A 72,089-nucleotide genomic window follows, 5' to 3' on the forward strand; every position below is an offset into this window, starting at 1 on the left:
ATGTCGGAGGTGCCTAAAAAAGGGGCCAGCACCGAGTCCTTTGCCTGAAATCTGGCAAGCATAGAAAGTTCAAGTGGCTGGTTGGATGCGAAGAGTGTCTCCGAGGATTTTTGCCTAATGCCATTGTGAACTCGGACACAAATACCAATTGATGTACACTGAAGGTGCGTAAAGAGAGTGACTATGCTGCGAGACATGAGCTCGTGATCTGTAAAGATGTCAAAGGGCCTGCCTTCGACGAAATGTCAGACGTGGCACACAAAGATCGATGGTGAGCAGCTCTTGGTCGAATGCGACGTACCATGCTTGTGTAGCATCGAGATGTCCGGAGAAAAAGTGGAGAGGAGTGTACACTTTTGGAAGAAACAGGAGTGGCATCCGCTAGGCACTCTTATCAAGTCGTTTTTATTCTGCCAGAAAACTTGTTCCTCCACTAAAAGCTGAATTAGCGGCTTCAAAAAGCCCTACAAATGACATACAAGGAAACAGCACAGAGAATGTAATTGTACAAAAATAAAAACACAACCATTTACCCATGCAAGGTGAAACAAAGTGCGTAGTCTAGGAACTTTTGCAAGGTACCATGCGTCTAGACAAACATAAAGTAAAAGTTTCTATAACGTGCATCAAAAGTAAATCAACATTTTGCATACACATACAGTAATAAGTGCAAGTAATGCTATCTGGCATATACACAAAGAAATATAAATGCATACATAACAAGCAAACAAAAATAAACACACGAAACAAACGTATTACAAACACATGTAGAAAAATTGTAACCCTTCAAAACACAGCGTAAAAATGAACTCGTACAGATAGTGACCAATCAAAACTTAGCAGTTTCGTAATGTTTTTTGGTCGGATATCTTTGTAAGTTAACATTCGGTATTTGGAAGAGTGTGAGATAGTGACTGCCACTTATAATATGTACAAAATGAGGTACGCGCCATTATGCCTGATTTCGTGCGTTATTGCAGTGTTGTGGTATGCCAGTCCAGACAGAGATGCCAAAAGTGGAACCCATCAACGTTGAAGGGAAAAGCATTTTCTGAAATGCAGCAAATTGATTAAGATGGCCGATTCCATCAACACTGTATTTTGGAAGGACATTATTCATAGCTTAGTTATGTGCAATATTTTATAGCAGCCATACAGGCAAAATAAGACATCGTTCAGTTCAAGAGAACTACCATTTGGTAACTTCCTCAGCTCCATTCGAGCCATGAAAAATGTTCTAAACTAAAAAAAAAGGAGCACACAATGTGAAAAAAAAGAAGTTTCATCCTGGATTGCCTGTTAGAAGTTTGCGATAATACTGGTGCCCTTGTGATTGGAAAAAACAGTCGTTTCTGCAAGCCAAACGTGTATATTGTCTTCACAATTCCTTTGAATGTAGCCCACTAATTTCTTTCGAAATTCCAATAGCTCATAAATGTCAGCGTGTGTTGTCACATATACTAAGCTGCAATGACTTATGCGTGAAATCAAAAGGGCTTAATATATTTGCAGCTTAGCCTTAAGTGAAAGAAAACTTTGAGAGCATGAGGCCACTCCTGTGAGCACAGAAAGTTTCCTAGGACATGATTAAAATGGGTGTCCTAATTAAAATGGAAAGACAAGTGTACTCCAAGTACCCTGCAGCAATGAACAGTTTTTATACGTTCTTGAACATGAGAGTCTGGCATAAACAAAATACTTTGTTTCTTGCTGAAAATCTAACTCCATTAGTTTTGCTGCATTTAGACATGAACCCTCAATAGGGTGCAGCACACCTCGAACCTATTCACCCGAACTCAGACCTCGATCTCGTTGCCAGAAATTTTCAGTACATAACCGAGTCTTGCAGTAAGACGCATTAGTTATGAGCATTAATTCGGCACGACTTTTTCACCGTCGCCACTCGCAGAGGCCGCATCAATCGACGGGGTTTGCCCGCCGTGAATGAGTCGTTCGTGACGCTTGGCCTCTGTCGGACGCAGGAATTTCTGACCGCACACTCGGCAGGCGTGCTGTTTCTCCACCGTGTGGGTCTGGAGGTGCTTTGTTAGAACGCCTTTGTCCCTGAAGGCCGATCCACAGAGATGGCAGGCGTGCGGCCGCCCGCGGACCCCTGCGTCCAGGTGCAGTTTCCTGTGGCTGGACAGCCCGGATGCGTCGAGGAAGCGACGGCCACAGACGGTGCACGGGTACGGCCGCTCCCCCGTGTGCACCCTCTGGTGCAGGTTGAGGGAGTGCGGGTGACTGAAGGCCCTGTCGCACGAGGGGCAGGAGAAGGGCTTCGCGAGGGTGTGCGTTCGCTCGTGCTGCGTCATGTGGCTCCTGGAAGGAAGGAAGGAAGGAAAGGCAGGGGGGTTAACCAGAAAAAATTACACCATCTTCCAGAGAGGAACCCTGAGGTGATGCGAAGCATCGCAGAGTTCCAATCCAATTCAATCCAAGCCAAGCCAATCCAATCGAATCCAATCCAATGCCCCTCGCGAGAGAGTGTTCGCTATCGGAGAGGAGAGGGGGTGAGCGGCGGACAGTGCAGCTGGCGCGGCGAGGAGAATGGGGGAGGGGTGGACGCCGACAACAACAACGCCGGATGGATGCAGGGACAAGGCGAGTGAATGAGATGCGTCGCATCTAATACTGTCCGGTTGGCTACCCTACTCAGGGGTGAGGGGATTCGGGAAATGAAAGGGAAAGAAAGGACAGCGGTAGTACATATCAAAGGAGAAAATGAGAGGAAGGAAATGAGGAAAAACACAAGGCGTGACCGGGCAACTAGAAAGGCGGTACAAACAACGCACACAACCAGAAAATGCACAAAACTAATACGGTCCACTGATGAAATTGGCGAACTAAGGGCACTGCACTACAGTAATGTCCCTACAATCGCTCAGACAGGCCCGTGTCCTTCAAAAAGAGCAGTAAGGCAACAGAACAGACAAGGGGCGATCACCAGGCAGGCTTTGTTGCATAGAAGGGTGGACTAAGAGTTGCATTGTTCACGAGTAGAAACTAACAAACTTGGAGCTCTTAAAAGTGGAGCTCGAGAAAGAGGAACCAAGCACAATGCTCGAAAAAAATCCTCTAACTCCCCTCGTACGGTTTGCTCTGAGAAAGGCAAGGTCATTCTTTTGAGAAGAAATAATTCCTATATCAAGGGAAGCTCTAGCAAAGAAAAATCCCGGGCCACCTCCACTAATGTAAAACCTGAGGAGGGGCGAAGCATGCTGTGTATAAGTGTAATCTTGGCGCCCTGGCATTTTTGCCAACGGAGATGAAACCGTTGGGGTGTACTGGTATACAGCTTTGCTGTAAGAGTCTCTCGTCTTTGAAGCACGAAGCTCTCTAGCGCGATTCGTAAACAGGTGTCTCGGTGTTTTTTTAGTGCGCGTTTTGTAGCATTCTAACAGGACATGTTAACAAGTGTCCCAGTGTTAAAAAACACTGGTACACGCTACATTCTAACGCAAGGCGAAAAGTAGTGTCCCGTTGTTTTAGTACCGTGACTGCATGAGATGATGATTACAATGACGACATGAGACACTGACAGCTCGAGCCCCTAATAAATACAAGTAAAAGCAAGGCTTGCACCTTGCCCAATCGCTAGTGCCCCCTGAAAGCCAGGTAAAAATGAAGGAGAGGTAACCGTCACCTTGTTTTTAGTCGAGGAGAAAATATGAGCTCGTTACAAGTACCCTCAATTAACCATGTTTTAAAAACAACTTCCGAAATGCTGCACATCCTAGCTGCAGCAAGGACTGCAGCTAGGATCCGAAACTGTCACAAAGAATCTTACGGCTAAGGCCAGTCACGTAGAATCATTACTAGAAATTGTTTGGGCCACATGATTTGCACATTCTGCGAACATACCCACAAAAGTTTGCGTCAGTCGACACGATTGTAACCATTCTTTTATAGAACACTCGAGAAACAGCACTTCTGAAATTACCAAGCCGTGTTTTTCTGGCTTAGAGAAAAGGGCTAAATTTAGGACGCGAAGAAGAACGACGACACAGATGCACTACTCATAACTACTTATATGCACCAGAAGGAAGAGACTGTTTTAGAGTTCGTAAGTTCCGCTACTTAAAAAGTATTGATCAGAAGAGGCTGAATCAGCCATTACTAACTTCCAGAAGACAGAAGTGCTACCAAGGTGCCATTGACATGCTCGATTCAATGTTCGACGACTCTTTCCGCATTAAGCATGAACATCTTTATCGTCTGCAATCCCTGCAAGCCCTCAAGTTGTCTTCTGACGTTGCCGGGCTGCAAAGACTTTATAACACTGTGCAAAGTTATGTCCATGGATTAAAAGCTTTGAAGGTGCCTACCACATCATTAGCTCAATGTTCACTGGTGTTTTGCTGTGGAGCCTTCCACCAGGCACCGTGATGGAGTACCACTGGCATTGAGCAACCACTGAGCTATCTTCTGGTAAAATAGAAGACAAATATGCGACAGCCATTGACAGAAGGCTACAAGATCTAATGTCTATTATTTAGGTGGAAGCTGACAGCAGAGAAAAATGTCAGACAATATTTGACGTGAAAGAAAAGCGGTACCTGATGAAAATAAGGAGCAAAGTAGAAGTGGATTTTGCCAACCACATCCTCCAATAGTGGAGATAATTCAAAATTCTCAAAATCCACGTGCAAAGGGAAACAGCTGCTGTTTTTGCCGGAGTAACAGTCATGAAACTGCGCAATGCGGGTCAACGACGACAAACCATGAGAAGAGGGAGATTCTTCGAAGAGAAGCCAGCTGCTTCAGACGCATGGCCAAAGGGCCACTGCTCAAAGGACTGCCAAAGATGGATTTCCTGCTCCTAATGTCAACAGAGGCGTGCTTCGCTGCTGTGCTTGCAGTCAACAACCAGAAATTAAACATCATTGCTGATTCGGATAAAGCATACTACGCAGCTGCAGACTTGGGCACAAACGTCAAGCATAGCAAGAACGCCTTGCTGCAGACCTCTCGTGTATGGACTGTCTCCTGACATTGCTTCCTGTGCGCGGTCATCAACAGTGGCAGACATAGAGGTGTTTTACGCAAGGACATCTCTTGAAAGTGGAAGCTCCCAGTTATAGGGGAAGTGAGTCTATCAACAGGTTTGGAAACGCTCGGCACAAGAAAAGTTGCAAGCATTGTACTGTCCGGATAAAACTAGTCAGTTTGATAATTCAGAATGCACTCTGGATGTTGCTGAAACTCCTAAAATATGCCAGGATATATAATCCTACTTGGCCAACGCTCCCTCCGTAACGAAGCTTGAAGAAACAGTGAAAAACATAGGTGATTCAGATAAACTTAGTTGGAGCCCTGGCGATGACGGTATTGGGGATCTCATCAGAGCAGACAAAATGCGGCTACTTTTTATGGGCACGTTACCAGTAAAAAGTAACGGTGCTACAGTTACAGTTACCTCAGCCAAAAAAAGTAACTCTGTTACAGTTACAGAGTTTTCAAAAGTAACTTGTAACAGTTAAGGTACATCCTCACTTGTGGCGCCACGCGCGCGCAGAAACGCCACCGCTTTTTGAAGGCCACACTACTGGGAGCGCGCGCGCAAAAGCAGCGGCGGCAGCGCTGCAAACCGGTCCTCGCCCTCTCCGATGGGGGAACAGGAAGAACGGGTCTGCAGTGCTCGCTGGCTTTCCGCGCTGGCCAAGCTCCCCGAGAAGAGCACTGACCTCGCAACTCACGTGACCCGGGCGCTGATTGGCTCGTTGAGTTTGGTGCAAAGCGCCCTGCCGCAAGAATGGGTCTGAGGTCTATCCTTGCGCGGCAGAGGAATCTTGCCACAAAAGGCCGTTTTGCTGCGCGCATTCTTGCACGTGCGGCACTGCGCGTGGGCGGCGCTGTAGGTGAGGACGTACCTTTACAGTTAGTGTGAAAAAGTAATGCCATTACTTTTCTGTTACTGTATAAATCTTAGCAATAGATCACAAAACAAGGGATCAGGCTCATTTAATAAGAACGTACGAAGGCACGCGGGTAGTCGAGATTGCCTGTTGTAAAACCCTAGATGAAGGGAACTTAAAAGGGAGCACACTCAAGCCCAACACCAACAATCGTTGTGTACGCCTGTTTTTGTTGTATAGACTTTTTGGTTGATGCGCCCTTGGTGTCATTACGGCAAGTAATGACACCACATCGTTTTCACGCACATCGGCAAGTAAAAAAACTTCACGCTTCAAGTAACTTCAAACTTCAAGTAACTTCTAGAGCCATTACAACTGAAATGAGGTGCTAACTGCAGCAGCAGAAATACAATCAACACCTGGTAAACGTTCACCGCAAGTTACTCGCTAGGTGTTGATGGGATGTCTTAGACTGCAAGTTTGTGTTTGTAAGGATGCTTCTAGTCACTTTTCAGCCGATTTTGTTGTTGAGCCCTAATGTAACGAACGCACACGGAAACTCGATGGCTCATTTCAAATTTCAGCAAAAAATGTCTACGTTCAGATTGTGCAGATACGGCAACTGTCACCGTCTCAGAAAGTGGAAGCGACACTATGATAAAGCAGGCTGTTCGCGCACGTGGCAGCGGTTCTCAGCCTAAAATGAAAGCGAAGCATCGGTGTCCTTACTGCCAATGGCATGTGTATGGGCAGTAGATGCACTTGAGCCTCCTTTGCGGCTTCTGTGCGTGTGCACCCTGCATGTGCTGGTTAAGGTAGTCTTGCGAGGAGAAGCAGTCCCCGCACAGTGAGCAGGCGAAGACCGTAACAGCAGGGGTAGCACAGGCGGTCCGGTCCTCTGGAAGGAACAGGAAAACAGGCAAAAGTTGGCACAGAAGGACGCCATCAAACTCTGTACTTCTCGATGGAGAACACCATTCGCACAAAAACTTAACTGCCTGACATCCAGCCCTGCCACGTCTCTCGCAAACTAGTGCGGTTCATACCGACGTGTATAAAACAGCGTGTTTGCATTAAAGGAGGTGTCTCAGAAATGGTTTCAGCCCATTCTCGAGTAAAAGCTGATTGATTGATTGTAGGGTTTAACGCGCCGACGCAACGCAGGCGATGAGGCGTGCCGTAGTGGAGGGCTCCGGATTAATTTTGACCTCCTGGCGATCTTTAACGTGCGCCGAAATCTCGAACACACGGGCATTTTTTGCTTTTCGCCTCCATATGAAAAGCGACCGCCGCGGCCGGGAATCGAACCCGCGACCTCGTGCTCAGCAACGCTATGCCTTAGCCACCGAGCCACCGCGGCAAGTGCCGAGTAAAAGCTGACCAACATGCAGGAATTCCCGATTCATGACTTACAACTGTGACGATGTAAAAAGCATGGAGGGCAGAGAGCAACACATTTTGGAGCTAAGAATTTCGCCACAAACTTTCGCATTCTATAGCCCGCACATTTCCTTCTCTTGTGAAGCGCATTGCAGATGCGAAATCACGGAGCAAACAAAAGTCAGAGGGGACGACATAAATCACCCCTAGCTGCATTTTGGTTTAGAGTAGCCAGTCAGAATGCCACCCCCTGCCCAGTGTTCCTCCAGCGACATTGCAGCAGCCAGGGTTTCCCACAAACACCAAACGCTGCCTACTGTCTTTCCGCGACAAACGTGCGAAACCTTCAATCTTCTGGAGATTTCTTGAGACTGAATGCAATATAGTGCTTGCACACTGAGGCAGTGAAAAGCACACTTTGGGGTGGGTTGATTTGCATTTAAAAATCAGCAACCTGAGGTTCAAAATGAATTTAAACAATGCTAACAAAAATCAGGTGACTGTCTACAAAAACGCAAGTACAAACACAATTGAACCATACCATTCAGTGTCCCTTTCAGGCATTTCAGGAATGAAATTTTATGCCAAAAATGTCCCCCAATTTAACCCAGGCTAATGAAAGGTCTTGACCACTTGACGCTGAATCAGCACAGTACAAGTAACCAGTACGACACTACAGCTCATCAATAAGCAACTGCTTACTAACAGGGCAAGTATCCAAATACCAGCATGTTTACATTATCAATTGGCCCGTCTTTTCACCCAGTGTTTTGTTTACTGGGACCCAAAATAGCATAACGTAGATCCTTGTTGTACTTGAGTGGCATAAACTTTGTCACTTATTACAGAAACATCAAGCTAAAAAAAAAATAATGCAGACATTGGAATCAAAACAAATGTGACGAAACAACAATAAAAACATACAATATTCACAAACGATAATGCAGTGGCTCTGGAAGGCATAAAGCAGCAAAAAGGTGACAGTAAGATGGCACGAGAAGAAACGGCAGCAGTTAGGAATATGCTAAAAATGGCAGCAATCAATGGGAAGCCCCATTAGGGAGCCAAAAGCATAAAGAATAAATTAAAGGCAACAAAAAGAGCCAACCTGCTGAAAATCCACATAAACATTGCCTTTGCTTCAATAAAAGGTAAGAAGGTGTTTTTTTTTTCACTTCAACAAGGCGATGAGACAAAATTCTGCAGTCGAGTTGAAAAGCTTGTTTTCAAGGCTGATAAAATATGCGGTGTCCACTTCATCCTTTCTGAAAAGTTGAACCAAAACAAAGTAGCTGTGTTATTTCTTTCCTTATGCCTAAGCACATGAGAACAATACAGACACCAACCACACAACACCAAGAGAGTCCAATAAATGCTTAGTACAGTACGTGAAGAACAAAAAAGCCGCACTGAAAGACAGCACCGTCAAAACTATACGCACTCCAGCGTTGCTTTCCAGTTAGAAGTATGAATTTACATTGGGATCATTGTTATTTGGCTGCGGCATTTCATTCTACTAGTGCATCAAACTTGTATCCTGAAACTCCTTGCCTGGCTTGAACACAGCTGATTCAACACACGTGCTTCATCACAGACTGTGCACTTCAAAGCATCCCTGGTAAATTAACACAGGCTAGCTGTCGAAGATTTTGAGGTTACAAAATGTGGTGTCCAAGTTTCTGTGAAGCTGTGGACGTAGATCACTATTCCCATCTATCGCTAACGGGGTTTTGGTGGCTATAAGTGGAACGGTGGCAGATGCACTAACCCCGAACTTCTTGTTCAGACATAACACTCCAACACAAGCAGATGCAACTTAAGTACGGTGGTCTGGGGTTTGTGGTGTTGCCACTCACCGTTAACCAAATTTGCTCGTGGTACCCCGAGCAAAGAGTACTCGGTAACCGTCAATGGGCGGAGTCAAATTAACCTCTAACTCTTTCGCTACCGCGCCTATTCAAAATCGATCAATTTGATTGATACTTTGGGAGTGCCTTTTCATAGCGTTCCAGGCGTTGCTCAAACAAGTAAAGCTGTTCGGAGTTATGTCACAAAATGGCCTTTCAAAATCAGTTTTGTTTTCATTTTTGCAACGGAAACGTGATTTGTGACACGCTTTTGAATCACCTGGGTGTGGAAAAGGGGCGTGGTCATCGCGCGTCACTGTTACCAACGAAGAATGCGTGCCACTCATAATTACTCTGCATCAGGGTTTGTTTTTTGCTATCAGGGCGTGAATGGTGAACCAGCAAACGATTTTCAATGGTCAGGTTCGCGCAGAATCCCAGAAATCGGCTGAAGATGTCAAGCAGTGCCTGGTTGCAAAGCTACTTTATGATTTTAGGCAGTTTTATTGCCTTTGCGCACGTTGTTCTAAGTTCTGTGGTAGTTCTACTTACCCCAGGACCATTCGCAAACAGTTTACAACAGTTTCGGTTTCGTTTCTGCATCTCGAAATTCATATTTAGCACAACTATGCAGTTACCCAACTTCCAGGTTACCTGCCATGGCACCTGGAGCATCCGAGACTGATCCTTGAACAAAGCACGCCGCTCCTGATTTCCCCCCACCCTAACCCAATTTCTACGATAAGAACTTCAGATGCAAGTCAAAAGATCACGCCCAGTCGCCAGATATCTGTTCTGCCGAGGACAGCGCTTCAAACCAGCCTTACACTGCCAGCTGTTCGCCTTCCGGTTTCGTTTCAATGCGAGGGTATATCTGGATGTCTAATGTTGCTGCTTAGTTGAACTGTCTATTCGGACGGAGTCTCCAATAAGTTTTTGTACAGTTTTATTTGAAAACTGTTAGGTGGTGCTGCAACAGAGGAGGCTCGTTGTGCTGATCGTTTTTATCGCGCAACTGCTACTCGGCCAAAGATCGCAGGGCATGATTCTCGCGCATCGTACCTCATTTTTGCGAGCAAGGCTACAATTGCGAGTAAGAAAATGATAATAAAGCTCAGCTTTATGTTTTGAGTGATAACTGACCATGAACATCAACAAGCATCAACCACAACGTTCCGTTTTCAACTTCATGCATGTTTTTTTTTCCGCATCGCGTGCTTGTTCCAAATATTGTGCTTGCTGTAATTGCAAAGTCAGTCATTGACAAGATGTTTTCACGTTATGTGAGGGCAAATTGGTGCCTCTGATAGTGTCAAAACGCCATATTTATTCCAGGGAACCACCCGAAATTGCACATTTTGAATTGGAGGTTGGGCTTCACCGCAAGACACGAGCACCGTGCGTGCTCAATTTTTTTTTATATCTGACAAACTGTTCCGCACAAGTCGACATTTTTTCTACGGCGTGTTTTTGAAATGTTTCCCTACAAAATGTATATTCTAATTTTTTTCTACTACCGGTGGTTTGATATACACAACTCCTTTTTTATCATTTTTTTCGACAACTTGACAAAAATTACGATTTTGATATTTTTTTTCACAACTATGCTATATAAAAACATTCGAGAAACAGGTGTTATTGGAAAGGCCGTTAAATAATCTGCATTTTGCGTTCCTGTAATTAGTGCCTAATTAATTTTTTTAGCAGGAAAAAAAAAGTTTTCTTGGATTTCTAAAAATTGGTCAATTTTCCGGCGGTAGCGAGAGAGTTAAGGCCTGTTGCCACTTGGCAATGCGGGTACAGTAAACCAAGAGCCTACAGTGGGCCAAGCGCCAGCAGCTCCCAGTGCTCTGCCAGTTGCATGTTCATGCAAGGGGGAAAAAAGAAAGAAAGGAAGGCTTTGCGGCAGGTGTTCAGTGGACGGGGACAGCAGTGTCTCCACTTCCTGGCACCAGCTCCCGGCCTGCATGCGGTGAGATTTCCACGGCTGCTTGCCTCGGTGTTTTGCGTTTGGGCAGCTGGTTTAATGGACAAAAACAAGACTCAGATTGTTATCACTCCGTTCGTGCGAATGTTAAAGGAGCACTGGCACGACATTTTCGTATTATACGTTTTTTTTTGCTGTCGTGGGTGCCTACCAGCCCACTCATTTTAGAATGGCACATTAGACGGTCTGCCGCAGCATAAATAAATTACTCACAGCCTTGTTTATTCACGTCAGTCTCAGTTTCGACGAAACGAACACCGAGGCGGTTGTCATGACAGGAAAGTGCTTGTGACGTCACTGTTCTCATCGCACCACTGCTGGTGTGAATGTGCGCGCACCCAGACCGGCTGTGGTCTCCACCATCGCCACGTCCTCCTCGGGCAGCATGACGTCAGACCCAAAACCAGTGATGTGATACGCACAGCAAAACAGCACCTGCAAACCGCAGCCAGCGTGTTGGCCACGTCACGGGGGCCCTCACGTCAGCAGTTTGGGGCCAGGAGCAAATGGCATCGTGCTGATGCTGATTGTGAAAGGGTATCCACATTCTGAGCTCTCTCGAGTGCGCAAAGATTAAAATGGATTTAAAATATGTTATAGTAGTACTGAATGGTTACTGTTGAAATTTTCTGGGAGATATCTCCATATACGAAGGAAGCCTTTCACACGGTTATCTCAGCTTTGAAATTTTGTGCCAGTACTCCGTTAATTTAATTTGAGCTGGCATAAAATTACCACCAGTATTTCGCCATTTCCTGATGCTCATTCCGAAAATGTCTGCGATATATTTGTTGATGGACAGACACTGGAAAAGCATTTCCCTGCCCCCACTCCTTTCACTTATAAAAGCTAGAGCAGGGCAGCAAAAAGTTACACTTCTTTTCTTTACGTTCCTGCTTGGAATGAAGCTTGCAGAGGTCTTTTTCAGGGGTGGCCTGATCGCTTTTAAGCCTGTGCTCTATGAGCACCCTTTTCTATTGAATAAACTAACGCACAGCATTCATCAGTTTCCCATAGCATTGCTTCTTCGATGCCGTGTTCAGTGCATGCGAGAAGACAGTGCAATGACAAAATAGGAGGATGGTTTTTATTTGACTGCCATTTTTAAACCTGCACTTATTAAAACCACATTGCGTGACTTATACAAAAATGCACGGGTTGTTACCACGCACACACGTCGTGGAAATTTTGTTTTCTGTGTAAACACACCTGCTTTACGATATTACACTGACATGCTTTACTGAGTGAACACACACACACATGCACACACAAAAATCTGTGATGTACACAAGAGACACCCTTCCCCTCTACTGAGAAAACTTGTGAGGCCGGAAGAGTAGGTCCATACCACCAGGCCACCAATGCTGCCTGCCATTAGTAAACAGTGCTGATAATTATGTTGCTGTAGCAAGGCACAGAGCAACCTTACGCTGCTTTCATGTATTCTTTCACTACAGAGAGCACTAAAGGCACCCCCAAGTTTTTAGTTGTACAGTATCTTGGTTTTTGCTTTGATTTTTTTTTCTCCTGTTAAAGGCCAACTGCACTCAAATTTTTGACAATGTAAAAATAATGTCCCTTAATAGTACACATTCAAAGAGTGTGAAATGCAAAATACTACGCTTCAAACATGAACGCGAGCGACGCACACGGCTCACGACATTTGCGTTTTCGGAACTGAAACTGCATAGAAAAGGCGGCCATTACCGGCGGCCGGACGTGACGTACGTGATGGAACGGAAGCGGCCGCTCAGAGCCGCCTTCAAATGCGCGTGGTAGCATCGCGTTCCGCACAGAACTCCCACTAACATTGCCCAGGATAATGGAGTTAAGCGCAATTCCGACATCGTGTTGCTATCAATCAAAATGAAGTAGACCGTACGACAGTTATTTTGCCATCAGAATAACTGCCGTTGTAACAATCCTTAAGATTGCGAGTAAAAATGCGGGCCCTGGTTTACAGAGTTAGCTGCTCGTACTGGTTAGCCGGCGCCTCGGCTGTCACATCGCTCTCTATAAAGGGAATAAACCGCACGCGGGCGGTAATCAATCACTCTTTTTATTATACATTACGGTCAAACAGCTTCGTGAATATCAGCCCAGCATTTTTCGCCTTGTTGCACATTGATAATCGAATTGTGAAAGAGATCTAAAACTATAAGCCAGCTTACACAGCTAAGTTATGCACTAAAACACGAAAAAAGTTACCTATCTACCACTGTCTTCTAATTTCACCAGAGACATGTGCTGTTAAAAACATTTTACTTTCAAGTAAACTAAATCTAGTGCTCTACAAAAGTGAATACTTTATTTGGGAATTGAAAAAAATCAAAGGTATCGTTTATGAGAGGAGCAGTTTTGCTAGCTTTCGCACTTCGCGAAGACGACGGCCGATATTTGTGCAGATGTATTTGTTACCACGAGCAAGGCTGATTTTGGTTCACTTAGCGAGTGAGGCAAAAGTCGCACAAATGTTTATACCGCGTGTACAACAACTCTAGTTAGGTCACAAAACTTTGGACATGTCTAAGGGATGGAGATGCCATTGGCCCAGCCCAAATATTGCAAATATTGGACGGAGAATTGCAAGTGGTCAAGAGTTTATAAAAATTGTGCCCACCTCCCCGCGAGGGGAACCCTGTGTAGATGTGACGCATCGTGGGGTTCACTTGGTGTTTCCGTTGGATTGATTCTGAAATCGCGTGAAACGTGTCGGGAATGCGTATGATTATTATGTTTTATGATTATTATTATGTTTTATTGGCCAATCCCGGGGCTTCGCTGTCACAACGATCTTTACTCCATCATTGTTGCTGTAAGTGGGAGCTTCTATTCTTTTATTGCAAGTGTTAATCATTGCCCCATCATGCGTTTTATCAGTAGCATCTTGACGTAGTTTGAATGAGTCAAGGATATAAGGCGCGTTCGTAGCATTTGATTCTGTCTCGGTTTTGTGGCGCAGTGGGAAGAGCATGCATGTACCTCACGTTCCGCCCACAGGGTCGTGGGATCGAAACCGGGCGCCGCGGAGGGGTGTGGACGGACAACGCCGTATGGAGGGACAAGGCGAGTGAATGAGATGCAGTCGCATCTAAAAGAGTATTTTTTTTCTGCGATAGATGCAAAGAGGGACAAGGCGAGTGAATGAGATGCAGTCGCATCTAAAAGAGTATTTTTTTTCTGCGATAGATGCAATAGGAATGACAAATGTTAGGCAAGTGTGCGTGTCGCACTATTTGTTTTTTTTAGTAGAAAATGTTATTTTCTAGTAAAAGAGTTTTGCTAGCTCCAGAACATTGGCAAGTGCGCGTATAGTTTGTTCGCTTCTAATGTTTCATTGCAACAAAAAAAAAAAGGTGGATATTGCTACCCACGCGGTTAGTTTGAAGCATGTGATGGTGACAGCGGTACGGAATGGTGGTGTAGCAGAGACACCCCGGCGAATGCGTCCTTGCGCCCGATGGAGCGCCGTGCAAGTCGCCGGAGCAGCGCGAGCTCCACAGGACAGGTTCCCCAACCTCTGTTACAGGCCGCTCGGACCTTGTTTCGGCGACTCTCCGCCAGGTGCAAACGTCGTCTGCTCGGAGGTACTCTGAATGACGGTACCTAGTGTGCTGTGTCCTTAGGAAGCATAGGATTTCGCCAAAGCGATTTTGATTTTAAGAGCTTAGAATGCTTATTTGGATCAAGTTTGGACAAAAAAAAATTTGAGTGCAGTTGGCCTTTAAGTTCCTCTCTCTCTTTGTCTTTTGGAAGGGGGGGGGGGAGGGGTGCCCTCCCTCCAAGTGAAATCCTGTGTATGCCACTAATATAATTGCTTGCATATTTCGTTGAAAAAAAAACAGTTTATGGCTGCTACATGGAATACACAATTACAGAGTCACATGGAAAATCATTACTCTGACGTTTTGGCGAGGTACCACCCTTTTTCAAACATGACAGTCACACACGTTGACGTCGATTACATTTCTCTCATGGGAGGGGAAGAAAATGCAAAGCCAAGGGGAAGAGTGGATGGGCGTGGGGCCAGAAAAGAAATGGAAAGCAGATTCAAATGTGTGACCCACGGGCGGCTTGCGGCCAGCCCTAACCCCTTAACGTTCATCTTAAGCGCACAAAAAAAAAAACAGGGACACAGTAGACAAGGACAAGCGCACCAACTAGCCCGAACGCGATCCCTAACCCCTTATTCACTGCGTTTATCCTGCTGGGCTAACCTCCTCTTTACATAAAAAAATGCCCTGCTTGCGTGTGTAATTTCCTATTCGGCTAAGCAACAGCATTAATACCACTCTGATCTTTATAATTATTGCGGGTGTGGCAGTACTTACAGGTGTAATAACTTGTGCGATGAAAAAATAAATGCAACCTATGCATTATTAGCACACATCAGTGCAGCCCGAGCCTAAATTACATCGATTGATTGATTATAGGGTTTTAACGCGCCGACGCAATGCAGGCGATGAGGCGCGCCGTAGTGGAGGGCTCAGGATTAGTTTTGACCACCTGGGGATCTTTAATGTGCGCCGAAATCTCGTACACACGGGCGTTTTTGTTTTTAGCCGCCGTCAGAAAAGCGGCCACCGCGGCCGGGAATCGAACCAGCGACCTCGTGCCTAAATTACATTGAAATGACTAGAAAAACAGTTCTAAACAGTCATCACTCCAGGTGTCGTATATTTTTACGCATCATCATCTTTGTAGCTCAGTACGGACAGGATCATGAACCAATCATCAATTTGTTAACTGAGCGCAAATTAACGCAAAATACTTTCTGGTGGGAAGTTATGGCCGTTGAAATGTCACTGTAATTTAATTTGTGCTGGTGCCGAATACAATCCGCCACGAAGATTGCACCGGTACAAACTTCATTTTTTTCATTGTTGTCCAGCAGAAAAGGCAAAATTAATATAAAGTGCCCTGGAAGATATTTTTTTTTTTCTCATTTTGCTACCCACAGAATGCCTAAGCAGTTGGACGTCCTACAGTGCAGGTTTTAAGCGCCCCACACGTGAAGCCGCAATGCTTCTTATCTGCCAGCAATGTGACAGGGTGCGGGCTTTTTTGTTTTTTGTTTGTTTGTTTTCAGCTCAGTTGTTGACGACTACAGTGCCACCACCATTTATAGTGCAAAACGAATACCTGCTCTAGCCACCGTTCAGGTCACTGTAAAGCTTTTAGTTGACTGTAATGTGAGTGACAAAAGTGAGTGATGTGACCGGAGCGACTGCCACTGAGGTGCTCGCATTCCGGCGCGACACGGGCAATGCTAGTGACGTTTGGTTTTTGTCGTTTTTCGATTACAAAAAGACTTCACGGGAGTGACAATTCCAATTATGACGAAAATTTGCTTGTTTCTGGGGCCAAATGACCCATTTGGCTCATTTGCTGCCACAAACATGCTATTTCGGAGTGTCGCTTAGTTTCTAAGTGCTGCTAGCAGTATGATCGCGTGAACAAGGCTTTGAAACAAGACTGACAAAAGTGTGGCAAACAAGACGTACCGTATAAACTGGTATATAGAGGTTGAGTTTTTTTCCAAAAAAAATACGCACAAAAGTCACCCCTCGTCTTATACAGCGGTCATTGGAAGAATGTAAATAGTTGTCTGGCAACAATGTGCAAGCGTAGTCCGTCGCCATCGCCCTTTGTGTCGCACTGCTCTCTCTCACTATCAAGCCTTCATTTGCTTTTCCCTTTCCTCTAGTTTTTCATCTTTTACTCGTCTTGTGCGTGCACGTGCATGCATTTCTGTACGTGTCTGCTCCAAGGTGAGCGGTGGAAGTCGACGGCAGTTCACACCGCTACGTTTAAGCCGAAGGCGATTGAGTCACCGAGCAGAATGGGAATATGGCGGCGCAACGCCAGTTTGGCTTTTTCGCAGAAAAGTGTGTGGTACCGGGTCGACCTATATTCCGGTTTATATACGGTACCATGAAGTTCACTTAAATTCTTCCAAGGATTCGATCGTCAATGTTAGTGTCCTGATACTGCAAGCACCTCTTGCCAAGCAATTTGATTACCTCTCATCTTGTCTATTTCTGACAATTAAAGAAACGGCACTGCAGTAATTTTTCACAGCGCTGCAAGGCTGCGGGCAATGGAACTTCATGCGTGCACTGCCCTCCACCTTTGCATTCGGCCAGCACGACCTCCCAATAAAAAGTATCCAGACGTATTGGCAGGATGTAATGATCTGGAAATCGAGCAACATCAGTCTCCTCTTCCGCTGCGGAAGTGACGGCCGCTACAGCCGCGACAAAAATTGGCTGTAAAAATTGCACAAAACTTAGGAGAAAGCCTTTGATGCCTCGCCAAACGTGAAATTTGACCGTAGTCGTCAATAAGAATGGCACCAAAATGGCCGCCCCTGTAAAGAGAAAATAAATCAACGAAACACATTTCCCTTCATGTGGGATTTGAATGAAAGTGAAGAAAGAGGCACAAATATGATGCGACAGTGGAGAAGCCTTTCATAATCCCTGCCTTTTGCCTTTATATTACGTAGGGAGAGTTAGGTGCCCAGGGATATTTTCCAATTCTCAATGAACAACCTTTACACAAGTGCTCTGTTTTTAAACTTAAGTGAAAAAATAGATCACCTGCCAATTCCGTCAATTTTACTAATCAATAAGGCAATATAGGTACCATAATCAACATGCAGGGTAATGCACCTGCTATAAACTAATTTGTGGAAGTCATTTCTTAGAAAAAGCATTCATTCCCACACTTTAAATGAATAAGATGCCATCACCGACTTCCTGAAAACCTTTTGCGTTCTTTAAGCAGTTACGCACCAGTAACCGATAGGAAATACACAAAATGGAAACTTGCACTTCTACATTATATTTCTAGTATCACTTTCATGTGTAAAACTTCCATTTCCTCCACATGACAGGCTGGGAATGAAGCCCAACCGGCTCATACTTAGGTTAAGCGATTTGAGTACCGAAACAAGTTGTGTTCTACAACTACCCACTCTGAAACCTCTCGCTTGTGGAAGACTACTTTCTGGAGTGTGGAAAGGAACAGGCATGCCGGTGGTCTCACCAACGATAATATTAGTGGTACCACAGCAAAAAAGGATACCTGATATTCGCAAGCGTTGCAAGCCCACGGTGAAGTTCATTCTTAGTCGGCAAATGCGGTCACCAGTTGCAGCCAGAACTAACGCCATCACACCCAAGCGCCAAGCAAGCGTTTCTACGAACAAAAATCAGGCAAAAGTTTGTGCTCAGCTCTTTACAACCAATAAAAGGCCTGGATCATGTACAGAAGCAAGCTAAAGTGTGCCGTAATTAGAAATTGTACGCAGGAAATAGCATAGAATTACACGTTGTCAGAAACGCCCCACAGCCCCACGCTCTCGCGTCCACAACTCAGGCCACGCAAGCGTAAATGCTCTGTCCCCTTGGCTGTTTCCCTTGTTCTAGCTCCCGATGACAGTGACTAGGAACAAAAAGGATAAAGTCCAACAAACAGTAAAACAGAAAGGACAGGACAATCCACCTCTTTTGCCACTGTTCTTCCCCATGCCTTAAACCAGCTTGTGGAACACGGCAGGCCACACGCACCAGGTCACCTCGCGCTCCAAGCGGTATGGCACGCAGAAAGCCAACCTGAAATGTGTACGTAAATGTGACACAAACAGGGCCCATTTGCCAGCATGTTCAATTCTGTTCTGATCAACTGAATAGCTTATTATAGCTGGGCTGTTAGTTGGGTGGTTTGTGCTTCATACATACTGACTGGTTTCGTGCTTACTGACTGGCCACGTAGAAAGCAGCAGTCAGTCAGCGCAAATAATAAGCAACTTGCTTTTGTTTGTGTTCGCACATAATTAGATTATATGATCTCGCACGTTTAAAAACAAGAGATCAAGTTGACTAATGCTCTTAGGCTCAATCGTTGCAATCGATAACGAGGTAAGTGGCAACTGTAATAAGTGGCCTTTTTTTTTTTTAACACAGTTGGCCACTAAGCTGGTGGTGCCATGACTGTTCATTGTTACATCCAATATATTGTACCAATCGGTACTGGTATAAGCAAGTTGGACTGCGGTAAACGTCATTTACAGCCTCGCACAAGTGCCCAGAGTCAAGCACTACAGTGCAAGGTGGAGTCAGCCATATACCTATATTGTGCTAACTCTAGAATAATCTGGACCTACATTTTAATGAAAGTTTGAACACCATGGATGGAGCATTTGCAAAGGGCCACGAGGCAGCAAAACTTATTCACTTTAAAGCCGCTCCTCCCACTTCAATGAGCGACGATTTAGAGACAAAAAAGTTGCCGAGAGCTGTGTGATACTGTACGACAATCATGTTCGTGAACTATGATCAGCAGAAGACCACAAGCCACTAACACTGTGCAGGCCTCCTGATTCTCTAATTTTGATCTAGTAATAAGGACATGTCCCTGATGGCATTCCGAAGTGTTCTCGGAGAAGGCAAGACAGCACTGCCACTCAATAAAAAGCACGCACACAGAATGGTAACCGTCAGTGTAGCAGCTGGGTGACAGGCTTCCAATGGTTTTCATCAACGATATCAGCAGCTAGCAGACACACACCTCTATGAGAAGTGCAAACTGCCCACTACTGTGATGCATGTCATTTGGAAAGAAAACAGGCCTCAGGCCTCTTTCTTTCCAGACAGTCTGGAGATCGAGTTTTGCACTGCCCCCACAACCATTTCTTTGCTATGTCTCAATGTTTTCATGGGCAGGAGTGAGCCATCTTGGAATACAGAGGGAGTGGGAAGAAGTTTCAGAAGTGAATGTGCCAACACACAAGCAATAAGTGGACGGAAAATTGTTGTATACCAGCACAAAAAATATGAGCCACAAATTTGATGCGATTTCAGTTTCTTCAAAAACCTCTGCCAGTAACAATCGTTTTGTCCACTGACAAAATTATCAAATTTTCCGGTTTAAAACGACAAAGTTGCATATGGCCCCCGAGGTACACCACAGTAGAGGGCTGTGACCCTATTTAGGCCACCAAAGCATCATTTAGAATACTACAAAATCTTTTGTGATGACCAGGATCGAACCAACCTGCATTTTCTTGCTTAGCGATAGAATGCTTTAGCCATTACGCTACTGCAGCAGGTACTTTTTTTTTTTTTTTTTTCACACATGACGACATGATTGAAGGCTACGTATAAGAACATGTGTCACCTATCTTATCCCGAATGATGCACACGAGTGGAGTTTTCCAAACATCGGAGATCCCCCAAGAAACCTGCAGCTTGCGGCTAGATGTTTTGAATATCCTTATGCATTTACCCAGTCACATTTTTGGTGTTTCTATGTGCTCTAGCAGGTTTTTTTTAGCAGTATATGGTTTTTTTTAGCAGTATATAGCTGTTACATTTGATTGCTAGCTTGAGCTGTTATATCTGGCTCACTGGGGACGCTGGCCTTCAAGGATATATTATTATTATTTCCCCTAGTGTACTTTTGGAGCAACTACGCTGAAGTTGTCCCATAACAACAGCCGTTTGGCTCTGCATCTCGCAGCATTTTTTCTTCGGCACGATAGAGGCACAACCAAGGGCGTCCGCAGAACTTTTTGCAAGGGGAGGGTACGGTTGGATAGCACCAAAAAGGCGCTATTTGTGGTTACAACAATTACAAACAGCAAATTACAACCAGACTAGAAGAATATACATTGGATTTTATTACCGAACAAAGAAATAAAGTTAACAAAGAAAATGCGAAAAGTTACTGTAACTTTGTTACTGTCACTTTGCCACCCCCCCTCCCCCCTCCCCTTGCAAAAAGTTCTGCGGACGCCCTTGGTTGTGCCTCTATCGTGCCGAAGAAAAATGCTGCGAGTGGTCAGTCTCGCTGCACGAGGGTTCTCAACTCACACCAACTGATCACCAGCACACAGCACGATACGTTCACATACATACAACTGCACTCCGTCAATCTTCCTTGAATAGCAGCTGCAGACGCCTCGGGTTTTTGTGGCCAAATTGTGAGATGACATGTGTGATGAAGGCTGTTGAAATGGCTCACGTAATAAAGATAGTACTGGCCTCCCTGACTTTCAGTGCAGTACAGGCGTACAAGCGTTTTGAGGGGCTGATTTATGGGTTTTGTTTCGGGGCTTGGGTGGTGCCGACATTTCGCGATTTCGCGATTGAGTACAAGGTGATGGGACGGCACGGGAGGATGTTACACTCTCCCGACTAAGTGTAGCGGGGAAGATTTTTTGCTATACATAGCCGCAAATTTGTTTGAAAACTGAAGTTCCTGCGGTAAGACTGCATAAATCTAGAGTTTAGAAAAAAAAAAAAGTCAAACCTTTCAAAATTTTTCGCTATCTTCAATAGCCAGCACAGGCAGTCTGTTTCACTGCCGTCACATGACCGGCAATGTTAGTCAGTGTCTAAAGTGCAATGTTGACAGCAGTCCTGAAGGGCGTTCCATATGGATACGCATGACCTGAGTGTACTAATCATTTGAGTGGCGTGGATTGTTGCACTAGTTGGACGTACATAATTAAAAAAAAACTTTGCGCTAAAGGACGCGACAAAGGAGAGAACATCGGTGTCGTTCTCTCCTCTCTTCTATCCAGGGCAAAGTTACTTTAATTATGGGCCAACCAAGCTGTGCAGCTTTTTTGCAGTACATAAAAATATCCACATCTTCAGGGGAGAAGGGGGGGGGGGGGGGGGGCAGTTGCCCCCCCTTGCCCCCCCCTTTTGGACGCCCATGGGCACAACTAAAATCCCTGAACGCCTTATTTGCTGACAAATGTTTGCCACAAGTAACTGCAGTGCTAAGGAATGCCAACAAATTGAGCCAAATTTGTCGTTACGGTTTGTCTATCAGCAAGAATTTTATGAGCATTCCCATTGGCATCGACTTATTCACTGGGTGGACTAGTGTTAATTAAGTGTGGTAAGTAGTGTGTCGGGGCCCTGATTGAGGGAGTGTATCGATTGTCGTGACCGACCGTTACTGTGGTGTTTGGAGTTTTGGGGGTGAAGGAGGTCCAAAGGACAGCAAAACTGCATTTTATAGAAAGTGTACCATTGAGGGAGTCCCATAGCTGGTTCCAGCTGGTGTGGGCGAGGGTTTGTGCATGTTGCTGCATTTCGGGATGGAGACGTGCTAGTTTAGGTTTGAGAACGTGGTTGTACTTCCGCTGCCTCCAACGTTTCTCTATGCCGCAGAAGGCTACCCATAGGGGTCGCATGTGAGGGCCAATGTACGGGGATGGGGTGGCAAGGTCCACCAAGTGCTCATGTTTGGTGCGGATGCCAAGTAGGGCTCGAAGCCATTCTCCCAGGGCGTCTGTACCCGCAGAGTGGGAGGCTGGAATGCGTCTTAGTTCGTAACTGAGGGGTGTTTCAGTTTAGGGGGGAAGTAGGTTAGTGAGGGAAGGGCGAGTTTATTACCTTAGTGGTCGCTGCCTAGTGTGTGTGGTAGTGTTTGCCAGTCGGCCATGTATGTGCATAGTACACTGAAAGGTGCGGCCCAGGTGGGTGTCTCTTTGTGCACTATTGCCTGTGCACGTAGGGGTAGAAGGGCCAGTGTAGTTGCTGCGCGAGTTCCCAAAGAAGCTGTCCTTTGTGAGTGGCTCTCAGGTAGCCCCAAGCACGGTGGGTTGAAGTCCCCACAAATCACTATTGGGTCCTTTCCAGCAAACGTTAGAGTTTGTTTTAAAAGAGGTGCAAAGCTTGCGTGTGGGTCATTTGGGGGGCTGCAGATGTTAAAGGGACCCTGCAACACTTGCCATCGACTACTAGTAATGTATTTTAGGATAAAGTCTATTGCCCCAGAAATCTCCTCCCGCAAGAATTATGAAAATCCGTTCACAATTAACGAAACTACACGCGATGAGAAATCGCGCATAATCGTTCCCTCTCAACTCGACCGCGGACAACGCGACGAAAGCTGCGCGCTCTCTCCCGGAGAGGGGGGCGGCTCGCGGCGTTCTCTTTGGCGGCCTTCGATATATCACATGCCGGGTAGTTTTCTCCTTTTCTCCGCAACGCGGAGGGGCCTATTTCCGGTCTGGTGCCACAAAAAAGCAGGCATGGTGGGTGCCTGCTCGCAAGTGCGCGCTCGGGCTGGTAGGGCGTTTTTGAAGCAATGAACGGTTGTAGCCGAGTGGTCCTGTTGAAAGGGAAGTACTGAGTTCATCACTCAAACTCCGCGCGCACTCAAAACACAAAAGAAACGGTAAAACTGTGCCTACAGGTTCAGGCATAGAAGAGGTTCGTACACAGCGATGACGACGACGGAAATGGGAGAATCTAGCCGCGAAGTTGACCAGTGACAGCCGATCGGGCAGCCATGGCCTATGTGACGTCCCTTAGACCATGCCAGGGGTTGCATAATGAGGACAGCTGAAGAGAGAGCGGTTGGTTTTTCCGCGTCTTTCACATCGATTTGCGCGCTCACCGCTTCACGTGCACGTGCAATATTTGGCTCAGGTATTCCTGGCAATGTAATCTAAACATCGCGCAGGTTTACTTGCAGTGCTCAAAGAGTGTTGCAGGGTCCCTTTAAGGATGTGCATTTTGGCCTGGAATGGTTTTGGCGTTTGTACGGTGATGTGGCGTGGGATTGGTGAAGTGAGGGTATGATGAGTCGCTGCAAAGTTCCGATGGGAGAAGATGGCGACAGAGGGGTGCGATGGGGATTGATGGGCAGTGTAAATGAGGAGTTTAGGGAAGGTAATTACTTCTTCTAGTGCAGTAAGGGATGGGGGAGAGGAGAGGGATTGGAGATGAGCTTGGAAATTCGTGCGCGTGTGTTTGAAGCCGTGGCAGCTCTGCTGCCATATAACGCGTCATGTCTAACAGTTCTGCACCATGGTCAATACTGGCTGCTATGAGCACGGTTTATGGTGTATGAGGGGGGGCTGTGGAAGGGAGAGGCACAAACTGCCTGGTCCACTTCAAGAGGTTACCGTGTTAGTCCTGTACTGCGTACCTGATAGCGGCAATTTCGTCCTGTGCTCAAGTGTTGTTAATGCCTTTTCAATTATGGTGCGGAGGGACGCTATTTCAGGAGCAGGTGGAGCAGTCTAGGTCAGGGTGGTAGATTGGGTAAGAAAACACTGGCTTAGACTTTCCGAAAGGCATTTTCTCAGGCAAGCTGCTCATTCTCAAGTTTGGCATGGAGGAGTTGGGAATGGAGGTCTTGTAGTTCTTTAAGCGTGTTCTGCATCTGAAGGTGCCAGGAAGGAGGTGGTGAAGAGGGATTAGGAGGGAGTATGGGTGGGGAGCAAGTTTGCGGAGTTCACCTCAATGCTTGACTGTAGATGGTGGGTTTCTTCGGTGGTCAAAGGCCATCTCGGGAGATGGCTTCTTTCTGGGCTTGGGTGGCCTGCATGGTGGCGTCAACAGTGCTGCACACAGGGAAGAGGGTGAGATGGTGTGTCAGTTTGCTGCTCTTCCTTGTACGCTCTCTAACCTTGCCATCGCACACTTAGTATATATGAGAATCAACATAAGGCACCATGTTCAATGATGGAGCAAACAAGTGACATGTATGCAAGTAGCTTAGTTTTTGGCAAAGCGTTTAAGAGGCACCGTTTGAAAGGAAAGAAGTACTCAGACTAATTCAGTTGCTATGTATGACACGTACTTGTTCAATTTTAGGTCTGAAGAAACAATGATACTGAAGTGCTTGTGTTCTTTGAGCCTTTGTAGTTCCTTTCCCTGGAACTACTGTGGAAAAAATAAAGGGTTTTTCTTTCTGGTGACAGTCATGTAGACCGGTTCATTATCTGCCAGTCCTGGTACCATTTTGCAATTCTTTTGAGTGCATCGAAACTATTTGATCATCCATGGTCTGTATTTCCTGGTAAATGATGCACTCAGCTATGAACATGCATACTGTTAGGTCTATATCATTAGCTATGTTGTTGATGAATTATTTCTCGCCCCATCAAGCTGCTTTTTGCTTGTGGCTGACAGCCGCTGCAAAATCAGGCAGGCTGTAATGCAGCAAGCCATCAACATAAGCCTTGGAGAGAAGCACCATCGATCGACAGTCACTGCCTCATTGACTTCTGGCAAGGTATCCAATGACTTGTGCCACCACGGAAATGCGAGTACGTAGTCTCTGAACCTCAGGGGCCCAGGAGAGGTTTCGATCCTGGTTATCCCAAGGTATCTGAGTGCGCACATAATGCAGGCAACGACCCCTAAAGATTAACGGGTACTTAGTCATCCACTTGCGGGTGAATGCCATGACAACGCTCTCTTCAGGTGAGAGGCGGAGGCCCTTCGGTGCAAGGTATTTTAGAACTTTCTGGAGCCTCTGTTGCGTATTTAGATGTGACCTTGCTTCACTCCAAATGCAGATGTTGTTGGCGTAAATTGTGACCTTTACGCCAGGAGAAAGCACACGCTTTAGGTCGGTTAGTGTAATGTTGAATAACAGAGGGCTCAAAACCGCTCCTTGAGGTACCCCTTTCTTTATACTGTAACATGACATAGGACCTTCTGGTGTGCTCATAAAAAGCTCTCGTCGTTCCAAGTAGCTGGAATTCTATGCATACAGCCTCCCACCAAGTCCAAGAGCAGCAAGGAACTCTAGAATGACTGTATGAGAGACTGAATCAAATGCCGACTTTATGTCTAGATAAACCACTGTTGGTATGTGTCCGTGGTGTAGTCCCTTTTCTAGGGACTCCACGAGAGCAAGGATGTTGTCGATGACAGACCGGCTTTCTCGAAACTCATTCATTTCCGGTGGATAAAGAATAATTGTCTGCGCACCTGCCTTGGCCTTCCTAGGGGCTCTTCCTGAGCTGGTACCGTTGCGGAGGCTGGCTGCTTGCCCTTAGATGTTCTTCGGCTGCAGGAGACATTCCGAATATACCTGCGGTATCGATTTCACACAACAACCAATCTTTTGACCCGTGTTGTACAGCACAACGAAAGCTCCAGCTTCACAGATATGATAAACTCTGTTAACATATCTGTACCATCCCAAGCGCGACCAACCATGCCGTCTGATTCCCCCCCCTGGACTCTCTCACCCGTGTGCATAAAACTCAACATACCTGGTGTCAACTCAAAGCAAACTCTCCCTCAATTCTGCCTCCTTCAACTCACGCTTGCCCACATCAGTGGCTGTTATTCACATATGGCCCACATTTTTACGGACGGTTCATCTACACCTCACAGTAGTGCATGGTCATCTACATTTCGTCAACTGGCCAAGCGCTGTCCTACCGCCTTGAACGTGCAACGTCATCCACGTCGACCGAGCTTCATGCAATTAAGCAAGCCCTCCGCTACATTCTTCGCCAGCCATCAGCAGAATGGGCTATATTCACGGCTTCGAAGACAGCGCTGCAAACCCTACGGCACGCCAGTTGCTTCAGCCTTCACGACCATGTATCCCGCGACGTCACCTACCTGCACCATCTAGCCTACGTCGCTGGGCATTGTGTGACCTTGCAATGGATACCTGCACATTGTGGTATTCTCGGCAACGAGAAAGCAGATGAGGCGGCTCGCAGAGGGCTACAACTGCGCAATGCAAGGAAAATTCTCTTTAGAAAGCACGAGGCTGCAGCGCTAGCGAAGCAGCTTGCCTTAGAGGAACGAAATTGCCTCTGGTCATTCCCCGAAACTTATCACCCCTTTCTGTATCATATAGACTCTGACCTGAGAATGAGGCTCCCAGGGCGAATCCCACGTCGACTTGAGACGCTCTACCATCGGTTGCGCCTCAACGCAGCCCTTACAAACTCTTACTGACATCGTCTCGGTCAAACCACAAACCCTTATTGTGATAACTGTGGTTTGCCAGAAACTGCTGAACACATTTTATTAGAGTGTCTGGCGTACAACCAGGAAAGGAACCACCTCGCCAAGAAGACCGAGTGCCTCAACAACGAACTTTTATCATTGAAAGCTCTTCTTAGATCATGGTCATCTCCAACATCCCAGCGAAAAGTGTTTGATGCCCTGTTTGATTATTTACACGACATCGGCGTCGCAGAGAAAATGTAGAACTATGTGTCGTCATCCTGCGAGACCGGTCACCTGGACTTTTACGTGACCCACGGAACACTCCATGTTACATTATTTTTACCTCTTCCTTTCTTCCCCTCTCTTTCGCCCTGCTTCCTTTAGGGCCTTTAATCCCTTCACCCTATCCCCACAGAGTAGCATGTAGGCGAATACATGCCTGCAGACCTCTCGGCTTTCTTCAAATAAAGAGCTCTCTCTCTCTCTCTGTTGTTGATGAAAAGCAGGAAGAGAGTGGGAGCCAAAACTGTGTCCTGAGGCACACCAGATTAACATTAACACAGTGTGATGATTATTCTTCGAAATGATTGAATTGTTACGTCCTGGTAAATAAACTTTTAGCCATTTCATAAGAATGCCGTATCCAAGAATGCTTTGCAACTTGGTGTGACAAGTGGTCAAAGGCTTTTGATACGTCCAGGAACACAATATCCAACTGTCTGCACTTATCATTTGGTAGTGCCCAGTTGTGCAGCCTATACTAGCAGGGTTACTGTCGACAAACCACCCCTAAATCTGTGTTGGTTGCGGTTGATTATGGAATCACTTTTAACGAAGGATACAATGTGCTTTAGTATTAAATACTTGGAAATTTTTCCCACTGTACGAGTGAGCGAGATGGGACGAAGCACAAAATGATTTGCAGCGCCCCGACCTATTTGTTGGAATAATTTTTGGCAATTTTCTGCTCTTGTGGGACTTCTCATGTTTATATAAATACCAGCAATAAGCATTTAGAAACCCACTCAGCATACCTTCTAAGAAAAATGCTTGGGATACCATCAGGATATTGACTAAGAAATAAACAATTCCTGCTTCCATTTTAAATAGTTCACCTGGTACCTCACCTATGTTGTTTGCGAGCACGACATCATCTGGGATGATGTCATTGTCAACTGTGAAAATCGTCTGCAAAAATTTAAATTGGGTAGCCTTGGTTAAGGCTTCCGCTGCCAATAAGTTGTTCTGCTTAGGATCCTTAGATTTGAGGTAGTGCCAAAATTTATGAGGGGATGTTTTAATGAAGTTATTTAAAATTACGTCTAAGTACTCTTGTTTAGCCATTTTCACTGCTGTCTCCACGTGAGACAGTGGACTAACTTGTTTTGTACACAGAAATAAAAAGTTCTTTTGTGACTAGGTTTCCTGAGCCTTGTAATTTTCTGTTTTAAATGTATAATATCTATTGATATACATGGATTCGTTTTGCGTAGTCTATTTTTTGATAATGTATTTTACGAGACAGTCGTTAACCTTGGCCGCAAAAACCATCCGTAAGTTACCAGTTCACGCGCTTTTATCATCATAACACTGAAAGAATTCAGGATAAGATTCTTATGAGAGAGAGAGAGATGGGGAGAGAGAGGGAGAAAGAGAGAGAGTAAGCTATATTAAGCTGTATTTGCCTTCACAGCAAGAAGTTGGGGGCCGTTCGTATCAGACCAGCGACGAGTGAGGCTGCCCTTTGCAATCAGGGAGGTCTGTACCTCCATGTCGTGGGATGCCAGTGCTTCTCTCCACTGCTCAGCGGCGGTGATTCAATGAAAGGGCAAGAAGTCAAGGACACTGACATAATCCGTATTTAGTTGTATACCTGGGTATTTTTCCTTCGAGCGCGCGACAGGTTACAAGCATTAAGGAGCATGTGGTTGCTTTGTGATCTCCAATTCCAGTGACTACTACTTAAGAAATTTTGCTATCTGGAATGGTGAGGCCTAATATACTGCTACTATTCTGAGTGACACGTGTTGCGTCTGTATAATCTCTTTATATCCATAGTTAAAAGCAGTTTTCAACAGTGCTTTGGTGCAGAATGGATTGGCAGTTCTGTGATTGAGCAATGCTTGCTTAGTCTATTGAGAGAGGTTGTGGTCACTTGTGAGTATAATTTTTTGAATGTCCTAAAGATAACGTTGCACATAGTGTGCCAGTGCGAGCAGCGCACTGCAATTGGCACTTTGGGGACAATTCATATTTCCAATAAAAAATACAAGTTCCCAACCATAACCTTACCCCATAGCACTTCTATACAACCTATGCCAGGCATAGGCATTGTAAGAACGTTGTCCCTCACTAAAACTGCAACACCACCTCCTTGAGTGTATATATCTTTGCGCAAAATAGTATAGCCTGGTGGGAAGATACCGCCGCTCGGAATTCGCAACGACAGCCATGTTTCTGTGGTTGTGACAACTTGTAGAGTGAGCCCCAAAAAGAAACACTTCAAATTCTTCTGTTTTGTTCCGTGCGCTTCTTGAATTTATGATGACGATAATTTAGCTGCTGCTCTGGTTGATTGGGCTGTTTCCATTTTTCGCTAAATTCAATTTTTTCCTGGTTATTGGTACTCTGTCGTCACTTTCTTCATCCCATACAAACACATCATTATAATTCCTAACGTTATATCATAGATCAGTTTGACCTTAGCTTTGTTTTCTCGATTTGTATTGCAGCTGCCCCAAACCCGTTTCCCAATATTGCACACGCTTAAAGAAAAATTTCCGCCGACCAATGTTGGATTCTTTAGGTTTGGTGCAGTCCTGAAACTGAAATATTTTGGTTGTGTCTCCAGAATGGAGCAATTTCAAAATTAAAGGCCATATTTTGTTTCCCTTTCTCTTCTTCATTACTACTGTAAACGAAAAGGTTCGATCACCAACTCCTGTTTTCAAGGACATCCACCTGCCAGCCATGCTAAGATAGCCACGGTTCTTCCAAACGATCAGTTTTGTCTTTCCCGTCTGCTACCCTGCTCTCTGCGTTCAACAGAGCATTCAGTTTAGCGTGCACAGTTGTTGGGGATTGCGTTGCCACTTTGTTCTGTTCTTTCACGACGCTGATACCTGCAGCTATTTGCATGCTTCATTCATAACTTCTTGAAGAGTGGGACCAGGGTTGGTTTCCGTCTCCAGTAATAAATCTTTCAAAGACACGTACGCCATAATCAACAAGCAAGCACATTCGCCATGGGCATGGCAGAACGAGAAACACGTTGCGAGTATGAAAACGTTTCCCGTATTGCTTTCTCACACAAACAAGAAAAAGAAAGTGGTTTGCGAGTGTCATACCCTTTATGGTGCAGCCATGCCGACAATTGCCACATTGTTCCATTTATATGCAGCTGCTATCAGCTGTACCTCAGATGGCGAACCGAAGCGGCAGGCTGCGCGTTCCAGCCAGTCCATCCCGTCAAACAGGTACGCCAAACAGGCTGCACACGTGCTGGGTTCCGTGGACATCGGCAAAGGGAGAATCCTGCAGTAAAAATTTTCCAAAATCCCGGTCGCAGATGTAGTGGTGCAGCAAAGAACTGAGGACGTGAACGAAGACGACGAAGTGGGTCGTAAGCGTCATGCTCTCTGTAGAACCGCAAATGTGTGTCCAGAGCCATTTAGTTTAGGCTTTGACAGAAACAATAATGGAACCAGGGGGTATTTCTGTCTATTTCAAAGGGGTATTTTCAAATGGGGGAAGATTTACTGCACCGAAAGTGGTCAAATGAGCACTGCAATACTGATGTCCACAGAGGGACCTCAGCACCGAAGAACAGAACAGTACGCCTGTAATTCTCTCCAAGCAAACAATTGGTGTCGCCCTTCAATACAGCAACACTGGTGCAAGGCAGGCAAATGCAGTCACAAGCAGAGAACACACTTGAGATTCATTCTGTGTAGCTATCAAACACTTCAAGAAGCACATGCTGTAAAGAAGCGCATGCTGTAAATGACAAGTTTTTCGTTTACTGTTCTTTTGCGTGACAGTGTCTTGATGTCAACCCGAAGGTGCAGGTTTCTTGTGACAGTATCGAACAATAAATTATGCGGGGCTCAGTGAGCGCTAAACTGGACAGTGACAATGATGTCACTGGGAGAATTCATGATTGGCTACTTGAATTGGAGGCAGTTACCCAACGACTACCCGATAAACTGTTTGGTGGAAAAAAAATTGCGGTGACTGATTGTCTTTTATTTTTTGCTTGAATGCCTATGAAAATCAACAATGCAAGATGAGATAGTGGGGAGAATTGGTCTTAAACATCAGTAGTGGTGCTAACATTTTTATCGGAACGCAACCAGATATGAACCTCACTGAGCAGAGATGAGTAATATATCTTCATAAAAGTATAGAGAAACATGTCTCCCTGGATGGAATGCTCGCACTGAGAATACTCTCAATGGCTTGCAGGTTGCTACAAGAATAAAACATTTCGGAACTACTTCTTTCACATCAACTGTTAGTAGTGCAATTTTGATGGATACTCATAAAACCCGCATGCAGTTTGCTCAATTGGCAACTCCTTGGTTGTGGTGTAGTAGGCTTAGTAACAATGTACAGAACAACCAAGATGACTGGCTCAGACTTTGTTTGTGCTCCAGGGTTTGGATTTTTTTCACAGCAACAACTAATCACAGTGTTTCATAGGGGCAGAATGTGTAGTCGCTAGCGATAACACTGTCTGGGTCAAACACTGAATCAAGTGGAACTGTTTCAAAGTCGGTGTCACGGTTATTTTGCGGGAGCGCACAATGGGATGTTAGAGTGAGGCAATCATGCCAGTGCAGCACTCATGCCCTGCATTTAGGTAACATTGCAAGTGGTTTCGCAGCCGACTACAAAAAGAAGCAGACCGCAAGGACAGTTCATTGCATGTGAATGAATGACGACTCAGTGAGAATACAAACTGCATAAAACAAACAGTTTTGGCAGATGAAAGAAAATAAACAAATTGGTCCTTTTTCTTACGATTTCTTTTTCAAGCCACGTGCAAGCATGCTTCAGTTAAATCTGCACCGGTGCCTCAGTGACTGTTCCGCTGAGTAACCCAGCTGCGTATATTATTTGCAGCGTTATTTTTCCGTGTGTTTTTGATAAATGGAAAATTTGCACACGTCCCCTGGTCTGAGACCTAAGCAGATCTGTAGCTATCCATTACGGTATGCAGTGTGTTGTGCACTCTGGATTGACTGCGTGTTAAAGTCACTTTACTGTTGTATTACCAGTTGTTGCAGTTTGTAATGAACAAGGAAACAGGCTTGGTCCACACTCACAGTGAGTACACGTTGGTTTGTTGTCATGTGCAGAAACCACTGAGACAGCTGCAAAATGTATAATCTCGTGTATATTTCTTAATAAACGTCTTCGAGCAACTAGAGTGATCTCTAGGGAGATCAGAATTTAGCCCTAGTACAAATATCACAGGAACAAGTAGACGCTAGGGCAAAATAATCCGATAACACTACCTAAACAAACGCGTCCTAAGCATCCCTGCAACAAAGAATTTTCTTTCCTTACCAAGATTACTGGAACACGGTAGGTACCAACAGCGAAATGTTTCCAGCTAACTACCGCGCTCATTGCAACTCCAATTCTCCGGTTCCTCGTCTATAACCATCGCTGAGAGTCGTCGTCTACTTCTTGCGGGTCCTCGTGAGACATACACATCTGCATTTCCACCCTGACAACCGAACAAACAGTTGTTTTTAGTACCTGAGGTCTTTTGATGCACCATAGTAACCTTGTGGAATGGTTGCGAGATCAGAAACTGTCGCGGCAATCACTGCCACAATGCAGCCAGACCTGAAAGCTACGAGCTAGCTGGCGAACGCGGACTGGGAATCGCTAGGTCATGGCATTGCCACACAATGCACACTTCAAGCCATAAACTGCTGGCGCCCCGTGAACGCTTGGCATGGGCAGAACATCCTGTCTGCATTAAAAGCTCAGCAAATGGGAAATTCGGGCCACTTGGTCAAGATTGGTATTTACGCAAAGATAGACAGTAAAGCATTTAAACAGCGGCCGTCTCGTGCGATCTTGTCTTGCCTTCTGTATTGTGTCAGTATGACTGCAGAACTTCGCCGCTATCAAACGCGCAGCCTGCGACATGCCTACAAAGCGAGGCGGCTGCTCTAAAACATGAATAAACGGCCGACTGCGCTAGAGGCTGTTCGTTCCATTCGAGCCTCACTGCGTTCCTGAAACAGCAGTGCTCGCGATCACTTTTGAACGAAGTTGGTGCGTAAGAAACGAAGACAGTAGCAACACACACTCTAGGCATTGCTTCCATTATAGAGAACAGCTCATTTCAGTAACAACGAACTAATTCGGTACACACGTCATGCAGCAATAAGACGTGCAAGTGGTTTTTCTTCTAACAGCAACAGCAGCACCCAACGGCTTGTATTGCCTTCTACGGAACGGAAAAGCAGAAAGTAAAACGCGGTACCTCCGCTCACTGCAGCGTTGCGCCACATACCCCTGACGTTCACGGAACGGATGACGGACAAAACACGGTAGTAGCAGAACTGGTATGCGCTGTGTCATGAGGCGGATTTCGCCTTGAGGCGGGGACGCCACACCTTTCTTCGTAAAATCCGGTGGCCACTAGCAAACATAATGCCCTCCACTGCGGCATATCGCACTCGCAGCTTCCAGAGATCAGGAAACACGTCCCTTCGCTCCCCGCTGTTTTTGCTTGGTCCTGGCAGATAGGAGCCCAGTACTTCTAGGAGGAATCGTCGAGTCTGCCGAATTAAAGTTATCTGTGCGGCGAAACAAAGGCCAAGTTTTCGTTTTTCCATAGCACAAGGCTGCCGCTCTCGCCAACTGAACACCACTGCACTCACACAGGCCTGCTGACACAACAGGACAATGACAATAGTCCAAACAGTGCTGTCAAAGGTCGTGCTAGTTCGCGGCATTGCCACACTTGTTTTGCAAATGCCGCGCTGCGGTAGCAACAACTGTGTGCATGGTGTCACGGCCGCTGCGCCTTTCATCCAGCGGCCGTGATGGTGTAGAGGCGTCCCTTTCGCCTATTCGCACGTCGCGTGGGAACAATTTGTTTTTTTGAGTTCGCAGTGCCGCACGCCGCGTAACAAGTTTTAGTTTTAGTTCGCACGCGACGTGGGAACAATTTTTATTTAGTTCGCACGCCGCGTTCTATTAATTTTTATTTCTACAGGTTTTTCCGCTCAATTTAATCCAGGTGCCAGTGAGTTTAATTCAAGTGCCAATGAATTTATCTTATCTAGCACTACAAAGATATGCAAAGGCTCATAAATATTAGCGGTCAGGAAGCCACCGACCTCTTGCTAAATTTTAGCGCAGAAAAATCAGGAATAATGGTTTTCAATGCCACTACCACTGACGCAGTGTCTATCCAGCATGGCGAATTACCTAGAGCGAAGGAATATAAATATTTGGGAGGGTGGATTAACTCGAGGAGCAGTTTAAGGGTAAGGGAAAGCGAAACGCTGCTGTAATGAAGCACATGTGACAGCCTGCTGCATGGACAAACAGAGGTGTGCTCGCTGCGGTGGGGGCCACGCCGCGCAGCAGTGCCCTGCCTCTACCCCACGCTGCACCAACTGCAGTGGCCCGCACCCCGTCACCGACCCCCGCTGCCCCCGCTGGCAGCACGAACGCAAGGTGGTCACAGCCATGGCACGCGCACCACAGCCACTACCCCGAGCGGAGGCCGCAGCGTCAGTCCGCACTGAACAGCCACCAAGCTACGCGGAGATGGCCAGGCGACGTTCTAGCCAGCAGCAGGCCAGCCGCCAGCTGCAGCAGCGTCCTGCCACCCAGGGACGCCAGCAGCAGCAGCAGTCTCCAGCTACCCAGGGACGCCAACAGCAGCCACGCAGGCCAACCGGGCGCCTACCTGCCCAGCCGTCCGCACAAACAGGGGTGGAGCAGCTGCCTGCAGCTTCAACCGCAACTGGTCAGGACCAGTTGGTGCCCATCCTTCTTGCCCTGGTGCACAGCCTGGTGGGTCACCTGCCTACTGAGGACCCCGCACGCCTGGCGGCCACTGCTGCCCTGGCACACCTGCGCCCTCCCGCCCCCAAGCATGGCTAGCAGACCCTGTAGGACCGGCCAGCGGCCACGCATCTTGCAGTGGAACTGCAACCACTTGGGGCCTCGCCACGCGGAATTGGCAGAGCAGCTGCTGCGGGAGCACTTCGATGTACTGGCGCTGCAGGAGACCAACGTCTGTGGCAGCACCCTGCGGCTTCCGGGGTACGTTTGCCATGCCAGCGCAACCAGCTGCAGCCTGCGCTCTTGCACCAGCCATCCGTGCCAAGACGCCAGCCATCCACCGGGCAAGTCCCAGGCAGCTGTCTACGTTAGGGCTGTGCTCAACAGTGCTCCAGTGAACCTGGACTCGGTCGTGGAGGGCCCCATGGAATGTGCCGCTGTCATAGTGCGCATGGGGTCCACGGACACCACTGTGGCCAGCGTCTACGTCCGTCCAACGCGGCCCTGGGATGCCACAGCAGTGGGACGGCTGCGGGCCCACCTGGGCCCGGACGTTGTCGTGTGCGGAGATTTTAACGCGCACAACTCAGCCTGGGGCAGCCCCCGCACCACCCGCAGGGGGCGAGAGTTACTCGATGCTACCACAGCCTGCGGCCTGCTCGTGGCCAACACAGGCAGCCCCACCTTCACCCGCCCTGGTCCCTTGGGCACGGTCCAGCTGTCTCACATTGACGTCACACTGGTGTCCCAGCGGTGTGCCTACACCTGGGAAACCGCCACCAGCACCTGGGGATCTGACCACTACCCCATCCTGGTCACCCACAGGGGCGATCGCAGGCGGGCAGACACCAGGGTCTACGCCGTTACCAACTGGACCGCCTACCGCAAGGAGATGGCAGAGCGTCTGGAGGACCCAGAGCCCGATTTCCTGGCAGCTGTCGTGCAGAGCGCCAACAAGGCGACATTGCGGGGGGAGGTACCCCTCTACACGGCACTACCGGACCTGGAGCTCCTGAGACTCCGGGCTAGGCGCAACCAGCTGCAACGGCGGGCCATCCGGAGCAGGCGTCCGGAAGACTGGACGGCGTACCGACGGGTGGATGCACAGTGCAGGAGGAGAGCCAAGCAGCGGCGGAGGCAGAGCTGGGAGTCGCTCTGCTCCTCCATGGACTCACGTAGAGATCCGGCCAAAGCTTGGAGAGTCTTCCGGGCCCTTCTCCAGCCTTCCGTCACCAACCGGCACCCCCTGCTGGCCTCCGCTATTTCCTTGCGCATCACTGAGGAGGCCTTGGCAGAGCGGCTAGCCGACCAGTTCACCCCGGCTCTACCCGCCGCTGAAGTCCAGGTGCACGTGTTTCCGGTGGCTCCCCAGGACCCGCAAGTGGTGGCCATTTGCAGTGTTGACATCACACTCTGGGAACTGCTGGCCTCCCTGAATCGATGCCCCAAGCGGCGAAGCGCCCCTGGTTTTGACGGGGTGACATACCAAATGCTCCGGAACCTGGACATCACCCAGCTGCAGCCGCTGCTACAGCTCTTCAACCAGGTGTGGAGAGGGGGCAGCCTTCCACCTACTTGGCGGGTGGCCCTAGTCAGGCCGATGCTGAAGGTCGGTAGGCCGCCCACCGAGCCTGCATCGTACCGGCCGGTCTCCCTGACGTCCGCGGCGGGAAAGCTGATGGAGAACACGATCCTGGCCCGCCTCCAGTGGATTGCTGATCGTCGGGGCGTCTTCAAGGAGCAGCAAAGCGGTTTCAGGCGCCACCGCTGCACGGCTGACTCCCTGGGAGATGTGGTGTCTATGCTGGAGCAGGCCCGCCACGACAAGGAGGTGGCCTTCTTGCTCCTGCTGGACATGAAATCGGCCTTCGACTCCGTCCCTCACACGGCCATCCTGGATGCCCTGGACAGCATGGGCGTTTCGGGGCACCTCCGAAGATACGTGAGGGCGTTCCTGACTAACCGGACCCTACGAGTCAGGGTGGGCCGAGCAACGAGCAGCCCAAGAGATGTCAGCTCGGGGGTTCCTCAGGGGAGTGTGCTCAGCCCATTCCTTTTCAACCTCGTCCTGGCTCCACTCCCGGACTGCATCCCAGCTGGGCTTGCATTTCCAGTGGGGATGGCAGTCTATGCTGACGACATCGCTATCTGGGCGCACGGACCAATGAGGCTACTCTCCAAGGTGAAGGCGTGTCTCCAAGGGGTGCTGTGGGCAGTCGCCGCCTTCCTGACAAGCCGTGGCCTGCAGCTGTCCGAGACGAAAACGCAGGCCATGATCTTCCACTCGAGGGGCTACAGAGCACGCAAGACGACACCGCCGCTCACCTTGAACGGTCAGACTCTTCCGTGGTGCACTAGCGCCAAGTATCTGGGGCTCCTGGTCGACTGCCAGTTGTCCTGGCTACCTGCGGTGAAGGCGCTTCGGAAACGCACAACGAGGGTCCACCAGGGTGTGCGGAAGCTGCTGGCGCATGGACAGGGCTGCACACACACCGTAGCCCTGAAGGTGTTCCACGGGATGGCATCGTCCGCCGTCCTCTATGCTCTGCCTTTAGTGGAACTCAAACCGCGCCGGTGGGAGGAGCTGGAGGTGGATCAGCGCCGGGCTATCCGCCTCTGCTGGGGCCTTCCGAGCACATCTCCGGTGGCGGCGACATACACGGAGGCAGGCTTCTGGCCCATCCAGATGCGGGCCCTGCAGGTGGGTCTCCACCACATCCACCGCCTGCAGGGCACACCTGACGGCGTGGCACTCCTTGAGCGCTACCGCGGCCGGCCCAACTCTCGGATGGGCATGCTGCTCAGTACGTACGAGAGCCACATCGCGTTGCCGCAGCGGCTACGCCTGGAGCCACCACCCCCAGGCACGGGGCAGGCTCTACGCATTGTCACCACATTGCCGGGGGTCCGTAGTAAGAGGTCGACTCCACCCCAGGCCGTCCACCAAGAGGTGGCTGCCCTGCTACAGGGCGACGCTGCCGGACATCTGCAAGTGTACACGGATGGATCTGTACAACAGTCGATGGGCAGAGCCGGAGCCGCCTGCACGGCCCTAGAACTCGGCATCAGCCAGGTGAGCAGCCTGCCCTTCCCTGCCTCATCCACCCACGCAGAGCTGGCTGGACTCCACTTGGCTGCAGATCTTCTTCTCAAGCAGGGCACCCAGGCCCGGGGGTCCATCATCCTGACTGACTCACGGTCTGCCCTCCGTCTGCGTGCCGCCGACCAGCCAGCCAGCTCTAGCGGCTACGTTGAGCGGTCGCTGGCGGCCAAGCTTCATGCGGTGGAAGCGCAGGGGTGTCCACTGCTACTTCACTGGCTGTCATCGCACGTGAACATCATAGGCAACGAGGTTGCAGACGCCTTGGCCAAAGGTGCTGCTCGCCAGGCAGGGGTTCCAGCCTCCCGGGATGTGGTGTCATTTGACGCTGCAAGGACTATCCTGGCAGGAGTGGTGGAGACCATGCATCCAGATTCCCGAGTAGTCAGTGGCCAGGCCCCACGGGTCTTGCCCGGACGCATTAGCAGAGACGCCCGGTCGCTCCTTCTTCGCCTGCGGCTCAATTGCTGCAACGTGGGAGCGCGCTTGCACCACCAAGGCCGCCGAACATCCCCCACCTGCGCCGACTGCCCAGAGCCTGAGACGCTAGAGCACTTGCTGTGCTCTTGCCCGCAGCACGACAACGCAAGAGCACAACTCCGGGCCGAACTCCAGCGACTCGGTGCCCCAAGCCACAAGCTAGAAGACTTCCTGTTCCCCACGGGACCGGACGCCATCCGACGGGAGGTCTTCCAGCACGTAGTCAACTTCCTGGTTACAACAGGACTAGCGCTGCGTTTGTAGCCATCGAGTCATGGACTAAACGAACGCGATATAGACTATCTCCCACTCTCCTACCGCTCTTATCTTCCCCCTTCTCTCTTCCTATCCTTTGAAGCCCCAATCCCCTTCCCTGGACTGGGTCGTATGAGGGTGAACTCCCCGTTGAGTTCAACAATATCCTCAGGCCTTTTCTCTTCCCTCCTTTGTTAATAAATCACCACCACCACCCCCCAGAGCTCTGTGGGGAATAACAAGTATGAAGTAGTGAGAAGAATGTATAAAGGACTAAAGGTTTCCGTTCTCACGTTTTGGAATGCGGTGCTCTGCTTACAATCAGACGTTCTAGCAGGACTTGAAGTGAACCTGAGAACGGTAGGCCGTTTGGCCTTAGGAGCGCATGAAAAAACTAACGAAGCTGTAGAGACGCGCCCGGGTGGCGCGGATGCCGCTAGCCGGGCGGAATGTGGGCGTGAAGCCCGCGAAGAATGACCAGAATGACTCAACAACGCGCAGTTCAAGAACAGCAAAAAGCCCCGTTTAATCCCCACCAATGCCTTTATACAGAGTGGGGGCGCCACCTCCCAGTTACTCGAATCAACAGGTGGCGTCCTCTACATCCCTCCTTCCGGAGCTCTCAAACACGTGCTACAAAAGAGCACCACCAAGAAACAGTCCTTGCAGCAGTCTCACAAATCCAGTCTCCGAGGTGTCACCACGCGCCGGCCGTATCGTGTGTAACGGTGGTCTGCGATCCTGCAGCAGGTGCAGGAGCTGGAGTGTCCGATGCGTCACCGGTTGCTGCCCGCTGTGGTCCTGGAGACGGTGCAGATGTCGGGGCCGCAGGGTTGGGGCTTCCCGCGTCATCTGAGGGGGCTGACTGAGGATTGCTGCAGGGGACGAGGTGTCTGCGGTTTCTCACAAGTATGCCACTGGGCGTCTGGACGATGTACGAGCGTGGTCTCTGAGCTGGGCTTAGGACCGTCGCCCTTGACCGCGTGTCGCGTACCCATACTTCCTCCCCATCGTCGAGAGCACGAAGGTCATGCGCTGCGTGTCGGTTATTGTAGTCTGTTGTCTTCGTCTCTGGGCGGCATCCCTGTCATTGAATTGTTTTACCTGGGGCCAATCTGGAACAAGGCTTTGAGCCGTGACTGGCACACGAGTTCGCAGAGAGCGTCCCATGAGCAGTTGAGCCGGGCTGTAGCCAGATACACCGGGAGTGTTACGGTATGCTAGCAGAGCCAGAAATGGGTATGAGGCCTTCAGAAACAACTCATTAATTGTGCGAATCATGCGCTCTGCTTCGCCGTTGGACTACGGGTAGCGTGGACTGCTCGTAACATGTGTGAAACCGTAGGTCTTCCCAAAGTCCTCGAAAGCTTTACAGGAAAACTGTGGCCCATTGTCGCTGACGACAGTCACCGGGATGCCGTGTCGGGCAAACGTGCTCTTGATTGCAGAAATAACGGCTTCAGCAGAAGTGGACCGGAGTGTGATGACCTCTGGGTAGTGAGAACGGTAGTCTACAACCACAACGAAATCTTGATTAGCAAAATGAAACAAGTCTATGGCCACCCTCTCCCACGGAGCTGATTGTGTCTCGGTCGGAATCATGGGCTCACAGCGTTGGACACGTGTAGAAGCGCATGCTGGGCAATTCTCTACTGCTGCTTTAACCTGGCTGTTGAGACCGGGCCACCACACAGAGTCTCGGGCCACCGCCAAGCATCGACTTGACGCCTTGATGACCATCATGCAGCAGGTTCACGATGTCTCTGCGTAGTGCTTCGGGCACAACTAGACGTCCGCCCATGAACAGCAGGTCCTCGCATATGGTGAAGTCCCCACGGTGCTCCCAGTAACGTGTCATGTTGAGCGGCTGCCGGTCTCGTCGAGGCCACCCCTTCATGCTGTATGCTTTCAGCATTGAGCACTCGCCGTCTGAAGTTTGGTGGGACCTGAAGTCTTCAAGACGTACGGCCAGGGTTGAAGGAAGGGCTGCCACGACCATAGACACAAAAATTTCTGTGCTGTCCACTTTGGACGTAGAAGAGCATTCAGGATCCCTAGAGAGGGTGTCTGCAGTGGCCAGGTACTTCCCTGGAACATACTTGACGGTGAACTGATATCGCATGAGCCTTATGCGAAATCTCTGGATGCGAGGGGGCATGAGGTCAAGATCGGCGAAGCCAAGCAACCTGACGAGCGGCTGATGGTCTGTTTCAACGACAAAGCTGAGTCCGCGCAGAAATTCCTCAAACCTCTCGATGGCCCAAGAGACACCAAGCGCTTCCTTCTCAATCTGACTGTACCTCTGCTCAGCGGTAGTCAGTGCCCTTGACGCGAACGCGACAGCCCGTCGCTCTCCCGTCTGTTGCTCCTGCAAAAGAACCGCGCCTAGTCCGAACGAACTGGCGTCTGCCGACGCAAGGGTGGGTAGCTCCGGATTGTAGCTGGCCATACAAGCATTAGATGCCACCATTCTCTTCAATGTCTCGAAAGAGGTCGCTTGCGCTTGGTCCCAGGTCCAGACCGCATTCTTGTTCAAAAGGAGCCGTATCGGTGTAGTGACGGCAGACAGGTTCGGCAAAAACCTTCCAATGTGGTTCAGCATGCCCAGGAAACGACGGACGCCTTGCGTATCTGTCGGCGGTTTCATGTTCACAATAGCAGATACCTTGTCGGGGTCAGCCGAGATGCCAGTGGCGCTTACCACTACACCAAGGAACTTGACGGAAGATACACCGAAGGAGCATTTCAAGGCATTCAACGTAATGCCCGCTTGTTCTAACTTGGGAAGGACTGCTTGGAGTCTGCTGCCGTGCTCGGAACGGTCCCTGCCGAATACTAGAATGTCATCTACCATGTTCACACATCCTTCCAGGCCCTCTAGAATCCGAGACATTTGGCGCTGAAACACTTCGGGAGCGGAGGTGATGCCGAAGGGCAGGCGGCGGTAGCAGTAGCGACCAAAGGGGGTTATGAAGGTAGTCAGTTCCTGACAGCTTTCAGATAGCCTTACTTGGTGAAACCCCGATTTTGCATCAAGTTTCGAGAAGACTGCGGCATTGCCAAGAAGCCCAAGTACCTGGTCCACCGTGGGCATAAGGTGTCTCTCCCGAAGAACTACTTGGTTCAACTTCGTGAGGTCGACGCAAATTCTGTACTCTCCATCCGCTTTGGGTACCAGTACAATACCAGCACACCACGGGGTTGGCACTGTGACTCGCCGGATGACCCCGTCCCTTTCCATCGCGTCTAAGTCCTTCTTGACTACGCCTTCGAGGGGAATAGGGATGCGCCTAGGAACGCTGAGAGAAAATGGAACCGCTCCAGGCTTGATGCGAATGTGGTATTCTTCAGGCATCTCGCCAAGGCGTGAGAACAGCGAAGCTGCGGCCTTGTCGGACGTTGGGGGCCTGTTCGGAGCTTCCGCGTCTTCCACGGTGTCAACAAACTGGACGACTCCCAGGTCCACTACCGCCGAGTGCCCCAGCAGAGGAGAGTCAGGAGAGTCAATGTCTGCTACGACGTACAATTTTAAATGCAGAGCATTTCGGTAACTCACGATGTCACCCGCGTTGACGTCCGTAGTCCGCAGCGCACCCCTCCCTACTATATATAAAAAATACTATCCGGCGCCCGGTTTCGATCCCTCGACCCTGCGGGCGGAACGCAATGTACATGGTGCTCTACCCACTGCGTCACAAAGCCGACAGAGAATGGGACCCTATGAACGCGCCTTATATCGTTGACTCATTCAAATTACTGCTGACGAGCGCTCTCTCGTCAGCAGTTGCCACAAGTGCAATAACATTAACGTAACGCAAACTACTTAACGTCGTGCGCCCCCGGAAATGCTGTGCATTTGATCGTGCCCCTTGCGAGGGGGATGTTTCACTGCGTCTTCTCTCGGTCGCGGGACCCGTGGCGCCATCTGGCGGAGGCGCGGCACAACTCGTAGCACTTTTACGGCAAAGCTGTAAATGGCTAGGATCCAGCAGATCGTCTCCAGTCCCAGAGCGATGTAGACAGGAATCGCTAGCGAGCGTAGCGCCACGTTGCGGAGCCCACTCAAATTCCCGGAATCGTAAAACTGCGCGCCACACCCCCGAGGCATGGAAAAAAATCATACAAAATTAAAAAGGTCTCAGGGCCTTCATAGAGCATGCGCCGTAATTACCATACCCGCGCTATAATAAATTTCTACCCACGATTCCTGTGTGTTTTGTAGCGTAAGCTACACTGGCCGAGGTTGAGCAGTTTCGGGTGTGCCGTGAAGGGCCGTTCTGCGCATACGCGAGGGGCATTGGATTGAATTCGATTCGATTGGCTTGGATTAGATTGGATTTGGATTGGATTAAAGTGGATAGTGTTGGATTGTGTTGCGTCATAGCCGCTGCAGACGCACTGGCGCCGGCGCGTGCCCAGGTGTGCGCCTCAATTGCGCAGTAGCCAAGTCTGACGCTGTGTCGGCGCCGCTTGATAGCCTTTCACGTGGCTCGTGAAGAGCCGTGCTGAGCATGCGTGAGGAGCAGTGACTGCACAGGACTGGACTTTCAGTTAATAACCAAGAACAATGCTCGATCGCAAATTACAAACAAACGTGTTTTGCTTCGTGCACCCCTTGGACTATGACCCAGTCAAACCTCACGTTGAGGCTCGGCACCGCAGCTTTGCTGGCCATCCCTCTTCACGGGGTGGAAGGGCTCTGAATTTTTTGCATACCGTCCGGCCTCGCCACGACAGGGTAGCAGGAAACGTCCCGAGCAACTTTAGGCGGCAGCGGCCCGGCCCCATCAACTGTTCATTATTGGGTTTGTCTAGGTCTACTGGGCACCCCGCGAAGCTCGGAGGTACGACCGAAACGCCCGCCCCAGTATCCACCTTGAATTGAAGGGGGCGTCCGTTGACATGAACAACAACGTGCCGGCGTTCTGTTTGCGCTGCATCCACGGCGCAGAGCTGGATTTGGCTTAAGCGCCTAGTACTATTCGAGCGGGAAACCGCTGCGAAGTGTCCGTTCTTGCGACAGTGGTTGCATGTGGCCCACCGTGCTGGGCACTCAGATCGCGGATGAGGGGCGTGGCCGCAAAAATCGCATGCCGACTTTGGGCCGGCGCGGTGCTCGGGAGGCCGACAGACGTTACTTCGCGCAGTTTCGCGCGCTGGGGCGGCGGCCATTCGGTACTGCTTATTCGCAACGGCGTCGACGTTCAGTGCGTCTGGTGCGAAGTCTGTCCCCTGACGCCGCCTTTTCTCATTTTCAGCGTCTTCGTACTGACGCGCTTGGATGAGCGCCTCGTCCAGTGTAAGCTTTGGATTGCGGCAGAGCTGGTCGGTCAAGCGAGAGTCAAGCAACTCTACGATAAATCTGTCCCGAACCAGCCGGTCGTCAATTTCCCGAGAGGCGTAGTTGCATTTCTTCACGAGATTTCGGAGCGCCGTGAAAAACGCGTCGACTGACCCGCCTACCTCTTGCGTGCGCTTGTGGAACCTGCTTGATTCGTAAACCTCGTTGACGGGGTGTACAAAATATCCCGAAAGACTCGTTGTCACGCCGGAGTACGAGCGATAGGCCTCGGCGTCTGGCATGAGAGACGAAAGCACCTCGCGACCTTGGGGACCCATACAGTAGAGGAGCGTGCGTACCAGCGTACCTTGGTTTCTTCGGGGGCGGAGGACAGCCATGAGGCGAAGGAGTAATCCTCGAATTGTTGAAGCCACGCGGTCCATTGGGCTGGGTTGTCGAAAGTGAAGTGCGGTGGAGTTCGCAACGTGAAGCTGGCGGTCACGGCGGAGGCGGTGGCTGGATTATCCTGCATGTTGCACGGTTGTCGCAGGATCCCACTTCTGACACCATGTAGGGACGCACCCGGGTGGCGCGGACGCCGCTAGCCGGGCCGAATGTGGGCGTGAAGCCCGCGAAAACTCAACAACGCGCAGTTCAAGAACAGCAAAAAGCCCCGTTTAATCCCCACCAATGGCTTTATACAGAGTGGGGGCGCCACCTCCCAGTTACTCGAATCAACAGGTGGCATCCTCTACAGAAGCAGTGCAATAGGCTGGGCGTTGTTTGAAGTTCGAGAAGCGCAGAGTAAAATATTTTGTGAGAGGAGGCTGAGAGCAATGGATCAACGTAGGTGGACAGCCAAGCTTTTTTTTTTTTTTACTTGAAAAGCGTGAACACGCAGTGGTTAAGGATGACTAGAAGGCTAACGATGAAATTCGGACAGAAAAGTGGAGAAGCCAAGACATGCAAGGTTACCAAAAAAGACGCAACGGCAGATAGAAACGAATAAATGGAGAAAAAAAAAATCGAAGCTAAAAGGTCGTTAGAGATGTACAGGGCTGAGAAATTGGACACCAAGAAGGAAACTTTTTACGGTAATTCCAAGGGCAGTGCTTTGCTTATTGAGGCTAGAGCAGGTTGCTCGCGAACTATAAAGAGTTTTGTTGGGAAGTATGCACAAAATGATCGCGTGGTCTGCGGAAAAGAAACAGAATTTATGCGGCACATAGTGTTAGAATGCGAGGGTATCTGTCCAAATTTACATGAGGGATATGTTGGGCTTCCAGAAGCCCTAGGATTTAAAGGCAGCGTAGAGGGAGTTAACTTTATGGCTGTCGAGACGACGAAAAGAAGATTAGAATGCTGGGGGACGAAAAGTAGAAAAAGGAAATACTGCCTAGGACGGCTGTCACCTGTAACAGAAAAAAATAGGTATTTTTTGCTTAATAAGTTTTTTGTGCCTGCCCTAAGAGCAGCGCTAGCATTAAGTGGAGAGTATAAAACATGGGTATATAACTTTGGTAAGATAACACGTCATCACCTGGCTACAAAGAGGATACAACTAGCAATCATCGATCATCATAAACAGCGCTACTCTCGGCGCGTCTTCTCTTGCTGCGGCCGCTGCGTACCCCGGCGGGCGCCGCGCATTTGATCACAGCGGCTATCTAGCAGTGCTATTGCCAAACTTAAAGGAGCCATGAAGAGAAAACACAAGTTTGGTTCGTTTAAAAGATTGCCTCGTTAGAATCATACTGACACCCCTTTTAACGTAAACTTCGCTCAAATAAGCTACATAATTAGAAAAAAAAAGGGAATCGCCATGCGACCCACTAGCTCATTTCCCGCAACAGAACATATGATGTCATACCAGACAGCGCTGCGATTTGCGGAGGGCGGCAAAAGCAAACGCAAATTAGCTGTTTGCGCTTAAATTAAGGGCACATTCTTTTTAAAGCCCTAAGAATGGTGCGAAAAACAGTGAAAGTTACGAAAGCACACGTAAACATAGAAGTACCGATGCGTACTGCTGTTGGTACTGCGTGTACTATGCTTGGTTTAGCTACTGCAGGACTGCGGGACTTTGGGGTTGTTTCAGATGACACTGGCTGATTGACGCAAGCGACGATGTCTTACCTGACCGTATTTGTCGAGCGAGCACCATGCTTCACGAAACGATTGTCTCCATAAACAAAACAAGCCAGGTACAAATACGTTCACATACAAACCAAAGGCAGAAAACGGCTTGCCGCGGTGTGGTGGCGCTGTCAAGGTTCACTAACGGTAAACGAGGCCCTGTCATGTCATTGCAGACCACGAAAACGCACGATTTAGCGGGAAAATCAAAATTTTAACTTAAATTAATTAATTTCTCAGTGAATAAAGCATGGCTTGCATTCGGACAAGCGCTGGGGGCACTATAAAACACGAAATCTTTCGAATAACACAAACTTGTGTTTTGTCTTCATGTCTCCTTTAAACGTCTATCTTCCTTCTAGTCGACGTTCCCGCGTCAAATTTGTGCACTGCTCAAGTGGATACGCAAAAAGGTCGTTTGTACGCCATGACCCGCATGATCCGCTCATTGGTTGGCTAAGAAGCGACGTTTGGCCTATACAAGATGGTGCGACAATAATTTTGTGGTCTATTTTGTTTGACACAGGGACCAACGACGGTACTTAGCTGGTTATTCTGAAAGCAAATGAAAACGATTTTCGCGTATGAGAAAATGGTGGCTTATTTGGACGTGCGAGCCAGCGCCTAGTACTATTCCCTAGTACGAAGGGAAAGGTACTATAGACCAGAAGGGAAAGGTACTGTCGAACATGTCGCTCTGAAAGCCCTTCAAGCTGAACGAGTGATATTGGCCAACATCGGCGTTCCAAGCGGGCCAATTGCTGTTCATCCGGGAGGGATTCGCAGCTACACGATCACCCGTAACTTAAGGCGACAATGGCAGCGGCAGCGGCTTTCCGTGGTTTCCGCGCCCATTCCCGCTTCTGCTCGGGCTGATGCTTATTAAGTTTCCGCTCTTATTCCTACAAGCGAGCGACATGCGCCCGTCCCATAGCGAGTTAAAGGAGTACTGACACGAAATTTCTCGCTTTCAGTTTTTATCCTGTAAAGAATACCTATTGGCCCAGTAATTACGAAAATCGAACCGAAAGCCGTCAGCCGCTAACACAGAATTAATTATAGCACGTTTATTGCCACCAATTTCAAATTTGGTCGCAGCGCGGGAAAATGGCCGTTCGAAGGCCAGCCTGCAAGCGGGCCAGCCTTACGTCACGGTCTCACCCGTGACGTCAGGGACGTTTTTCTTTCCTCCATGCGTTCGCCGCATCGTCTGCTACGATTGCGCATGGTCCGCGACTCGCCCGCGCAGTGGACATGTCGTCCGAATCGACGGTCAGGCTCGGATGAGTCGCTGCCACCCGACAGACAGAACAACTTTATTTGGCCAGGCGATTAGGCCGGCGATGTCTTCGCCGTCGTCCGTTTTTTAATATCACTGCGGCTCGAACCGGCGCAGACCGTGATAGTAACAGCTTGTCGCCACTCTTCTAATCAATCTGATCATGAAAAAGAAGCTCCACATGTGAGAAAGTAGATGTTAGTGTGTTGAAAATTGTGCTAGGAGCTGTTATCAGCGCTGAATTTAAAAGTGGCGTTCAGATATTTGCCGTGATGGTTAGCCTACGCTGACCGGCAGCGGAGGTTCGGCGCTCCGACCCAGCACTGCCGGCACCACGGTGCGGCGAGCGGCCGAAAGATGGCGCCACCTGCGCGCTAGAATCAAAACAAGCCGCGGCAGATGTCCTGGTCACCGATCGCTGTAACGGAAATTATTGCCAAAATAAAGCTTCATATGCGAAAAAGGGGATGATAGTGTGGTGAAAAGTTGTGTAAGGGATGGTCATTCGCAGTTGTACAGATACCAGCGATGAAATAGTCGCCACGATACTAAGTTCCCAACACCCAAGGTGACCCGTGCAACCCGGAGCCCGCTGGCTTGGGCGACAGTTCTTGCGGCCGCCGGCGCGCACGAACTCAGTCCACGTTTAGCGCTGCATGTCATCGCGTGGAAAATAATGCATCTTGGCGTCGTCGTCGATTTGCTCGGACAGGCTTCCACGAGCAGTACTTCGCATACCGCGAGCTTGGCACAACTTGGGCGAGCTCGGCGACGCGCGCCGCCGCGTCGCCGCGGTGCCCGTCGACATCGCGCAGTTTTCGGCACCAGTACCGAACACCATGCGCCGGCAACGAACTGAAGAGCAAAGACGTCGAACACGCAACATTTACAAGCATTGCTCATACAGCTAAGCCCACGTCTCCTGCCCAAACGAATACCACCGACAACAGCAGCGCAGGATATCGTTTCCGGTTCTGAAGACGACTATATGACGTCACCCTGAACCGGCCAGACACGCAGGCCAATGTTTCATCACGCCGAAAGCGATTGCGCTAGTGCTGCCGATTTGTGGAAGCTCGCGGCCTGGACAATCAAGATCGATTTAGATGTGATTCCGGCCTCGGATCGCTGCAAAAATTTCTGTGAGGCATCAGTACAAACTACTGAAGCCAATTATATCATTTTTTAGGTATCAAAATTTGGTGTCAGTACTCCTTTAACACCTCGACGGCTTCGACCTCTGTACTAGTGGACGCACACGTGGGTGTCCCTTTCGCAGCACAGTAATAGGCATCTCATTGTCTGTGCGACATGTCCACCCAGATCCAAACCACTGGACTGCAGAGGACAGCTGAGTGGGCGCGCTGAGCCATGACACTACCACGTTTAAATATCCCGCCACCCGGACGAGTATGTCATCGCTATTGGCATTAAGCCCTGATGTGCGTGCATACTTCCTTCCTTCACCCCCAACCCGTGCACGCCCAAACCGGCAACGGGGAATAGGCGTCTAAGTAGGCATGAAATACACTGGCGAATATATGCGACCAGACTAAGATCTATTATTATTCTTCCGCCAGAAGAACTATGGCCAGCTGGTCAGCAAGGGCCAGCGACGTGACAACGTTGCTCGGAATGACTTTCAAGCTAAAGAAGAATAATGTGCTCACGCCGGCGTTCCAATGCGGCAAGTTGTTTCAACCGGCAGTTACCTTCAGCTAGTGGGCGAGGTGGAATTTGAAGCGGCAATGGCTCGGCTACATTCTCGGTGGCGGCGGTGGAGGCAGCTTTCGGGCGTACTCTTTACACCCATTCGCGCAGGTGTTGGTTCTCCGCAATCATCTCATAACGGCGCTAGGGCCGCTATGAGCCGAATGCGCAACTTGTGAAAGTGGCGTCAGTGGTGGCGAAGGGAGCAAGCGTTGTGATAACCATTGTAAAAGACGGGTCGGCAGTGGCGAGGAGAAGCCCCAGAGCGGCGCCAAGTTTTCTTTGCGGGAATGAGAACTGGTGGGGGGGTGAGACATATACTTCTTTGAAGTAAAAAAGTGCGGCAACAACAGGTACTATCGGTGTCAAATGAAACGCGAACACAAAAATATGAACCTGAACACACAAATACCGCGATTTTTTTCCATGCAAGCCAACATGACGCGTGGCTTAGTTACAAAAGCAAAGTTGGGAAAAATGGATTTCCAAATATATCAATAGAGTGTCATTATATGAACTATACGAACAGCATTTTTCAATTTTGCACGTTCTGGTTCATGTTTTCGTGTTCGCGTTTCATTTGACGCCGATAGTACATTCGCAATTGCTGCGTAGGCACTATTGGCTCCAGCGAGGCGTTGATGTCATGCAAAGCTAAGCGAAGAAAGCTTTTTCACAAGGGAACGCAGCAATTCCATTGTATGTCAAGCTAAATAAAAGTGATAGCAGAATACTCTCGGCACTATCAACAACTGCCGCAACCGGACAGCAGCATCAGCGGGCATGGAGTTCCCCCGCTGCCAGCGGCGACCCTAGCGGCAGCTTTTGTCCCTGTATGAAACGACGGCCTGAGTTTCATTACCACGAAAGCATTGAGGGGCTGTGCTAGTATCTAACGCAAACTGATAGTATATACCCACAACTTTACAATATATTGAGCGTAATAATAAGAAGACAGCCTGATGGGCTGTGGGACTATAGACTACGCAAAACATTTGGTGGTGCTTTCGGGAGAGTGGTAAAAATACCTTCGCACGGAAGGTATGGCGCCATACAAAAACCTAGAAATTGCAGTTTTTAAGCCCCGGAACGAGTGTGGACAGGTTCCTTCGATTCGTCCCGGTTCGGGTCCAGTTCCAAAATAGTGGGAAAAATACGGGTTCGCTTTCGTTCCCGTTCTGGGCGAAAATTTGTGTTCGGCTCCGGTTTTCAGTTCGGTTCCGGTTCGACATTTTGCGTAGAATCGAAAGGAACCGCCAAATTTATAGCTCTTAAGAGCTCTTCAAGCTGAAAAAAAATATTGGCACACGTGGGCATTATTGGTCATCCGGGAGAGATTCCCAGCTGCTCGGTGAACTGGAACTTGCGGTGGAAACGGCGGCGCTGCGGCTTTTTGTTGTTCTCGCACCCACTCGCGCTTCTGTCCTGGCAGACGCTCTTTCGACTCCCGGTGTTCTTCCTCCGAGCGAGCGACACGCCTCGGTCCATAGAAAGTTAACACCTGGAAGGACTCCAGCTTTATTCTAGTGGATAAACATGTGGCTGTCCGCTTCCGTCCCGCGTCTTAGGGCATCTCACTGTTTGCGTAACACACCAACCCAAACCCAAACCGCTCGACCACTGAGGACAGCTGACAGGTCGCATTGAGAATTAGTGAGACTTCCACGCTTATTCCCCCCCCCCCCCCCCCCAGAGCAACGCGCATTTTGTCGGTGGCGGCATGAAGACTAGCCGTGCATACACGCCCCCTGCTACCTTACCCCACAACCAGCACATGCATAAACTGGCCACCGGGGATGGGTGCGTGTTAAGGCGTGAATTCACAGGCGAAAAGGTCGAGTGGAAAGCCTTTCATGGTGAAAAAGAATTATGGGTTCACATGGGCGTTCAAAGCGGGCAAGTTGCTCTGGTAACACCTGATATGGGCACTACCACCGTTATCAGCCGATTGCGAGCTTGTGAAAGAGGCATCGGTGGTGGCGAGGGGAATAACAGTTGTGAAAGCGGTGTCGGTGGTGGCAAGGAAGAGCGCCGCAGCGGTACCGAGTAAGGGCACATTCCCACTGGCGATTCGCCACATCCCGCGACGTCGACCGATTTCGCCAAGCTGTGAGCCGACCGTCGCTTTTCGTCGCTTTCCGGCGCGAGGCCAAATAGCTCTTGGACTGCAATACGCGGTGACGTCGTCTTTAGCGTACACATGTACGAATCAACCTACAGCGTGGATTCATCAGTGTGGAGAAACGTGTTTGAATCGCAAAAGCAAGTATTCTTCGTTTAAAGCTAGATGGATAGCGGGTCAGTAGGCTGACTTGGAGCCTTTTAGTACCTCTATCGGCGAATAGTAAACACCGGGGAGTTCGTAGGTGCCAGAACCACAGCGTCTGTGAAAAGAAGCCAGCTTTGCGGAATAGGATATAAGTGTTGTGGCGTGAAAGCATACGTGTCTATTTCTTCCGGCAATAATATGTTGAAAAGAGTCTGCTTGAGTTCGTTATTTTCGACTCCCCCCGCAACACGCAATGCTTTCGGCACTATTCCATGTTAGCAGCATGTGTTCTGAAGTGATTTATACCTGTATTTGTCGCGCTCGTATAACATAATTTTCTTTGACTACGAATGGGTGAAGCACCAAGGAAGTCGTGCAAGTCGGGTAACAGCTCCGCTGAACCTGAACGCAGTCGCATCATCGCTCGCCGCAAGTGCGAACACCACTTCATACAGCGACACTTGTCGCGCGTCGTCGCGCGACTCGCCCGAGTCGCCAGTGGGAATGTGCCATAAATCGGCTTCACCGGAATGAAATCTGGGAGGGTTAGACAAATGCTGCTTCGCAGCTAAATGCGTCGAACAAAAGTCGGTCCCCGAGGAGTAGCTATGACGGAGGGGGAGCAGAGTGCGATGGCGCATGACTAGCACCGAAGCCATCCTTGCCCCTCTGATAATGATATTATTAATAATTATAATAATAATAAATTTATTGTTCATATTAAGTGTAAAATACGGGCCTTCCAAAGCCACGAATTGGCCTTGTGGGGAAGAGCCCGGCAGTTGGTGAACATCCAGGAAACAAAAAGTAATGGCATACACAGGAAAAAAAAAGATAAAAAGGAAGGAAGAAAACAGGCTTACAAAGCATTTGTGAAACTGCGACTCAATTTGCTTGCGGCTAATGTAAAAAAAAAGACATGAGGCAACTTGTTCAAAGTGCGCGGAACATAGAACAAACGAGCAAACGAGCATTTTCCCCAAAACGAGTGCAGGCATGCTGTATAACCAAACGACCACAAGAGCGCAGGTCCCGAGCAGCAGAGTATGTGCGACAGAATTCTCGCGTGTAGAGATATTTAAAAACAAGTCTCCTTAAACAATAAAACACAAAACAGTAGCTACAGACTTCATAGAGCCTGCCAAACTGATTATTGTCCTCCACACCTGGACCAATATGCGCACATTTGGCTCCTTATTCACGGGATTGCTCTTGTCCTTTTTAGACGAGGAAGTGAAGTCCGTACGTCTGGAGTAACAAGTGCAACGTGCTACCACAACCTCATTAGCACGAACTTCCACAGACACGAAGTAGTAGAGAATCTTGAGGGTTTTGTCATAATTGATATTTATTTACGTGCTCTTTCAATTTCCGTTGCATCTTCGTAATAACAGCTTGTTTTTGGCTCCTTTACAAATGAGTGAATGGTTCCAGGCATTTCTAGAGTGGTCGTGCAGAACTTATGTAGGCAGGGGAGCCTCTGGCCTTACGTTGATGCGATGATCAAGATCACTGAAAAAAAAAACGAGAAATGAGTCATATTGATGCAAAAACACTCTTCTGAACAGCTCAAAATTTTCTCATGAAGGAGTATAATTATAGAATTATGCGGGCACCAGGCGTCTTATTCTTGGTACAGAGGTCAATATAAATATTTTTGTGCACTCAAACTCTAACTTATTCATAAAGAAAACGCCCAAAACCTTTTTAAGGGCATAAAAAATCGCCCTAAAGCTATTAGTATTCTTACCGAAAGAATTGCCTATTCTTGACCGCGCAGATAATAAACCACCCTAAAAGATCCATAAATTCTCTTGGGAGCGGTGTCAACACGTTTATTTATTGCACATGTAGGAAAAGCATGCCAACCAGTCGGTGTTACTCTTTGGCAGCTTTGGTACAGATCTGAAAACTGCTTTGCAATGAGAATTGCCTTAGCAGGGCGTGATGTTGAGATAAAACACCTAGGCGCTGGTAGTGTCTTGAACTCTAAGTATTGAATAAAGGTTTACAATAACTGTAAGTTCAATATCACTACTATTTCAAGAAATTACGAGGTTTTAAAATTATATGTCTCAAAATGAATCTATTATTTCAAGTTTTAGTTTATTAAATTTGGTTTCGGCTTGTGACGGTTGTGAAATATTTCTGCACCAATGGGGAGACAGGATGCTATGCTACAAAGGTTGGTCGCGCTCCGCCGCGATATCCTTCACCCGGGAGATTAGGGCTTACTGATAGTTGCATTGGATATTGTGCAAAGCGCTCTTGCTTGGGTTTACTGCGGGATCAAGGAAGAGGGATAGAGTGGGTAGCCAGACAAGTATTTGGGTAGAGTAAGCGCTGTTGCAGCGGGGGCAGTGCAGTGCAAATGCGGTGACTGAGCTAGGGCCAACTCGTCGTCGCAGGTGCGGATTTGGTCTTCGCATGATGCGAGCATAGGAAATGGAAAGCCTAATAGGGGGAGAAGGATAGGTATTCCGCGAGGGGCTGCAGTAGTAAAGGATGTCGGTGCAGATTCCGCAGAAAGTTTGGGGATAGGTGGAGGGAGGCAGAAGAGATTTCCTGTCCAGGTTGCGATGCTCGGTTGCGTTAGACAGAAAGCTATTAAAATCTTTCTTAGGTACAAAATAAAACCCAAAATTTCGCTCACAACATTCCTTTCCCTCGGCATGTACACCCATCGAGAATATAAAACAATCAATTAAGTTTAAAAGCTTCAACATATAATGCTCAGCTGATTGGAGATTTTATACTTTATAGCTTATTGTATCTAAGTCTCAAAAAACCCTGAGAGGTTGCTGCCCGAGACTTAAATTTCGCATTTTTATTTACACGGGATTCTCACCCTTTGTTTAGATCACAGTGTATATGTGAACTGGAGAAATATACCGCGACGATGTCTTGATGGTTAACAAAATTAAGAAGGGGTACCAGTTCAGCATTCACTTTTTTGGGCTGTTCCAGATGCAGCAATAAACAGTGCTTTTGTGGACAAACTGGTGAAATACAGCGGTTCAATTCAGCTGACCCTGGAAAACGTCTTCCTGGTTCTGCTGATTTTTAATTAATTCTACATGATGTAAACTACTTTCTATACGTTAACACTTAACTTTTGAAATATTGACCACGAATAAATAAGAAGCACAAGAAGCGTTTACGGAAACAAACACAGTAGGAACATGATCCCTACCGCATGATAACTTTGATCGTCTTACCAATCATGAGAGCAACATAGACTACAAAACCAACGGCCCGAGACCACATGGTTTGTTAGGTCTGCGAAAAGAAGAGGCGGAAAACGTGTTAAAAGATAACACAAGTTTGTTTCTGAATTCAGCGGGCCTTTCTCGCAAGTGCTAATACTAAATGACAGTCAGGGTGCAGTCCGCCTCACCCACCATCTGGTGTAGCAAGCCTTGTCCCTAGCAGGGCTGACCTCACCAGTTTACATTAAAGAGCCTTCTCTCTCTTCTGCCGCCCCAAAATAGCCACGCACACATGTAACATTCTCGAAGCACATGTAACTTCCGAACCGCTTCTTTCGGTCGAACTCCGCTGGCTCGCAGGTCATCGTGGTATACCAGGAAATGTGGTAGCTCATCTCACGCGCGAAACTCTCTTGCGCGATTATGATCTACCAGTCGCGTTCCCTGAGCAATAGGACCGCAACACCAGCCGCGTCGAAGAAAGGAAAGCCAGGCACCAAAAGTTGGTAGAGCTGCGCAAATAGCAAGACAGCACTGCATCCCCGATCACTTGGTGCTCATCAAGGACAACTTGCACCCCCCTAGATTGAGCAGGTGTCCTACGCTCCTTCCCCCATCGTTTATCACCCACTAGAAAAAAATCTACTTGACAGCCGTGGGCTGCAGGCGCGGGTATCATAACAACCAGGAGTGTACTGGGACTGCGCAGTAATTATACAGCGAAGGCACACAGACATCGAACCCCTTTCTTCTTCTCCTAGCACTTGGGCGTAGTGGCTCGACACCACCGAGGAGCCCCTCCTCTCCCCTCCAAAGATCTCTAACCCGCTATCACCAAGCGCACAAAAAGCATCGGCCGGGACCCATCCTCAGCCACACATTTAGCCAATTTCTCATTAAGATTGACAGAATAGGAGCACTGGGAGGCCCTCCTCCAACAAATTTAAGCAGTCCTTCGGGACGATTGGAAGCAGGATAATGATGTTACTCTCTCTCTCTCTCTCTAACACACACACACACACACACACACACACACACACACACACACACACACACACACACACACACACACACACACACACACACACACACACACACACACACACACACACACACACACACACACACACACACACACACACACACACACACACACACACACACACACACACACACACACACACACACACACACACACACACACACACACACACACACACACACACACACACACACACACACACACACACACACACACACACACACACACACACACACACACACACACACACACACACACACACACACACACACACACACACACACACACACACACACACACACACACACACACACACACACACACACACACACACACACACACACACACACACACACACACACACACACACACACACACACACACACACACACACACACACACACACACACACACACACACACACACACACACACACACACACACACACACACACACACACACACACACACACACACACACACACACACACACACACACACACACACACACACACACACACACACACACACACACACACACACACACACACACACACACACACACACACACACACACACACACACACACACACACACACACACACACACACACACACACACACACACACACACACACACACACACACACACACACACACACACACACACACACACACACACACACACACACACACACACACACACACACACACACACACACACACACACACACACACACACACACACACACACACACACACACACACACACACACACACACACACACACACACACACACACACACACACACACACACACACACACACACACACACACACACACACACACACACACACACACACACACACACACACACACACACACACACACACACACACACACACACACACACACACACACACACACACACACACACACACACACACACACACACACACACACACACACACACACACACACACACACACACACACACACACACACACACACACACACACACACACACACACACACACACACACACACACACACACACACACACACACACACACACACACACACACACACACACACACACACACACACACACACACACACACACACACACACACACACACACACACACACACACACACACACACACACACACACACACACACACACACACACACACACACACACACACACACACACACACACACACACACACACACACACACACACACACACACACACACACACACACACACACACACACACACACACACACACACACACACACACACACACACACACACACACACACACACACACACACACACACACACACACACACACACACACACACACACACACACACACACACACACACACACACACACACACACACACACACACACACACACACACACACACACACACACACACACACACACACACACACACACACACACACACACACACACACACACACACACACACACACACACACACACACACACACACACACACACACACACACACACACACACACACACACACACACACACACACACACACACACACACACACACACACACACACACACACACACACACACACACACACACACACACACACACACACACACACACACACACACACACACACACACACACACACACACACACACACACACACACACACACACACACACACACACACACACACACACACACACACACACACACACACACACACACACACACACACACACACACACACACACACACACACACACACACACACACACACACACACACACACACACACACACACACACACACACACGCAGAAGTATTGAAGAAGTATTGACCATATGATCGTTTCAAGTAATAGTGGTGAATATTTGTTTTACCCTTTTCATTAATATTTCAAGATGTTAGAGAAAGCGTCCTAAAGGGTACAAAGCGGCCTCATGGCCTAGGGTGGACGCGACGTCTCGGTTGCAACGCGGCCCAATTAGATGTAGAAAAATACATCCTCCAAAGCTTTAATGAACGATGCTGACATCTGGCATCTGGCATGTGGCTTCGCCGTGTGCGTGCATGTTCTGTATTTTTTTTCAGAGGCCTGGCAGTCCTTTATATACCTGCTAATTGTAGATATATCTCTTGTGTTCCAGAGCTACTATTAGTTCGCAATAGTAGTACAATAAATGCACACATTTATGCACACATTTGAAAAACACCCAAACTGAAATGAAACGTGGCACCAAAACAAATTTGGCGCAATGCTGTTTTAAAGGGGAGTTTCACTTGGGGCGGTGTCAAGAAAAAGCACTGCTGAAAAACCATTTTTAGTGGAGAGAGAGAGAGAGAGAGAGCGAGCGAGCGAGAGAGAGAGAGACAGAGAGAGAGAGAAACGTTAATGAAGACCAGCGAGGTTAGACAGGCTGTCGCGCTGGCTTGCTACGCTAGACGATAGAAGACAAAGAGACAGAAAATGAGAACACAAAAAACAATCAAAATTAAAACACTGCAAAAAAGCCAACAGTACACAGTGGGCTCCAAGAAAGGGCAAATTAATCACACACCGCATAAACAAGGGAATGTCTCTACATGCAGAGATATTTCCATTGCGGATACCGAATGCAGTTTAGCGTCCAACGGTTGAGCGATTATGATTAAAGCATTCTATTATAGGAGCACAGATGGCACGGTCGTCGCACCACGCGCTTAACCAATGTGAAGCCCAAATCAACAACACTGAACCGAATGAGAACGTTCAGACGACCCAGTCGCAAATTAATAGAAACTAAATAATAACCTCACATTCGGTTAGCTCAGCCTTCTCGTAGATTAGGACTTTAGGTCATTGAATTGTGGACTTTTTATTTGTATTCGAGAAATGTTCGCGTTGGAACCATTTTCTTTCAGCAAATGGGTATTATTGTTTTATGTTTAGTTTATTTAAATTGTCTTGTTTCTTTCAATATGTGCTCTGAACATAATTTTACTCGTGGCCTTCTTTTACACACACAGCCCTCAGCGTCCTTCGTTTAAGACCGACGCTTTGACAAGCCATGCCAACTTTGCTGCACCATTGACTGTATTGAAAGATGTGAACCTGCAACGGGAGAATGCATATGCCTCCTAAACCAGTACGAAATGTCCTTGCAGTGTAATATCTCGGTACATTATTTGTTGCGTATGATGTTCAGTCGGCACTAAATCTTCCGCATGTATACACGCAGAAAAAAATCTGCAATCATCAAAAACCTGTGAGCATAGAAGATACCGGTTTCTGGGACATTTCCATATAAACTCTCAGAGCCTCTTGGAAATATATCTAGTACGTTTGGCTTTGTAGGTTTATATGTAGAATGGGCGCTGTTCTATTCTGCTCTGGTGGTTATGAATCGTGCAATTGTCAAGAAATGTTTTTGGTGCCCTTCATTGAAAAACCCGAGGGATCTCCGAGCAAACACTGATTCATCGTGGGTGTTTAACGTGCCCACTTTACATAGGCATTGAGTCGCGCCGAAGTGAAGGGCTCCGAATTAATTCTCACCACCTGGGGTTCTAATGTGCGCCGAAATCTCGAGACGGGTGTTTTCGGTTTTCGCGTCCATGAAAAAAGCGGCCGCCGCGCCCGGGAATCGAACTCGTGTTCTTGGGCTCAGCATCTGACCGAAAACTCCAGTCAAACTTTGGGCAGAGAGAAAAATTGTTTTCTCGTTCGCTGCACATACTGAATGCTAGGTGCAAAATAACTTAATTTTTGTTGAACCTTTAGGAGGTGTTCCATGTCGCCCAAAGCATCAACGGTAATATACGATAAAACTATGCGGTTTATTTATTCGCAACCTGTTTACAGAAGGGGTGTTGATCACTTAAGCAGACGAAGAACTACAACCTAACTATATTTGTAAGAAATCTATTGAAATTGTAGAGAAGATACATTGCTTACTCATATTTTATTGGCTGCGTTAAGAGGAACAGCGAGAAAGGTGTTTTAAAAGTTCAGGTTTGTTCACTTTTAGGACACGAGAACTACGTTAATGGTGCTGAGGATTTATAACTTAGGGATTTTTTTGTACACATTTATAGAAAGGAGGACGGATGAATTCGCTAAGGGAAGCTTTGTTGTTTTATTTGCTCTGTGCAAAGTAAGTGAACGGAAACATTTATACTGGAATGATTCAAAGGAGCAATGCGGCAAAGCGACATACGAGTGCATTTGACATTTAGAGTTGCTAAGCAAGCAATGGCAAGCCCTCATAGAAAGGACGAGCATCCTTATTTCCCGGAACGGTTCGGAGGAACATGAGGTTGACTACACAGACAAAAATGGAAGTCTTTTTGAAGACCTAGGCATTCATTTAACGCAGTTGAAGGAAAGGAAGCCCATGGCTTTAAAACACCAAGCCCGTGTAATAACCTACGTACCTTGCACGTACGCAGCTCTGCCTGCAGTGGAACGAAACGCAGCTGTTCGGAGTCTGCCCTCGGTTTCTGCTGTCACAAAGGCCTTGTCGCCGGGGGATGTAGAAAAATAAATTGAAAACACGAAAGCTGTTTTCACTCAAGTGGATCGAGTGGTTGGGAGCCGGAAACGTTGAAAACAACTTCCTATGGGGCTTTTTGTGAAAATGAAAAGTACGCGTCATCGTTTGAGAAGCGACCATTTGGTAGTTGTTTCGATAGGGGTTGGTACTTGTGCCGGTTCCCGCACAGGTAATTCCTGTAGCCTGTGGAATAGACAGAGCGTCAAATCGCCTAAGGCAAATACGTAGTCCATCGATTAAGCGCTTCAAAATGCAAACAATGTATTCCCATTTGTTGAATGGACCCCTACGTTTTTTTTTGTTAGTAAAAACATTATTTGCGCCTCTTACAGTACATGGGAGGGAAGCAGGGACCGCCAATTAAGATCACCGAACTTGAAAGCACTAGGTGGGGTCCCCTTTAAGGGACTTCAGTGGCGTCAACCGCTGCATGGGACCGAATGAACCAATGGCGGCGATAAACACGGTGCGGCATAAATGTATAGAAACCTCTTTATTTCAGCTATTTTTCGCCGTGCCTTATGTTTTCAGAATTGAGAATTTTTACTTCCAACATGTGTGCTGGGGCCAACCGAGGCGGCTCTGCGGCAGCATAAACAGACCTGGCGGGCCGTACGAGGCAGCATGGATTCACAAATACTCAGCAGTAAAAAAAAACATTGATGCAGACTCTGCAAACATTGTGGTCTTATAGACATCACATTTCTGTACCTTATATAAAAGGAAAGAAAGGGCACGTCGTTATCGCGTATATATAGAAAAATGATTATAAACTCTAAAAACTATTGTAAATGACCATACAATAGTAATATTTCAAGCATGTATAGCAATAAGTTCCCCCTGTATAGAAATAATGACGTTTTGCTGAGCTCGCGTATGAAAGCCTAAAAAAACACAAACCCGAAAAACCGGCTGAGGCTTTCTGAACCTTTCAACGTGTTACGATATTAATTCGCGCACTTGACGCGGAGAAAATGCGGTAATACTATCATTCACAATCTTTTTTATGCTGAACAGAGCCGGAAAACGATATGTTAACGATTAGAGATCGTAGTCAGGTGGCAAGGTATATAAGCAACTTGTCAGAGGAGCGGATGCGAGAATGGTGGCTTCCTTGTGTCGTATCTGTGATTATGAGTGTTGTTTTGTACGATTTGTTTTATGTACAAACTCTGACTTTCTTACTGGATGCAAAGCGCTCATTCAATCGTTTAAAGTAAGAGTCCTACTCCACCATGAGAAAAAAACTGCTATAAATGGCGATACCAAATTGACATTAGAAACACGAAATATAACTGGAAACCGTTTTGACTGAGATGTTACGTTTCTAAATATGTAAGCACTATAATTACAAATTGTACAAAACTTATTCTATCATCCTAATCATCAAGCGATTTTTTTTCCTGCAGGAAGAATTCATCTCCCACAATATTCCTTTCCAAATGGGTACAAATCTGCCACTTGCGCTGGTGTGCAAAAAGTAATAAAACGTGTGCATATGACGCGCCGCACCTCCAGACCGGCGCAGAAGCCACAAAACAACGTTTATTTACGAGGTTAATGTGCAGATTTGAACCAAGAAAACATTTTATTAAGAAAGAAAGCGCGGGTTTGAAAGAAAGATTGACAAGGCTCGAACGCGGGGCATTTGTTTCAAAACACATGGTTCGACCCCTTATGTACTGATGCAGAACGGCGGAGTTCTTACATAAGTTGCATGAAAGATACGAATGCGTGTTTTAAGCGAATGAGGGGATGGCAATGTGTGAATACAAGAAATTCCGGTCTTATACCCACACGAAAACGGAATCTCGCCACTTTCCTATTCGTGTTGTCGTTTCTGTTCACCAATGTCCGGCCCATCCAGCGCCCGTGAAGTTTGTGATTTCAACGCTCCATCGGATCAGTTATCTTCCGCTTCTTTTATTCCCGTGTTCCAGCACACACTCTTTAATCTAAATGTTTCTTCCTTTGTCAGTTCTCCATACTACAAGACCCCGAGCTTCCTTCACGCGTGTTTCAAGGCAAAACGCATAATTTTCCCTTTAAGGCAGGGCGCGGAAATCGCCGCCCTTTCTGCGCACCCCCACTCCCACGGCGCCATTCGGGCACCTCGTAAGCCGCCAAAGGGTACGCTGACAAAGTCCCCGGTGTTGCGTCCAGGTGGTTAAGCCACCTGGGCGGAATGCGGTAGCGGAAGCCGACGCCTTTCCTATGGGCTGCCCGCAGGAGCTCATAGTGAGCATATGGTCTTCTAAGTACACCACGCTCAATGACATAAGGCGGGGCTGCTGGAAAGTACCGATAGCGACCGATTCTCAGCTTGCAATGGTCTTCGTGTCGCATCTAGATCAGTTTGCGCAGAAAGTCAAGCTGTTTGGACGTTAAAACGCAGCGGCAACTTTCCAGAGAAACATCAACGGCGTGCTGTCCGGTCAAATACACTACGCGCGCGCACACCTGGATAAAATCGCCGTGCGCAGTAGGACACTCTTTTAACACATTCAGCAACTTCACGGAGTGTTTTCGACGTTGCGGGCAGCAGGCCTGCATGCGAGCAAAAAAAAAGTCAAGTGGCTCAGCGGTCACTAAGCTGCTTTGGCCATGTCGGGTTCCGGCACGCACCGGCCGGACCCCGGTAAACTTGAGGCGATTAACCATCTGCAAGCCCCAAAGACCACGAAGTAGGTAAGGAGCGCCCGAGGCCTCTGTGGCTACTACCGCAACTGTGTCCCAAGGTACGCTGAGATAGCCCGGTTGCTGATACAGTTGACAGGCAAATGGGCGCCGACTCGAATACCCTGCAGCATGAAGCTGAGAATTTATTAAGATCTCTAAAGCAAGGCCTTTGCGAGGTTTCCTTCTTTGCCGCCCCAGATCTGGAAAAACCTCGTGTTCTCCCCAGATTCGTCCGCTTCTGCTGCGGGCGCTTGTTTGGCACAAATAGGTGACGAGGGCTTCGTGAGCCATCGGTTCAGGCCTACGCAGACGCAGTGGGCAACCATTGAAGGGGAAGCATTTGCAGTGATTTTGGGTGTAAAGATGTTTGAGACGTGGGTATTCCGTGCCCAGTTAAAGGGTTACTGAAGTGCTTTTAGAATGGGGCAAAAATATATTTTTTGGAATTAATACATTGGTTAGTTTATGCCTGCAAAGTTTTTTTTTGTCATTTTAGCTTGGGGACAGAAATATTCGCCGGTAAAGTTGACCCTACACCCCGCCCACTGCTCTCTCCCGTATCGCCGGACGAGCGAGAAACCGAGAGGCAGCGACCGGAAGTAGCGTCATATTCGGAAGATGGCCAGCGGCGTGCGCCGCCGCTTCGCTGTGTCCTCGTTTTGTGGGCGAAGTTCCGAATTAAGCAGGCGTGTAATCTGCCCTTTATGTCCAGAGTTGTTTCGGCGTTGATTTTTAACCGTTATGCCACTGTGTTTTTAGAGATTCCTTAAAGCGACTCCTAGATACCAGAGATTTTCTTCTCGAGCGCCCGTGGCTACGAGTAGTCGGGGCCGGCCGTGTCGTCGGGTGCTCTGTGCTTCATAGGCGAAGCGACGGGCTCAACCAAATACGGAGGTGCCCCAAGTTCCTGATCCATTACTATTAGGGGATTAGAAAATTTGTGGGACCGCAGCGCTCTGGGTTTCTCGAACTTCTTGTTCGTTTTCTCGATCAACACTGTTAGCTATGACGACAGCTTAGCTGAGTAGGTAAATTTTAAGAATAAATCAATCAAGCTGGAAAGCATGAAGCGTTTTCCTCGTGTGGGATCACCCAGCACACTCGCCGGTCGTGCAATCCCGTACGGCACACGATGCGGTTCGAACCCCGCATGCTACGGCAGCAGCCGCTCTTCGCTGCTGTCCAGAAACGAGGCAGTCGCGAAAAGCAAGGTAAACGTGCAAGAGAGTGGATGATAGTGTTGTGAAAAACTGTTCTAGGGATTGTTATCCAAGGTGATTTTGAAAGAGGTGATCGAATTTGTATCGCATGGGGAGCGCCGACCGGTCGCGGAGGCTGATCGACGGCAGCAAATGAACCTGCCCGAGCAGGAGATGCGGCGAGAGGCCGATGGATGGCGCTACCTATCGACTATCGACTAATGATTATCGACGTGAAAATATGGTTTCACTTGCGAGAAAGGGGATGACAGTGTGGTGAAAAACTGTGCTAAGTATAGTCATTCGCAATTGTACAGATAGCAACAACCAAATATCTGCCTCGGTGCTAAGCCTAAAGTAGTTCCCCATATTCGAGGCAATCCGTGCAACTCAAGCTGGCTAGAGCTGTTGGGGGAGGCGTTCTGCTAAATTTCGTCGCGGGCCAGCGTGCTGCGTTTGGGTTCCTCTACATTTTGGGGGGCCACCAACGTTAGGTTCCCCTATTCTAAAACTACGTATGTGCAGCCATGCCACGTTCCGCTGACCGGCCGCGCAGCGACCCGGCACCAGCACCTCCGCGCGACGCGGTGACCGGCCGCTCGCTAGCTGGTGCTTGCGCGCATCACGGGCCGCTGCACATAGCTTGTTACCGCCTGTCCGAATGTAAAAACTAAGTCACACATGCGAGGAAGTGGATGATGGTGTGTTGAAAAATTGTGCTGGGGATTGTCACTAGCGCTGGTAGTGAAAGCGGCGAACCAATATCGCACAACTTCCCTGCATCCGAGAAACATAAGTCGGCCATGAGCCGTTCGGGGAGAACCCCTTTCTAAAGCTCGCCGCAAGCAAACTTGTTACGTTTATACTTCCCTCAGGCTCTCCTATTCTAAGGAAAGAATGTGTGAGTCTTCCATTCACCAGATGACCTTCTGGCCCGTGCCTGAACGGGAACAGAACGAGCTCTTCAGGCCGAGCGGTCACCGCAGCGCCGGCACTTCCGAATATGATGTCATCTGCCGCCAGCCAATCGCGAAAGGCAGCTAGGGTTCTCGCCGTGCCCCCGGGCAGGGGTCATTTGTTTGGACGAAAAACGATGGTTTGGGGGTATTTACCCATAAAATAAACATGTTTTTCGAATGCAGAGTCAAGAAAACCATAAAGTAATGCAACCAACAATTTTTTTTGAAAAGCGCTTCACCAGCCCTTTAAGGCGGTTACCGATCATAATCCTCTCCTCCCGAGCCCATCCAGGTTGCCGTTCAGTGTCCCAGAGGTTAGGTGGCTCCATGCTTTTTTTTACGGACGGGTCCTACCTGTCAGGCCCGGCGCAACACAGGTACACCGCCGTGCTGCACAAGTGTCTCGACCAGCTTCGCCCGGTTCTTCCGGTCGTTTGTCGGCACCGTTGGTTGATCGTGTAGCAGCTTGCATAGAACCGACCGGCATGAAGCAATATCCCTGCATGCAAGCGCCCTAGGTCGTCCGTCAGAACACTACGCACGAAACAAACATAATAAACTCTTTTAGGTAAACGTGTATCCCCAGTTTAGACACTCTACGCAAAGAGGCGCATGTGGGACGCAAGACTCTTATAATAGGAACTAAAACTGTCAAATGTAACACACCATAAGAAATTGTCACAAAATGAGGTTGATTCTTTGAGAATGCCTGGTGCAGAGAACAATTAAGTGAGGCAGGAAATATAGGAATTAATTTTGCTCCCATCTACCTGCTCACCTAAAACCTGTTCTCGAAAGGACGAAACAAAAGTCACCGGATGGTCGGAGCCAGCATTATTGAGAACGCACGGTTTAGTGCGTCTGTGCTTGCATTCAACTTTCATTTCTTATGAGGAAGGACAAGATTGCGCTGCTGGAGTACCATACACCACATTTGCAAACGACCGCCTTTTAAACGACATGTAATTTAGCGAGGTTAGCGAACAATGGCCAGTTTCGACAACAAACTTGGAACAGGGCCTAGCAGTCCGAAGTCTGCACTGTCCACACGACACAGCCGCATTACTTTTCGGATGTACTGTACGCCTCTTCTCTGCAACTCAGCTTGCGTTTTGTAGATTCACCGGGACATGCTTTCTGCCCATACAGCGGCGGATCGTGTCGGCCACAGAGACCTCCCACGGCCACTACCACTTCTTCCAGTATCCACCATAGAAGACCTGCTGGTGGAAAAGGAAACCCTCCACAGCGCCACGCCAGCTCTACTTCCATCGCCTGGAACTGACCTTCCAAGTGCGGGGGGAGGTCGAGCTCCGGAGGTTCCGAGTTCGGGTGGCGTTATCCCAAGCAGTTACGCACGGTCAGGGTGTCGAACCGGAACCGGAACCGAACCGAAAACCGGAACCGAACCCGAATTTTTGCCCGGAACTGGAACTGAACCGGAACCGTATTTTTTCCGCCATTTTGGAACTGAACCCGAACCGGAACGAATTGAAGGAACCGTCCCGAACCGGTTCCGGGTCCTCAAAACTGTGATTTCTAGTTTTCCATCCCGGTACAATACCTTGCATCCGAAGATATTTTTACCATTCGCCAGACGGCACCACGCAATATTTTGCATAGTCTGCAGTTCCCAAGGCCCATAAGGTTCTCATCTTATTATTACCCTAAATTCAATGTAAAGTCCGTATACACTACTAGTTTGCTTTAGGTATTGCCCATCTCCCCAAATTATCTTTTTGCATTCACAATAACATAAGTTAGAACGCATATTCCGTGGCAAAATATCATGGGGTATTCTTTATGGTTTCTACCTGCAGTGTGTTTAAAATCGTGTGAATTTTTTATGTTGTTAATTCGAATGCATCCGTGTCAGCTTGCGAAGGCCTTCAGGGACGCCATCAACAATAAATCCGTATCTTCCACTTATTTTAGTTTGAGTGGGCCCTTATATAAAAACAGCACTGAGACACAAACACTCACAGTTCTCTACGTCACCATCACTTTTTCTTGCACAGTGCCGTTGTGTCCTTTGGTTACTGCCCTAGGATAACATGAGAATTGAAAAAAAAATTGGGGCCTTCTCAATTTCACTTTTAAAGTAAATGCGATAGCATTTCGATGCATGGATTAAGTCGATTAACGCGGATTAGCGGGTAGACTAGGGCGGTTTAGTGAGATGAGTGAATGAACTAATGTGAATCAGTGGGACTGCGGTGTTGATTAATATGGATTAGAGGAATTAGCGGGTCAGTTAAGGTGGATTAGAGGGTTGGACCAAACATGATAGATTTGGGGTCCTTGGCATTTGTAAATTTTGCAGCATTCTCTTTCTCGACCAATCAGGAAATTTAGTTACGCACAAAATAGCCGGAAAGTTGCGTGTCGACCACCTGAATGCTATAAAAGGCCTTTTTTATGCACGTATTACGCTCTTATGTTATTTCTGGCGTAAGATTTACATCTCGCACTGAAGTTAAAACCTAATTGCCTAATGCATGCCTTATATTCACCAAAAGGTTCTCAAAATGTGTATATATATGAGGTAAGACTAGGAAGCAACTAAACTGAAAGAAAAAAAAAAGGAACGATCAACTGGTTTGATGCGAAAGACACCCGATAGCATTCTCCGATACCTTCTCTTTCTTCGTGCTACCGTTCTGCAGCCTTCCACAGGTGTAGCATCTCAAGCCCCGAACACAGCCCCTTCCAAGCTGAGGAAGAGGTGATAGCACATGCGCTTAGCCAAAGGGCCGCCAAAAGTCTCATAACAGACTCTTATCAGGCGTGGCGCAACTGTGCCAACAGTCTATTGCATGTTACAACACTTCGAATGAACAAGCAGAGACCACCAACGAGACCAGCCAGGATTGTATGGGCACCAGCTCATACTGGCATCGCCGGCAGACAAGATCACCAACCTCGTGGCTGGACATTTGACCCGCTTAGCCAGCGCTGATGAAGCGGAGCCCGAGCGCATGCATCATACCAGGAAATTAATTAGCACTATAGGCTCTCCCGTAGAACGTATTCCTTCCCGCCCAAATCACTAGCGAATAACCAGGAAAGATTATTCTGTGCACTGCGGATTAACACCTTCCACACATCACCAGTCTTCACCTGTTTGACGCGACACAATTCTCTCCATTTCGTCGCTTCTGTGGGGAGCCTGGGAACCTCATACACACAGCAGGCGGCTGCGACAAGTCCACCCTAGATCCACCCAACCTGCACGTTTTCATAGAGATTCGGGAGAAAGCCTTGGCCATCTCCGGCTTGGAAGATCAGTTTCTCTTGATGGAAACGACTGTCGACTCTACCCCTTGAATGAGGACGGCTCTCTGAAACTTTTCCTCGATTTATTTAAAGTTCATTTTCCCTCTCTCTACGAGGGATAATTACTGCTGCTTGTGACTTCACTCAGCTATTATCTTTCGTAGGGCCCAACCGCTCTCACCTGTCGCTGAAGTGCCATTTAGCAAGTTCATATCTCCGGTGGTTCCCTATCCAATGCCGTCCTGTACACGGCGTCCAATGAGCCATTAAAGCCGTTCTTTCTTTCTTTCTAACTGGTACGTTAGCGTATGAAAGATAAGCAGAATGAAATCGCTTTAAACGCCACCAGCCACGCTTGACAGTCAGAGGTTGACGCCGACGCGGGACTGTTTTTTACTTCTAGCAGTGCTAATGATTTCGTGTAAAAGCTAAAGCACCGTTGAAACAAGGTACATGAAAAGCGTAGCAGACCAATCAATTTATTTAAATGCAAAATTATTTGCCTCATTGTGCGAAAACAGGGGTGCATGCGCGCATGCGTGCCTAAACATTTGGTCGAACCAAAAAAGTTGTTGGGCGCTCAGGCTCTCCTGCCCGCCAAAAAGACTGCCCGCTCGCCAGTAAACTACCCGCCTGCCTGGCTGCCTGCCAGGCAGGTGATTCCTGCGAGGATGCGTGATTTCGGGACGAGGGGCGGCCCGCCACGAGACGCCCGGGCGGAGGGGGGAGGCGGCGGAGACGCAAGATACTGTCCATGGCGACACTCCAGGGTAATAAAAAATTTCTGCAGAAATTCAAACAATTATCTACTATTGCGTAGCATTCCTATGCCGCTTGTCCTCAGTGTGAGTTTCTACAGCCAATTTTTTGGTTTTTATAAATCCTGTCCGACCAATTATCTCAATTGACGCTGCTTTAATTACAAATGGAATATTCGCTAAATCTCCATTATTGTGGAAATGCAGGCAGTTATATAGTTTCCCATTTTTCTTAATTGCTTAATATTTTTCTTATTTTATAGTTTTTCAAAATTTCGTTCGACCAATTATTTTCATTTGCGCTATTATAACGATTACATTTCTAACTCGCGAAATCTGCCTTATTGTGGAAATGCGGGGTGTTACACGGTTCGCCAGTTTCCGCAATTATTTTACATTTTCTTATTTTTTACATTTATAAATTTTGTTCGACTAATTATCTTCATTTACCGTACATAACGATTACAGGTGGAAGTTTCCCGAAATCCTCATTGTTGTGGAAATGCAGGGTGTCACACGGTTTGCCAGTTTCGGTGATTACTTTTTTTATTTTTTAGTTTTTCAGACATTTTGAGCGACCAGTTATCTCTATTTACGCTATTATAGCGATTGCAGGTGGAACTTCCGCGAAATCTGCATTTTTGTGTAAATGAAGGGTGTTACACGGTCCTTGCTGTGGGCAAAGAATGGTACGTATTAAAACGATTGTGGACGGACGGGTCGTCTGCTTAGTAGGACGGGGCAATAGGCAGTCTGCTGGGAGGCTGCCCATTACCAGAAGATTCTGGCGAAGATGCACCGAGGGGGAGGCGTCGGAGGCAGCCGTGTGCTGCCCACTGGTCAGGAGGCTACCTGTTTGCCTTCCAGAAGACTGGCGAGAACGCATTATTGGGAGACGATGTGCGGCCCGTCACTTGTCGGCGAAGGGAGTGGATCACATGGCTGCACAGCGGCTACGTAGAGCCATGCATTATAGCGCAGCCCTTAAGCACCCGCTCCTGTGGTTTCGCGTAGTCCATCAGCGTTGGACTGGTTGTACCCGAGAGAACGAAGACGCCAACGAAAATAGAGCTAGCAGGAAAACGGAGGTTGCAAGTATGGCGAAAGTGTAAGGGAGAGGCGTAATTCCGTGACCGTGCGAGACGTGCTTCACAGTGGCGACCCCTTACGAGATAACGACAGAGTATGCCACGCGCCGTCGTGCATTAACTGATGACGCGATCACTTCCTGAGGCACAGCATCTATGCGCCATCGCCGAGAAGACTACAGTTCGCGCTGCAGTCAAATTTCCCATTAGCGAGTGTCGTAATCGTCCGTCATTTTCTTCCTCAAGAACACAACTGCGGGGTATAAAACTGCAGTGTTATGATCCAAGAATAAATTAAATTAAATTATAAAAATGAAAGAAACTAAATCAATAAAAATAAACTTGCAGCCATAAAAAGCAGGGCTTTCAAATTCATACAAATACGGAGTCTTATGCGTCCGAGCGAATTTTTCATTTCGCTTCAGTTAATGTTGTAACCGTGGACCTACTATAGAAAACATTTTGCAGTACATTTTACAGTTAAAGGAACTCTTCAACAGTTTAGATCAACGCTCTCACTCTTATCTTCGCATCTGGAAGCACTGAAAAAATTATAGCTATTCCCAGCACAGAGGAGCAGTGCGGGATATGCTCGTCCCAGCAGATACGCCTTCCGTTTCTGCTTCGCTTTTGTGGTTTCATTTCAAAGTCGCAACTTAAGGAAAGCCGGCAAATAGCCGCTACATCGCTGTAATGACGTCATTCCAGCGGTAGAAGAACGCCAAGACTGGGGAAGAGAGAAACATATTTCAAGCAAGTTTGTAAGTTATCTGATGGAGACATTGATTGATTTTGATTGTAGGGTTTAACGCGCCGACGCAACGCAGGCGATGAGGCGCGCCGTAGTGGAGGGCTCCGGATTAATTTTGACCACCTGGGGATCTTTAACGTGCGCCGAAATCTCGAACACACGGGCGTTTTTGCTTTTCGCCTCCATCAGAAAAGCGGCCGCCGCGGCCGGGAATCGAACCCGCGACCTCGTGCTCAGCAGCGCAACGCCTTAGCCACTGAGCCACCGCGGCGGGTTCTGATGGAGACAGAGCAGTACTTTTTGTCTGAGGGACTTTCCGACTCCCTGATCTAAGTACTGGATGTGTTGGTTGACTACTTTCTGCAAGCATTCAAGATTTCGAACAAAGTTGAAGAAATGGTTGCAGGGTTGCTTATTTTTGGCCAAAACAAAACATTTGCACAAAAAAACCCTACATTATGGCTTCGTTTTTGACAAAGAAACCTGACAAGGAAACGAAAACCAAACACAAAAAAATTAATAGAAAAAAAACACGCCTGCTTTTTTTTTCTCCGAACCCGTTCGAACCCGTTTGAACCGGTTCGAACCGGTTCTAACCGGAACGGAATGGTGCGCCGGAACTGAACCCGAACCGAACCCGAAAGCCTTGCACCCGAACCCGAACCGAACCCGAAATAATTTCGGTTCGACACCCTGCGCACGGTGGGCCTGCCCGTTATCAGGCGCAGTTTGCGGGCACCTGCCCCTTCTGTGTGTTGCCTGCACTGTAAAAACAATCCGTAATTTTACGGAAAAAGTACGGGCCAGATGGCCGTAATAAAACAGAGCCGTGCTCTGTTTGATGCAGAACAAAGAAAACATCCGTAATTTAACGGAAGTGCGCTCCGTCCCTCAGTGTACGGATGCTCTCTACGTTACACGTCAAACGGAATCTTTTTCTGCTTTGCAAAATACGGGCGTTTCCTCTGTATGATGCAGAACAGAAACAGTTCAGTTTATTAATAACTGCAAGAAATATATTATCGTGTCGATCGTCGAGAATCGATCGAAAAGCGAAAACTGCACCCCGACAACATTCGTGGCGTAATGAATGTGGCTCTGTTTCGTTAGTGTCTAAAGTGTAGTAAACTTAGTGAGGACCATGAGGCCCATACCGCTCAACACGAGCGCTGTATCTTGTCTTTACGACGCTCC

At 48.2% G+C, this 72,089-nt stretch overlaps 1 protein-coding gene and 1 long non-coding RNA gene across 3 annotated transcripts; both read right to left on the minus strand.

Moving 5' to 3' along the window:
- Positions 1-382: 382 nt before the first annotated feature.
- LOC144138905 (uncharacterized) lies at positions 383-33,771 on the minus strand. 2 transcript variants are annotated; one of them, XM_077671413.1, is made up of 7 exons: positions 33,318-33,771; positions 30,160-30,346; positions 25,829-25,931; positions 24,346-24,450; positions 18,582-18,691; positions 6,588-6,756; positions 383-2,322 (listed from the first exon to the last, which is right to left on the minus strand). In XM_077671413.1, the coding sequence occupies exons 5-7, from the start codon at positions 18,604-18,606 to the stop codon at positions 1,872-1,874; spliced, it is 645 nt and encodes a 214-aa protein (XP_077527539.1). In that variant the 5' UTR covers positions 18,607-18,691; positions 24,346-24,450; positions 25,829-25,931; positions 30,160-30,346; positions 33,318-33,771; the 3' UTR covers positions 383-1,871. The 2 variants fall into 2 exon arrangements, with proteins under 2 accessions (XP_077527539.1, XP_077527541.1); XM_077671415.1 differs by lacking the exons at positions 18,582-18,691; positions 24,346-24,450; positions 25,829-25,931; positions 30,160-30,346; positions 33,318-33,771 and adding an exon at positions 8,347-11,651.
- Positions 33,772-52,698: 18,927 nt separating this feature from the next.
- Positions 52,699-60,171, minus strand: LOC144139558 (uncharacterized). Its single transcript, XR_013316269.1, has 3 exons — positions 60,067-60,171; positions 54,584-54,644; positions 52,699-52,877 (listed from the first exon to the last, which is right to left on the minus strand). It is a non-coding gene; the product is annotated as an uncharacterized LOC144139558 (long non-coding RNA).
- Between the last annotated feature and the right edge of the window lie 11,918 nt (positions 60,172-72,089).

This window comes from Haemaphysalis longicornis, unplaced genomic scaffold (assembly GCF_048455015.1).
Source record: "Haemaphysalis longicornis isolate Haplotype H1 unplaced genomic scaffold, Haemaphysalis longicornis Haplotype H1 scaffold_5, whole genome shotgun sequence".
NCBI lineage: Eukaryota > Metazoa > Arthropoda > Arachnida > Ixodida > Ixodidae > Haemaphysalis > Haemaphysalis longicornis.

Excerpts from the sequence above, each read along its gene's own strand:
- LOC144138905 (XM_077671413.1), bottom strand. The coding sequence starts at position 18,606 with ATGGGGAAGAACAGTGGCAAAAGAG. Across the intron at positions 6,757-18,581 it reads GAAGAACAGTGGCAAAAGAG|AGGACCGGACCGCCTGTGCT; the intron begins GTGGATTGTCCT and ends TGTTCCTTCCAG. Across the intron at positions 2,323-6,587 it reads CCATACACATGCCATTGGCA|GAGCCACATGACGCAGCACG; the intron begins GTAAGGACACCG and ends CCTTCCTTCCAG.